The 63,525-nt window shown below is 50.4% G+C and overlaps 1 protein-coding gene across 2 annotated transcripts; it reads left to right on the plus strand.

The window, feature by feature from the left end:
• The first annotated feature begins 24,943 nt into the window (after positions 1–24,943).
• Positions 24,944–56,404, plus strand: LOC133356725 (adiponectin receptor protein 1-like). 2 transcript variants are annotated; one of them, XM_061574370.1, is made up of 8 exons: positions 24,944–25,158; positions 33,942–34,135; positions 39,486–39,614; positions 43,037–43,208; positions 47,405–47,591; positions 49,409–49,596; positions 51,665–51,858; positions 52,746–56,404. In XM_061574370.1, exons 2-8 carry the CDS (start codon positions 34,034–34,036, stop codon positions 52,872–52,874), a joined length of 1,101 nt encoding a protein of 366 aa, XP_061430354.1. In that variant the 5' UTR covers positions 24,944–25,158; positions 33,942–34,033; the 3' UTR covers positions 52,875–56,404. The 2 variants fall into 2 exon arrangements, with proteins under 2 accessions (XP_061430354.1, XP_061430353.1); XM_061574369.1 differs by lacking the exon at positions 24,944–25,158 and adding an exon at positions 29,948–30,057.
• The last annotated feature ends 7,121 nt before the right edge of the window (positions 56,405–63,525 follow it).

Genomic DNA, 63,525 nt, shown 5'->3' on the forward strand with positions numbered 1-63,525 from the left:
ACTTTTCAAAAATCACCAAAATAAAGCCATGAAAGCAGGATGAAGCTTTGGTTGGCATGAGCCACCACTGTGTCCACGAGTTTGTCACGGGGCTGCCGGCAACAAAAAACCCATCGTTGTACACACTTCTGTGCCCACACTAATGCAGCACCCGCTACCACCCGCGTGCACTTTGAAATCATCTTGATTGACAAACTCATTTCTTTAGAACTGCTTTTTGTGTTCAGTTTGTTGTCCTTCCCCTGCACCTCCAACTAGCGCGGTTGGCTACGTACGGTGCGAAAGAAGTTTAACACACACACACGTACATATCCAATGCAGTCCATGTCAACCTTTTCAACGTACAACCAAATGCCCTTTTGCCCAACGCACGGCCACTGTACAGTCTCCATATGCGGCGGACACCATCTCTACAAACAGCTGGGGGAGGGGGAGGGGGGGGGTGGGGGAGCGGGGGGGTGGGGGGGAGCGGAGGGGGGCAGGGTAGCCCTCCCTAGTAGAATGGAACAACTGCCCCCCCCGAACCCCCCCCCCCCAAACATGCCCCCCCCGAAACAGCAGGGCCACAGACTCGATTTCCGCAGCTGTCTCGTGCAAATCCCAGCGACGAGACGGACGGGATCGTCATCGTCGGCGTCAGCGGGGGGACAAGGACGTTCCGTGATCGGGTCCGCCAGACTTCATCCCAAAATCATGAATGTCACGCGTACAGAGTATTCGACTGTTCTAAATTACCACGTGATAAGCCAGTTTTATTCTTTGGTTCTTTTGGTTAAGTCACGTATAAAGATAAAATAATAAGGGAAGTAATAAAATATAAAAAATAAAACATAATAAAATAATTCTCACGACGTTTCGGCCACAACGCAAGTAGCTGTCCTCTTCACCCTTCGACGTGACTTTACCGAAAGAACCAAGAAGATGAATCCCTGCAGTCACGAAAGCTTTCAATCGAAATAAAATAATAAATTAAAATAATAGCATAGAATAATTCCTGCAGTCACGAAAGCTCCAAAATTGAGAATAAGCCAGTTTGTTGAGCGATCATTTGTGGCCAGATCGCTTCTGAAAAATATCCATATAGCTCAGTGGGGCCTTACCTGGTAGAATAAATAAAAATTGTTTAGTTGAGAGTTTTTAGAAGGCTGCCTGCCGATGTTTAAGTGCTGGGCGTCTCTCCGATACGTCCCCCGCGCCGCGTGCTGTCGTGCGGACGAGACGTCCGACGTTTTGCTCCCACGTCCTGGTGGTGTTACATATTGCCAACTACAGGGGACATCGTGGCTCGTCGAATTCAACCTCCTGCCGTCTAAACAAAGACTCCGATTGCGATGCAGTTCCGAGTCACTAAATGCCTAGAATGACTTTTGCGCTGCATCCCTGCGCTAAAAATATCCATCGAGTCAATCCGCCAGTTGGCCTTCTCGATTAACGTTCATCATCGTCGCCGTCGTCATCATCATCACCGTCGTTGTCAGCCATGATCAAGCCAAAGCCTCCGCCACCAGGCAACCACCATCCCTCGCGATCCGGCGATGCTACGGATCCACTTGGCACCTGCACACGAGCCGATTTTTTTTTATTTGCTCCAACTCCACGGTTGGGACGTTGACGTCGGACGCCCCCCTGTTTTGAAGCGAGCAAAAATCGACTGGAGGCGGCTTTGACCTCCCGGGTCTCATCAGCGGAGGCGAGCTTTGCTTTGCTTGCCAAACAAATATCCGCCGGTTGCCGTACACGCCGTTGTGTTTTTCCCCGAAACTCTGAATTCTCCCCCCTTGTTTGTTCAGTCTCCCCCGCGGGACGGAGGTCACACGCTTCCCCTCCGAGGTCGTGCGTCTCTCTCCTCCTCCTCCTCCAACGACTCTGTGACAGTCACGGAACCTTTGGCCACAACAGCCGAACAACAACAACAACAACCGCAAAAACAACAACAACCGCAATGGCAGCGCAGGCGATGGCCCAGGTCGCGAAATTCTCCGATCGAGCTTGGGCTGTCGTCCGATCATCCTAGTCACCGTTGACTTTACAGATCGTCGGTTAGGATAACTCGACTCCAGGAGAACCCCTCTTACTCGCTGTGGCTAGGAGATGTTAACTACCTCGCCTGCTATACAGGAGGTCGTGGGTTCGACCCAGACCTTGACGCCTGCTATACATTTGGAGTTTGCGTGACTGTCTCTCATCATCATCATCACGGTGGCTAGGAGATGTTAACTACCTCGCCTGCTATACAGGAGGTCGTGGGTTCGACCCAGACCTCGACGCCTGCTGCTGTATATTTGGAGTTTGCGGTGTCTCTCTCTCTCTCTCATCATCACCACGGTGGCTATGAGATGTTAACTACCTCGCCTGGTATGCAGGATTTCGTGGGTTCGACCCAGACCGTGACGCCTGCTGCTGTATATTTGGAGTTTGCGGTGTCTCTCTCTCTCATCATCATCGCGGTGGCACGGAGATGTTAACTACCTCGCCTGGTATACAGGAGGTCGTGGGTTCAATCCCGACCCTGACACCCACTGTATATTTGGAGTTTGCGTGTCTCTCGCCCCGTGGTCGCGTGGATTTTTCTCCGGGTCCTCCGTTTTTTTTCCTCTACGTTTAGAATCAAAGCGCGTTCAGAGCATTTGGCTGCTATAAATTTCCGCGTGATGATAATGATGATGAGCCACTTCATTGAGCTACCACCTGTGGCCAGGTCGATTCTGAAAAAAGAGCTACATATAGCCCAGTGGGCCTTACCTGGTGAAATAAAAAGTCTACGTGAGATATGGAGGTTGGGGGGTGGGGACCACTATCACGAATCCTGTTATCCGCAATTTTATTCTTATCCGCGGGTTAAAAACATCGCAGGTAACCCCCGCGAGTGGCGAAATTTACAAATCGCGCCAGGTACTCATTTGAGGCCGAGTCGACCTAGGGGAGGCCCAGAACCGGTTCAGAACAGGGAATCGAACTCGGGTCGTTGGGTTCGTAGCGCAGCGAGCTTAATGCTGCACTACCGCGCTCTTCCATAAAAAAAAACACAAAGACATAGATCCCCCGTATAGCCTTTGGCATACTCTAGGGGCAAGTGCTGTTAGCGAGCACCTGTGAAGGCTCCCCTGCATACACACAAAGACAAAGATCCCCCGTATAGCCTCAACAGACTGTAGGGGCAAGTGCTGTTAGCGAGCACCTGTGAAGGCCGGAACGGTACACGAGGGGGTGGGTGGCCAACACCACGCCCGACCGCCTTTGTCTCCCCAGTGGCGATGTTTACACACCGCACTAGGTACTCATTTGAGGCCGAGTCGACCTAGGGGAGGCCCATGACCGCGGTTGAGATCATCGTCACTGGTGTTGACCGTGAGCGGGAATCGAATCGACACGCCGAAAACGACGAGCTAAAGGGCAAATGCCCCGTGGGTCAGCGCGTGTGCGCGGTCTGACATTTCAGCCCAAGAATCTCAAAAACCCGAGGTGGCCCAGTGGCTCATATGTCGTGTGCGCCTCGCTTGCCCCCGGGAGCCTGGGTTCAACTCCTGGTGTCCGTCATCGGCTTCTCGAGTTTTTTTTTTTGCGGGTTGGCAATTTTCAGCCTCAGTCTCCCAAATGGATGAAACGCACAGAGCCATGGACGCGTCCGGGAGGAGCTCGGAGACTCGCACGGAGAGCCAGAGGACGACTTGCGTGCATCCAGTTTAAAATGGGTTCTCAAGTTTCGATGTAAAGCTTTCGTGACTGCAGGGATTCGTCTTCTTGGTTCTTTCGGTAAAGCCACGTAGAAGGGAAATAATAAAATAATGAATTGTTTTTTTTTCGCCATGACTTTACCGAAAGAACCAAGAATATGAATCCATGCAGTCACGAAAGCTTTACATCGAAATAAACTACCTATATTACGGATGATATTGATCGCGAAACGCCCGACTAACCACCACCACCATCACCACTGCTACGACTTGTGCGTTAATAAACTAACGTGGAGTTAAAATTTCGATTTAAAGCTTTCGTGACTGCAGAAATTCATCTTCTTGGTTCTTTCGGTAAAGTCACGTAGAAGGGAAATAATAAAATAAAATACAACAAAATAAAATACAATTCTCACGACGTTTCGGCCACAACGCAAGCAGCGTCGGACGCTGTCTTTCCGACAGACCTGTTCTTCACCTGAGGACGGCTGCTTGCGTTGTGGCCGAAACGTCGTGGGAATTGTATTTTATTATGTTTTATTTTTATTATTTTATTATTTCCCTTCTATGTGACGACTTTACCGAAAGAACCAAAAAGAAGTGCTCTCAAGTGTTAGAGGGCTCGAGTCAAGTCACCAAAATGACTACGCACACACACACACACCACATTAAATCTGAGTTCAATCCCTGACAGGTGAACCGGTGGTTAGCGCACTACGCTACGAGAGCTGGCGGGCCCCAATTCATGGCTAACATCAGTGGCAAGCGATATCTGAACCGGTTAAGACATATTGGAGCAATTTAGAGGCGCCCGCACTTTACCCCACCACACGTGACCTGCCGTACGACTAACTTGGGGCGCAGCCACTTGTCCTGCTGGGTCTATGTGTATATATGTTGTATGCATGTTGTATGCATGTTCTATGTATGTATGTTGTATGCATGTTGTATGCATGTTGAATTTCTTTGGCACTGCACGTAGTGCTAATCGGAGGTGGACAGAGGCGGTGGAATTGGGCAGGGAGGGGGGGCGGTGGTGAAATAAACTTGCACCACCACAGTCTCAACTACCACGCTGGGTGATTGATTTGAACCGGTGACCTCTGGATTGCCATTACAGTGGCCCAACCGTTACCTCCACACGACAGAATCGCCCCCCGCCCCCCGCCCCCCATCACAATGCGTCTAACGTTACAGGCATCACGCTGTGCCACTGGGGGGGGGGGGGTATTGTCTTACGTAACGCCACGCATCACGTCCATCCGCTCAGACCACCATCCGTCTCTTCATCGCACCCTTGGCAAAGGCGCCACGCGGCTCGTGAAGTGCTGACGAGCGAACGGAGCGCGCGCAATCCATGGCACCAAGGTGGCATGATAATGAGCGCTCCCCCAAAAAAAAAAAAACACGCAATGCGGAGGCAGACGTGGCCAACGAGTCCCCCCCCCAACCCCCACCCCCCCCCCACCGTTGGCACTACGACGAAATACTTAACGCGCGCACAGCCCAATATCGCGACGGTTCGTCGTCGTTTAAATTTCGATTTAAGCTTTCGTGACTGCAGGGATTCATCCTCTTGGTTATTTCGGTAAAGTCACGTAGAATGGAAATAATAAAATAATAAAATAATAAACATAATAAAATAATTCTCACGACGTTCCGTCTGTCGATAAGACGATAAGACCTGTTCTTCACCCGAGGACGGCTGCTTGCGTTGTGGCCGAAACGTCGTGAGAATTATTTTATTATTTGTATTATTTTTATTATTCTATTATTTCCATTCTACGTGATGACTTTACCGAAAGAACCAAGAAGAAGGTTCGTCGTCGACTTCTGGGTCGGATCGCCGCCGCGCGAGTGAAATGTCGCATTGCCCCCCGCCCCCCCCCTCCTCTTCCTCGTCCCACCCGACACGGGCCAGCTGATGGGAGCTGCGACGTGATGAGCGGAACTCGCCGAGTGGTTTTCCGCTCCCAACAACACGGGCCACGGGCCACGTGCTCGATTTCATTGCTGGAAATCGATTTGTCGCCGCAATCGCTTGTCGGGGTTGTTCGTCCCGCGACAAGCCCAATGAGTTGTCCGTGTCGGGCAGGGTTAAGGGCAGAGGTCGCAAACGGGTTTTGATTCCTTACCCGTATCCGTACCCGGCCGCACCAGGGTCGCAAATGGGTACCCGTACCCGGCCGGGTACGGGTACCCGTTCCCTACCCGTACCCTACCCGAAATGAGTGACAAACGGTTACTCACCAGTGACTCACGGCCTACCCGTACCCGGCCGCACCAGGGTCGCAAACGGGTAGGATACGGGTATCGGGTACCTGATTGCGACCTCTGGGATGAAGCCACGTTGCAGGCGCGGGTGGGTTGATTCTAGGAACTTGAATTGTGAGAAGAGACAAGACGTTGGGAAATGAGTGACAAACAGTGACTCACCAGTGACTCACGGCCTACCCGTACCCGGCCGCACCAGGGTCACAAACAGGTACCCGTACCCGGCTGGGTACGGGTAGCCGGGTGTTGGGTAGGGTACGGGTATCGGGTACCTGGTTACGACCTCTGGTTAGGGGGCTTCAGGACACAGCATTCTACTTACGTGGTCGGACCCAGAAATTGACTGTGAATCGCGGCGAAACGATAATCGTCACGTCAGGTTTTGCAAATGATACACGCTTGTTTGAATGTTAAATGTTTACCCTGTAAACTAACTTGAGATGCAGCATCCATCACGTTTGCAAGGCGCGTGAAGGTCGGGGTTTATTTGTCCATTTCTTTTTTAACCGGGCGACGAAAAAACTCAAGGAAGGGCCCAGGAGTGATCCCGAGCCACGAAATTGACGAAACATTCGTCTTATTAAAAACATGTTATTATTAAAAGCTATCGAGCAAACAGAAATCGGTGCAAAAACAACAGCGTTACCTGGGGAAAAATTCTTAATTCAATCGTGAAAATTATCATTCCTCGTTTTCACTGTTAATTGGCATTTAATTTCTCGGTGAAATATTTGTTTTAAAAAAAACTGTCAGTTAAAGTTGCAACGAAATGGCGAAATTAAGTGCTTTGCAAAATGTCCGTCAGAGTAATTCACATTTGGGCGCTTCTCCAACACCGTGACGATCGCGGTTTATTTCGTGATGTCCTGTATCGCTGGCAGCAACGTGCGTTACGAGCGTCAAAAACATCGCTTGCGTTACAATCAACAGAAGGCATACGTTGAGCAAGACCACAGACAAACAACTTCTAATCTTTCTTCGTACCAGACGTACAGCGAAAGTGCACAAACAAAGCGGTCAAAATGTGACACCGTAGAGAAAATTTACCTGGAGATAATTGTCATATCGCGTAAATACGACACCGCCCATACCGTGAAACGTGATATCGTGTCCAACAACAAAGACGAGCCATTGTGGCGGTGCAAACCAAACGATGACCTAAATCGTAAAACCCAGAGACACATAGAAACATAAAGACTCGCAGAAATACAGAGACTCAAAGAGACACACACGGATACATAGAGACCCTTAAAGACACTTTAAGGACAAGCCACAGTCATGGGATTGTGGCCAAGCAACCCAAACCACAGCCGAAATAGTAAACGCATAGAGACACAGAGAAACATAGAGACACATGGAGATACATTCAGGACAAGCCACAGGAGTGCGATTGTGTCCACGCAACCCAAACCATGCCCCAAGAAGTAAACCCATAGACACACAGAGAAACACAGAGACTCATGGAGATACACTGGCCCACAGAGATACAGACACCCATAGAGATGCATTCAGGACAAGCCACAGGAGTGCGATTGTAGCCACGCAACCCAAACCATGCCCCAATAGTAAACCCATAGAGACACAGAGAAACACAGAGACACATGGAGATACATCCTGGCGCACAGAGATACGTAGACACCCATAGAGATGCATTCAGGACAAGCTACAGGTGTGCGATTGTAGCCATACAACCCAAACCATGCCCCCAGTAGTAAACCCATAGAGACACAGAGAAACATAGAGACACATGGAGACACATCCTGGCCCACAGAGATACAGACACCCATAGAGATACATTCAGGACAAGCCACAGGAGTGCGATTGTGTCCAAGCAACCCAAACCATGCACCCAGTAGAAAACCCATAGAGACACAGAGAAACACAGAGACACATGGAGACACATCCTGGCGCACAGAGATACATAGACACCCATAGAGATGCATTCAGGACAAGCCACAGGAGTGCGATTGTAGCCATACAACCCAAACCATGCCCCCAGTGGTAAACCCATAGAGACACAGAGAAACACAGAGACACATGGAGACACATCCTGGCCCACAGAGATACAGACACCCATAGAGATACATTCAGGACAAGCCACAGGAGTGCGATTGTAGCCATACAACCCAAACCATGCCCCCAGTAGTAAACCCATAGAGACACAGAGAAACATAGAGACACATGGAGACACATCCTGGCCCACAGAGATACAGACACCCATAGAGATACATTCAGGACAAGCCACAGGAGTGCGATTGTGTCCAAGCAACCCAAACCATGCACCCAGTAGAAAACCCATAGAGACACAGAGAAACACAGAGACACATGGAGACACATCCTGGCGCACAGAGATACATAGACACCCATAGAGATGCATTCAGGACAAGCCACAGGAGTGCGATTGTAGCCATACAACCCAAACCATGCCCCCAGTGGTAAACCCATAGAGACACAGAGAAACACAGAGACACATGGAGACACATCCTGGCCCACAGAGATACAGACACCCATAGAGATACATTCAGGACAAGCCACAGGAGTGCGATTGTAGCCATACAACCCAAACCATGCCCCCAGTAGTAAACCCATAGAGACACAGAGAAACACAGAGACACATGGAGATACACAGCAGCTCACAGAGATACGTAGAGACCTATAGAGACCCATAGAGACACGCAACCCAAACAAATGGACGACATAATAAACCGCTGTGGTCTACGTTCCTTCAGTGGAGGAGGATTATCAAACGACACCCAACTCTCAACCGAAGCCGTCTCGTGCCAAGTCGACCTCGACAATGGCATCGAGTCTCCCGAATATAGGGGGTGCTTTAAAATGTTTATACTGGTAGAAACCTCCTGGTTACACCAGCCCACAGGGGATTATTGTATCCGTCGTGCAGGGAGGGGCTGGGTGGGAAGGGAGGGGCTGGGTGCGGAGGGGAGGGTGGGGAGGGGCTGGGTGGGGAAGGGAGGGTGTGGAGGGGCTGGGTGGGGAGGGTGGGGAGGGGCTGGGTGGGGAGGGTGGGGCTGGGTGGGGAGGGGCTGGTCACCCCGTGGTGCCCTTATAAAACTCAACGTTTAACCTACTCACGCCGGCTTGTGCCCACCCTCACAGTCGGGCATATTTGTGGAATACAACACGCCGCCGTTGACCCTGGCCATTGACCGAGCAACCCAACGTTCCTACCGGCTCCCTCCGCAGGAATGTGTTAACACTTCTGAGAATTTGCAACAACACCACGAGAAATGTGTTGCCTCCGGGCTCTGGAAACCACCTGGAGAAGATTCCAGGCGCAGCGTTGACAATGATGGCGAACGAATGAGACTAGGCTCTAAAGAAAGCTGTCTCTGGTGTGGATAAATCAGTTTCAAAGACAATGCATCATCATCTACTACCAGAGCACTTTTTTTGCATGTTCACCATAAATATATGTGGTTAATGCAGACATGGATCCTTGCAAAAGGTTTCAGTTTGGCGTTTTAATATCTTAACACAACTGTTTAATTGCCAGAAAGGGTAAAACCTATGCTTATATAATTGGAGACTCTTGACTTTTGAAAGCTATTAACATGCATTTGTTATCACATTAAAATGTATATTATATGTTCTAGATTTTAAGCTTTCGTGACTGCAAGGATTCATACTCTTAGGTTTTTTCGGTAAAGTCACGTAGGTAAAAAATAAAATATAAAATAAATAATAGAAATAATAGAAATAAAATAATAAATCACGTTTCGGAGACAACATGATGACGGAGACATGTGTTGCCTCCGAAACGTCGTGATTAATTATTTTATTTCTATTATTTATATTATTTACTTTATTTTACCGAAAAAACCTAAGGGTATATTATATTTCGATTTAAAGCTTTCGTGACTGCAGGGATTCATCTTCTTGGTTCTTTCGGTAAATTCACGTAAAATGGGAAATAATAAAATAATAAAAATAAAGAATGGAAACAATAAAATAATAAAAATAAAACATAATAAAATATTTTATTATGTTTTATTTTTATTAAGAAGACTATATTATATGTTATTTCTCCATTAAAAACGATAGTCGCATGTATGCGTTCACATTTTTTTTAAGCACCCTGTATTTGCTGGCCTGACGCAAGTACAAAACACGCAGTCAACCCCGAACCTCTTCTTGGTTCTTTTGGTAAAATCACGTAGAATGGAAATAATAAAATAATAAAAATAAAACAATGACTCTGTCTACACGACAGACCTGCTCTCCACCTGAGGACGGCTGCTTGCGTTGTGGCCGAAACGTCGTGAGAATTATTTTATTATGTTTTATTTTGATTATCTTATTATTTCCATTCTACGTGACTTTACCGAAAGAACCAAGAAGATGAATCCCTGCAGTCACAAAAGCTTTAAATCGAAACCCCGAACCTTACAACATTCCCGACCCACGTCGCGAGGCGCTCATCAGCAAGACACGGCCACTTCATCATGGGACCTCCTTTGCCAGTACCAAAATATACAAAGAGGGTTTTTCCCCCTTTTTCTGGCAACAAAACTGACACCTTTTGCAAGGAATCATGCTTACATTAACCACAATACTTGCAGTCAAATGCAAACAAAAAACAATACTCTGATCATTTGTGCATTGTCTTTGAAACTGATTGGTCCACACCAGAGACAGCTTTCTTTGGAGCCTAGTCTCATATGGTGTTCGACCAGATGACGCCAAAAGGCGCACAGTTCAAAGACAACGCACTACCAGAGTAATGAGAGCTCGGGGTGAGCAGCTACATCATGGGACCTCCTTTGCCAGTACCAAAATATACTAATAGGGGTTTTCCCCTTTTTAAATCCTTTATATTAAGTTCGCTTGCTTGCTTGCGTGCTTGCTTGCTTGCTTACGACCGTGCAAACCTTTCGGTCGTTTTTAAACCCACTTCCCGTGATCCAATCGAGCTGACATTTTGTACACAGACTCGTTGTGCGAGACAATTAATATTCCCGAAGAAATTTTTCCAAAATTTCAAGCCAGAGGACGAGAGGACTCTAGCCGCCACGCATATAAAGGATTTAGAGTGAAAAACTTTGTTTTTACGGGTTATACTTGTTTCTACCACGGCCACTTCTCAACGCGGTTGCCAGCACGCGTTGGGAGCCCGGATGGTGAGACGACGCAGCACCAGAGAAGCACCAACGGAGGAGCCGGGCTCGCGGGACCACGACCTCTCCTGGGACGTCACCTTCGTGGAAGTTGCCCGTCAAATGTCAGCGGCTCCGTGATGAGCGCCAAGGGCGGTGAAACCAACCGGAGCCCGCCCATTGGAACGGACGATTTGTCTCACGTGAGGAAGTTCCGTGAGGTTTTGTTCGATTTCGTCGTTTTGCTTTTCAGCGGCAACTCCGATCACGAGGCGGCCTTGTAGCTGGGCAAAGCACGTCGAGCAATTCAGGGTCGCGATTCGGATGGTGGAGCAACGCGTCCAAAACCTTTCTTGGTCGCGGGAGAGAAACGCGGCGTTGATGAACGTCCTCTGGCAAAGTGACGGGGTTTTACCCCACCCCGACCCAGTGCCGGATGACCCTAGTAGCACAAGTAGCTACATGTGTAGTAGCTACTACATATGTAGTACATATGTAGTAGCTACTGCACTTTCAACGGCCCCGCGCTAAATGCTTTCAAGATATCAATTCCGGTTCAGTGATTCTGCACTTGCTCTATTACTATAGTACTATACCGCCTTCAACTTTTACGAATAAACCTTGTGTTTAAGGTTAGCCATTTGTCGTATTATCTGTCTGTATAGCAAATGAAAAAATACAATTACTTTACGAGGCAAGTTAAACATGTATGTGTTTTAATGTTTGTTTTATTTATAACATATGCTACAGGCCCTGCATTAGCTTAATCCGGCACGGCCCCCATCCACGTTGGAATGATGCCACGGAGTTTTCTGTGGGTACGATAGATCATCGTCGGACTCGTTCCATAAATAATCCGCGTTATTGAAACCGTAGGGAGGTCAACGTTCCCAATGACACCTCCCCCCCCCACCCCCATATGGTTCGGATGCCCTTTGTGAATTTGACCGAGGTGTCCGTGTGACACGTACATTTGAAGATACACGGTGACCATGAAACGCCTCTCTCGTGCGTGAAGCTTCGGGTGAGAGGAGTTACCGAGGCAGAACAATGCACGGTTTGTCAACGCAGACGAACCTACGTCCATGCTCTTTGGTTCTTTCGGTAAAGTCACGTAGGTATAAAATATAACTAAATAAATCACGACGTTTGGATTGCAACACAAGCAATCATCTTCAGGTGGGTAAAGCACAGCAATACATTTTTTTTGCGTAAACTTTCAAATCTAGATTGAACCTACGTCCGCCATCAAACCGGATCACCGGCACAACCAGCCGGGCCAGAAAGCCAACAGAATGGCCAATCAGCCCAAAAACCTCAACATCTCCATCCGCCAACTCTGCAACAATCAGAGTTAATCAAACCACCACCATCATCCCACCCAACCAACCATTAACCGATCCAACTGGCCACTCGCCCAAGCAGCTAGACAACCCATCAACGGATTACACAATCACCCAGCAAGTCACATGCAACCAACAAGCCAATTAACTAATCAACTACCCAACCGCCTTACTAACCAACAATGCAACCAGTCAGCCAGCCAGGCTAATAACAAACTGTGTAGCCAATCGATCAACCAGCCAATCGACCAATCAGCCATTCGACCAATCAGCCATTCAACCAATCAGCCATTCAACCAATCAGCCAGCCAGCCATGCTAATAACAAACTGTGTAGCCAATCGATCAACCAGCCAATCGACCAATCAGCCATTCGACCAATCAGCCATTCAACCAATCAGCCATTCAACCAATCAGCCAGCCAGCCATGCTAATAACAAACTGTGTAGCCAATCGATCAACCAGCCAATCGACCAATCAGCCATACGACCAATCAGCCATTCAACCAAATCAGCCAGCCAGCCATGCTAATAACAAACTGTGTAGCCAATCGATCAACCAGCCAATCGACCAATCAGCCATTCGACCAATCAGCCATTCAACCAATCAGCCATTCAACCAATCAGCCAGCCAGCCATGCTAATAACAAACTGTGTAGCCAATCGATCAACCAGCCAATCGACCAATCAGCCATACGACCAATCAGCCATTCAACCAAATCAGCCAGCCAGCCATGCTAATAACAAACTGTGTAGCCAATCGATCAACCAGCCAATCGACCAATCAGCCATACGACCAATCAGCCATACGACCAATCAGCCATTCAACCAATCAGCCAGCCAGCCATGCTAATAACAAACTGTGTAGCCAATCGATCAACCAGCCAATCGACCAATCAGCCATACGACCAATCAGCCATACGACCAATCAGCCATTCAACCAATCAGCCAGCCAGCCATGCTAATAACAAACTGTGTAGCCAATCGATCAACCAGCCAATCGACCAATCAGCCATACGACCAATCAGCCAGCCAGCCAGCCATGCCACAAAACAAACCGGCACAATTAACACTGAACAATTCAACCAATAAACCACATGGCCACAACGCAGTCAATTGATTCTGAATGATGCCCCTCCCCCCACTCACCGCTGACCACGTGCTTGAGCCGCGCGTATTGCTGCCTCAGGAACTCTGGCTTCTGCTGCGGGGCTGTCATGTCGTCACCACCTCCACCACCACCTCCACCACCACCTCCTCCACCTTCTGCCATTGGGGTCGAGTAGGACGTGAACGGGCTGACGTGGGGGCATTGCCCCATGGGGCCACCAGTGCCGACGAGACCGGAGCCACGGCTCTGCATTCGTGTCTGCTGGTGAATGTGTCCACAGTAGTGGTGGTTGTTGCCATTGTGTTGCTGCTGATGTTGATGGCAATGGTAATTCCTCTGCTGATGTTGGTGGTGATGATGTTGATGGTGATGGGTGCTGGACACGTGGTCGGAAGAGTGCCCACCGCCGCCAGTGGCCCCGCTCAAGATGTGACAGCTCCTGACAGCTGCCGTCCTGTAGACGGCACGAAGTGCTCCAACAGAGGGCATGACGACTCGCTGAGATCCGTGATGGTGTAGGGGAGCAAGCGCGCCTGTGTGTCTGTGTGTGTGCGTTGAACTTCTTTCGCACCGTACGTAGCCCAGTCAAGCGGCCTATTATGGGAGCGTGTCCGAGCTAAGTGAGGGTTTGTGAGTGGAACGAGGGCGCATTTACGAGTCTGCGTGTGTGTGTGCTTTCGGCCTATGTGGGTGTGGATGAGGTTGTGTGCGCGTGTGTCGGTCTGTGTGCGCGTTAAGTACTTGCAGTATTACTTGGGGAGTGCCGTGGATCGAGTGTCGCATGGAATGTACGGCGAACTTCTTTCGCACCGTACGTCGCCGGCGGTGCTGATAGGAAGTGCGGTGCACCGAGTGTTGGTGAGTGGTGACGCTGAGCGTGTGTGTGTGGGGTGGATCGCGTGTATCGGTGAGTGTGCGTTAGAGCGGGTGCGTGTGTGTGTGTCTCTCTGTGTGTGTCTCTCTGTGTCTGTGTGTGTCTCTGTGTGTGTGTGTCTGTCTCTGTGTGTGTGTGTGTGCGTCTGTGTGTGTCTCTCTCTGTCTGTGTGCGTGTCTCCGTATCTCTGTGTGTGTCTCCGTCTCTCTCTGTCTCTGTGTGTGCGTCTCTCTGTGTGTGTCTCTCTGTCTGTGTGTGTCTCTGTGTGTGTGTCTTTGTCCCTCTCTGTCTCTGTGTGTGTGTCTCTCTGTGTGTGTCTCTCTGTCTGTGTGTGTCTCTCTGTGTGTGTGTCTCCGTCTCTCTCTGTGTCTCTCTGTGTGTGTGTCTCTCTCTCCAACCCACGCCGACTGAAGCCGGCACCGGCGTGAACCAGCCTTATAATAGCCACTGGCCACGTCACGGCCACACACTCACGCCCACCGCCCGCGTTTAACCCCTTCAGCTCACAGACTCTGACTCTAAAGTCCGTACCGCCACCCGGGTGTGTAGGAACTTAGCCACTGGGGAGACAAAGGCGGCTGGGCGTGGTGACGACCACGCCACAAAAGCCCCCCTTTGTGTGCCGTGCCAGCCTTTCAAAGTGCTGCTGCTGCTTCTGTTTAGCAGCACTTGCCCCAAGCATACTCTTAGTTCTTTCGGTGAAGTCACGTAGGTAAAAAAAATGAAATTAAAATTAAAAAAATAATAAATTCATTTTTTTTACCTACGTGACTTTACCGAAAGAGCTAAGAGTATGAATCTTTGCAGTCACGAAAGTTTCAAATCTAGAATTGCCCCCAAGCAGTATGTTAAAGCTATACGGGGGGATCTTTGTTGTTTGTGCAGTGATGAATGTAATACGTTGCACTTGATGCATCGGTGGTTGTTGTGGTCTGTGACACGTCTAGGTCGACTCGGCCTTCAAAAATATACATTAACTTAATTATTGCAGAGTGGTTGTGGTCGTGCCGGTGGTGATTTTTGGTTGTTTATTGGTGGGTTGTGATGATGGGTGGTGGTTGCAGTGGTTGTGATGGTGGTGGTGGTTGCAGTGGTGCTATTGGTTTGTTGTGGTCGTGTTGGTTATATTGTGCTGGTGATTGACTTGTCGTTTTGATTGGTTGTGGTGTTGGTGTGTGACGCACCTAGGTCGGTTCGGCCTAAAATGCACGTACCACTTGTTGCATTGGTGGTGGTGCTGCTGCTCACGAAGTTTGCGGCGATTGTTGTGGTAGTTGTGGTTGTTGTGGCGCTGGCGGTGGTGATGATGATGGTGGTGGTGTTGGTTTGTGGCACACCTGGGTGAACTAAGCATGAAATAAAATAAGTACAATCGCACGGATAGAAATAGTTGCGGTTGTGATGATGGCTGGTTAGTTGTGATGTTGATGGTGGTTGGATTTGCGGTGATTTTTGGTGATGCGTGTTCTGTGGGTGGTGGTGGTGGTGTTAATTTCTGCTGGTGGTTATGATAGCATTAATTGATGGTAAAAATTGAGGTTTGTGACGGTGATGGTTGTCCTATTTTTGTCATTTGTCCGACACCACGCTCATCAGATTAGCACGTACGGCGCGAAAGAAGTCTAACGTACACGCCTTTTGTCTTTCTGCCTCGGTAATAATTCCAAGCACGTATCTGCCCGTGCCAATGTGTGCAACATTTCAATTGTTTTGTTCAGTTCTCTTAACGAACCACTTTGCATCTAGAGGCGCGTTGATACTGTTGTTGCTTTCCATTGCTAAGGTAATTGCCGTTGGGCCGGTGGTGGAAATTCCACATTCCTATGGCGGGTGCGGATTTCTACCCAGAGTGTTGCTTGATAATAATAAAATGCTTTTTTACGCATACGGTTGGAATGCACGTGCGGTTAACCGACGCTGGTTTTCGTCAACCCCGAGTGCGGGCACAGACAATGTTTTATCTACACGTTTTATTTACACGCTTTCTTTAATTAACTGTCGTCGTTGTTGTATCCTCAAATCTTGCAACTCAATTTTAACCCACTTCCAAATGTGGTATCGACTGCAAACTTGGTATACTTATGTCATACCGATGACTAATTATATTCTATCATAAAAAAGTTTTATATATTTTTAAACATTCTTTTAACACGCTTTTATTTAACTCTCTCCGTCTGTTGTCGTATCCTCTGAAAATCTTGTAACTTAATTTTAACCCACTTCCCAATGTGGTATCGACTGCAAACTTGGTATACTTATGTCACTCTGATGACGATACTATATTCTATCATAAAAATAACTAAATATATTTTATAAATTCTTTTTTATGTGATGTTTCGGCTTGGGTCTAATTGTCCACGCTCAACTGACATTGGCTGTAATTGACCAACGGTCCCTTACGTTATGGCAAGCTTCGGGACCACTTCATGGAGTCGTGGAATTCTTCCATTACTCGTACATTTCATAAAATCGTTGTTTAGAAAAGTTTTTAAAAAATATTACTTATAGTCAATCCACTTACTGGTTGAGATGGCCTTCCCACGCCGTACAGGTCACCAAGGCTATGAGACCAGACTAGACCATACCAGTCAATGCGGGTTGGTGAACAAGGAAGGGGGTGGGGAGTGGCAGGGTGCTAACTCTAGATGTGAGATCAAAGCATGGTACAGGCAACAACAACAAGAAAAAATATTTTGCTGGTTACACCAGCCCACCGGGGATTATTGTGTCCGTCCGTCGTGCATCCAAAAATGGGAGGGGTGGGGCTGGGTGGGGAGGGGCTGGGTGGGGGGTGGGGCTGGGTGGGGAGGGGCTGGTCACCCCGTGGTGCCCTTATAAAACTCAACGTTTAACCTACTCACGCCGGCTTGTGCCCGCCCTCACAGTCGGCCATATTTGCGGAATACACCACGCCGCCGTTGACCCTGCAGGCCATTGACCGAGCAACCCAACGTTCCTACCAGCTCCCTCCGCAGGAATGTGTTTTTATTTTTTCGGTAAAAAAAAATTTGCCAAAAACTTCAAGAGCAGCCGCGCACCATGTGGTGCACCATGTGGTGATCACGAGGTGCGGGTCCTCGATAGACGGCGCGTCACGAAGCAGCAGTTTTTTAATGAGTCGCAGGTTCGACCCCCTGCCCATGGTAAATTGACTTCCATTGTGAACTGGACTCCATGGTAAACTGAACTCCCATGGTAAACTGGACTTTAATGTTAAACTGGGCTTCCATGGTAAACTGAGCTCCCATGGTAACTGGACTCTCATGGTAAACTGGGCTTCCATGGTAAACTGGGCTTCCATGGTGAACTGAACTTCCATGGTAAACTGGGCTTCCATGGTGAACTGAACTTCCATGGTGAACTGGGCTTCCATGGTGAACTGGACTTCCATGGTGAACTGGACTTCCATGGTGAACTGGGCTTCCATGGTGAACTGGACTTCCATGGTGAACTGGGCTTCCATGGTAAACTGGACTTCCATGGTAAACTGGACTTCCATGGTGAACTGGACTTCCATGGTGAACTGGACTTCCATGGTGAACTGGGCTTCCATGGTGAACTGGACTTCCATGGTGAACTGGACTTCCATGGTGAACTGAACTTCCATGGTGAACTGGGCTTCCATGGTAAACTGGGCTTCCATGGTGAACTGGACTTCCATGGTGAACTGGACTTCCATGGTGAACTGGGCTTCCATGGTGAACTGGACTTCCATGGTGAACTGAACTTCCATGGTGAACTGAAACTTCCATGGTGAACTGGGCTTCCATGGTGAACTGGACTTCCATGGTGAACTGGACTTCCATGGTGAACTGGGCTTCCATGGTGAACTGGACTTCCATGGTGAACTGGGCTTCCATGGTAAACTGGACTTCCATGGTAAACTGGACTTCCATGGTGAACTGGACTTCCATGGTGAACTGGACTTCCATGGTGAACTGGACTTCCATGGTGAACTGGACTTCCATGGTGAACTGGACTTCCATGGTGAACTGAACTTCCATGGTAAAACTGGGCTTCCATGGTGAACTGGACTTCCATGGTGAACTGGGCTTTCATGGTAAACTGGACTTCCATGGTAAACTGGGCTTCCATGGTGAACTGGACTTCCATGGTGAACTGGGCTTCCATGGTGAACTGGACTTCCATGGTAAACTGGGCTTCCATGGTGAACTGGACTTCCATGGTGAACTGGACTTCCATGGTAAATTGAACTTCGAATGTGAACTGGACTCCCATGGTAAACTGGACTATTGTGGTAAACAACTTCCATGGTGAACTGGACCCCCCATGGTAAACTGGACTCTTGCGATGAACTGAACTTCCATGGTGAACTGCACATCCATGGTCAGAGGTCGGCAACCAAAATAACAAAAAGAGCCTCTTATATTTTCGTTTTCGAATTTCAAGAGGCGCCTCTGCAGGGCCCTAAAAATTAACCCGTAAAAACAAAGTTTTTCACTATAAATCCTTTATATGCGTGGCGGCTAGAGTCCTCTCGTCCTCTGGCTTGAGATGGCTGCCACCTATGGGCCAGATGATTGCCTGCCACTATTAAGCAATTGGTAATTAAATATAAAAAAAATTCCTAAAAAGTGTAACATTTTGGAAAAAAATTTTCACGAAAATTAATTGTCACGCACAACGAGTCTGTATGCAAAATGTCAGTTCGATTGGATCACGGGAAGTGGGTTAAAAAACGACCGAAAGATTTGCACGGTCGTAAGCGCGCAAGCAAGCAAGTGAACTTAATATAAAGGATTTAAAAAGAGCCACCCACTGCAGCTCCACCCCGCAGGTTGCCGAGCCACTGGTGGTAGCAGCAGCAGCAGCAGCACATCGATGTAATTTCGCTGCACTGCCCCCTAATCGCTGCTGCTCACAACGCAGCCACCACGCAATCCGGTTGCGTGCGGGTGACCTGGATAACTGATTGTTGTTGTGCGTTCAACGCAGCGGTCGTCGCCCATCCGAGAATTGTTCTGGCTAAAGTCTGCTTAGCTTCCGAGATTCTGACGCGATTAGGAGGATTGATTCATTAGCAGCCGTGCGTTTTTGTTACAAAGCCTCTGGTGCAAGTGGCAATCCCCATACGCGTACAAGGGAATCTCGAGGTAGGTACTTTTGAACGGCAATTCCTGTTAATCAACAATTGCAGAAAGTGACGTCACTTCTCTGTTTTGTATTTGGGGGCCGTTCTTCCTGTAATCTAAAAAAGCGCAGCCCTGCAATTTATTTCTCGCGCCGTTGCGAGCGGAGATGACCCTCCAATTGAGGGGTCGGTACCTTGGCCTCCTCTTCCTCCAACCTGCCCAGACATCTTGGCTTGGGTGAGGTGGGGGGGCACCCAGACTTTAACCCACTGCACGGAAACTGCAGGTCGATAAAACTACAGCATTACCCAATCACTGCTGGATGGACGGAGGTGGTGGTGGGGGGTAGATTTGATAAAGTTTCGCAATTGTTTCAAATGCCGCGCCGGTAGATCGAACCAGCGACCACTGGTTTGCAATGCCAGCATGCTATTTACGCATGACCTTAAAACGCTGTGCCACTGAAAATCACTACATTTGACACTACAGGAAGCGTCTCATCACAGCGACCGGGGCTGCAATGTCAACAACTCAGCCAGACGTTGTTGTCCATGGAGCTCCTCGATTTAATTTTACCATCACCCAGGATAGTTCACACTGTCACCTTGTGTGTTACACGTGCCCATGGCTATAAAAAACACAAGCAGCAATTACAGTGATTGATCATTATTGATGTTTGGGCTGGGCCACGTAATCCTCCCCTGTTCCCAATGCATTTTGTCCACAACACAGTGGCCTTAAAATAAATAGAGATGCTAGATTTGAAGCTTTCGTGACTGCAAGGATTCATACTCTTAGGTTGTTCGGTAAAATCACGTAGGTAAAAAATAATAGAAATAATAATAGAAATAAAATAATAAATCACGACGTTTCGGAGGCAACACAAGTCTCCGTCATCAGGTGGGACCGTCACAGCTAGATTAACTGTCTCAAGTAAATGACTCCGAAACGTGATTTATTATTTAATTTCTATTATTATTATTTATTATTATTATTATTATTTTACCCACGTGACTTTACCGAAAAACCTAAGAGTATAAATAGAGATGCGTTTGGCCACGTTCCGGGCAGTAGGAACTTTTGTTGTAGCATATCCTGTAAATGGAAAATGGTCATTGTCCGTCATTTACGAATGTGTCGCTTTTTTAATGCATTAATTGTGCAGTGTGTGCCACTTGTCAACGCAACAGCATTACCAGATGTAGACCCCAATGTGTATCGTCAAACCCCTCCACCTTCCGACACGGTCAATCAAATTGTTACGGCCCTCAGGCGTTTCAACGCCCCCAATATTCATTTCAGAACGAAGCTCACAATCCAACTGAGCAATTAATATTCAAAATCATATTACGAATAATACAGCACTGGCTACGGGGAAAAAAAAACATCTATCGTGTTTAAGTTATACTGGTAGGAACCAACTAGTTCCACCAGCCCACAGGGGATGATTGTGTCCGTCCGTCGTGAATCCAAAAATGGGAGGGGTGGGGCTGGGTGGAGAGGGGAGGGTGGGGCTGGGTGGGGCTGGGTGGGGAGGGTGGGGCTGGGTGAGGAGGGTGGGAGGGGTGGGGCTGGGTGGGGAGGGGCTGGTCACCCCGTGGTGCCCTTATAAAACTCAACGTTTAACCTACTCACGCCGGCTTGTGCCCGCCCTCACAGTCGGCCATATTTGCGGAATACACCACGCCGCCGTTGACCCTGGCCATTGACCGAGGAACCCAACGTTCCTACCAGCTCCCTCCGCAGGAATGTGTTTAAATTATCGGATTGTCTAGATCAGCGGTCGGGAACCTATGGCTCGCGAGACATATATGGCTCTTCCAGTGACGGCATATGGCTCCCAGACAATTTTGAGTTGAAAAAATAAATAAAAATCAGTTTGGAACTGATTTTAAAATACTTGTGATATTGCTTAATAATACTGTGTCATTTTAAAGTAAACAGAAATTAGTTTTGAAGATAAATTTCACGGGTCACGCCTGCATGAAGCTCAACCTCACCACGTACGAACCAGACTACAAGGCCATCAGCAAAACCATGCAGCACCAGAAGTCGCATTAAAAGTAAGACATATTTAATTTATTATACGTTAAAAATACTATATGGCTCTCAATGAAATATATTTAGAAATATTTGCCTTTTATGGCTCTCCCAGTCAAAAAGGTTCCCGACCCCTGGTCTAGATTATAAGACTTTTTTCGCTGTTTGTTTCAAACAAGAGTTGAGGGTGCATCTTATAACATGGAAAGCACCATAGGTGTGTGACGAGATGTGTGTAACTTTAAAGCACAGCAAGTTGGTACAGTAGGGGGCACAGGTGGTGCATCAGCCAGTCATCTCGGTCATCTCGGTCAGTCGACCCGTGGCACCTGCTGGGTCTGCCCCGTGACCTGCCAGCGGGCGTTTGACACTTCACGTGGCCTCAAGGTGCACATGGCCTGGCACAAGCGTCGTGGTGACGTCACCGCCACTTAGTGGCGAATGGTGGTTGTTGTTGTAACTTTATCGGCACTATCATTAATAGTTTCGGGTACGTCTTACTTTCCGGAGCGTGATATAGTCTGGAGAATACGGTAGGTACATCTGACCCGTCGACCATTTCTATAATGCCTGCAGTATAATTGGGTTTCAGACTCGATTAGTGAACCTGTGAAAAACGCAGGGCAGCAAAGGAGAAGTTTATGAACGTTAAACAATTAAAGATAGAAACTTACAAGGTCAAAGATGTTTGCGCACTGCAACCGACCGTAACCGGCGTCGTCGTTTATCAATCCTCATCGGTGAGCTGGAGCCAATAACCCGGTCGACATGGAACGATGGGCCAAACTTCGATTTAAAGCTTTCGTGACTGCAGAGATTCATCTTCTTGGTTCTTTCGGTAAAGTCACGTAGAATGGAAATAATAAAATAATACAAATAAAACATAATAAAATAATTCTCACGACAGACCTGTTCTTCGCCTGAGGACGGCTGCTTGCGTTGTGGCCGAAACGTCGTGAGAATAATTTTATTATGTTTTATTATTTTATTATTTCCATTCTACGTGACTTTACCGAAAGAAGCAAGAAGAGGGGCAAAACGTTGCTGCGTCCAATGGTTCCAACGGAAAGTCAACTTATATTTATGGTAAGGCCGCAGTATTATTGACGAATGTATTTCGATGTTGTTGTTTTTGCTGCAAGGACGTCCTAGGGGGGTTGATAAATCAACACGCTATGATGAGCATACATTTCAATAAATTCTACTATCAATTGAACCATACGTTTTCTTCTTTCGAATGGCATTGTGAAAAGCAAGTTTTTATTTTTTCTTAATCATAAATTAATGCAAATGTTTCTCATTCATCTTCTTGGTTCCTTCGGTAAAGTCACGTAGAAGGAAAAAAATAAAGTAATAAAAAATAAAAGAATAAAATACAATTCTCACGACGTTTCGGCCACAACGCAAGCAGCCGTCCTCAGGTGAAGAACAGGTCTGTCGGAAAGACCGCGTCTGAATGAACACCGCCAAGCTTGGCAGCGTATATTTAAGCTGGGTTAGAGGGGGAAGGGCGCCTTGACAAAAGGAATTTGCATATCAACAGATGAATTTAGCATATTTATGGGAAATGCAGATATGGGATTAGTCACTACTTGTGGAATGTGTAGGTGGTGGGGAGGGTCTCAAAGTCATATAAAATCGAAATGTGTTTCCATGTTTTTGCTGCAAGGGCGTCCTAGGGGGGGTTTGATAAATCAACACGCTATAATGAGCATTCATTGCAATAAATTCTACTATCAACTGAAGCATGTTTTCTTCTTTCGTATGGCATTGTGAAAAGCAAGTTTATTTTTCTTAATCATTCAGTCCAATGATGTGGTTGACGCAGTGTGGATTTCAGCGATGCCCCCAGAATGTGCATGGATGGAGCATTCATTGGTGATGTGCTTGATGGTTTGGACTCATCCACAGTCGCACAATCGGTGACACTTGCTTGACAGCTCATAGAGCTGAGGGCCAACCCCACGTGGTTGGCAAAGACAAAGATGCCCCGTGTAGCCTTAACAGACTGTAGGGGCAAGTGCTGTTAGCGAGCAGCACCTATGAATGCCAGAACGGCACGCGAGGGGGTGGGTGGCCAGCACCATACCCGGCCGCCTTTGTCTCTCTCAGTATCGATGTTTACACAGCGGGTACTCATTTGAGGCCGAGTCGACCTAGGGGAGGCACAGGATCGGTTCAGATAATCTGTCACCGGTGGTGGCCCTGAGCGGGAAATCGAACTCGGGTCGCTGGGTTTGTAGCGCGCTCACCGCTGCGCCACCGCTCCCCCAAACAGGAAGTGCTGAGGGCCACCCCACGTGGTTAGCACGCGCACACACACGGTCACCCAGAGAGGCACATCCGCGCACGTGACCGCCGATCGCAGCGCTCCTATTGGGCGAGGGCGGGTCATGCGATGACGTCACCGCGCAAATCTTCCCCCCCCCCCCACCGCGTGCACGTGACCGCCCCGATCGCCCCCCACCCCCACGAACCCCTCTCTAGCCCCGCCCCTCCCTCCCCCCACCGCGTGCACGTGACCGCCCCCCCACCCCCCACGAACCCCTCTCTAGCCCCGCCCCCCCCACAGTGTGCACGTGACTGCCCCGATCGCCACCCCCACCCCGACGAACCCCTCTCTAGCCCCGCCCCTCCCTCCCCCCACCGCGTGCACGTGACCGCCCCGATCGCCCCCCCACCCCCACGAACCCCTCTCTAGCCCCGCCCCTCCCTCCCCCCCACCGCGTGCACGTGACCGCCCCCCCACCCCCCACGAACCCCTCTCTAGCCCCGCCCCTCCCCCCACCGCGTGCACGTGACCGCCCCCCCACCCCCCACAAACCCCTCTCTAGCCCCGCCCCTCCCTCCCCCCCACCGCGTGCACGTGACCGCCCCCCCCACCCCCACGAACCCCTCTCTAGCCCCGCCCCTCCCTCCCCCCACCGTGTGCACGTGACCGCCCCCCACCCCCCACAAACCCCTCTCTAGCCCCGCCCCTCCCCCCACCGCGTGCACGTGACCGCCCCCCCACCCCCCACGAACCCCTCTCTAGCCCCGCCCCTCCCCCCACCGTGTGCACGTGACCGCCCCCCACCCCCCACGAACCCCTCTCTAGCCCCGCCCCTCCCCCCACCGTGTGCACGTGACCGCCCCCCACCCCCACGAACCCCTCTCTAGCCCCGCCCCTCCCCCCACCGCGTGCACGTGACCGCCCCCCCACCCCCCACGAACCCCTCTCTAGCCCCGCCCCTCCCCCCACCGTGTGCACGTGACCGCCCCCTCACCCCCCACGAACCCCTCTCTAGCCCCGCCCCTCCCCCCACCGTGTGCACGTGACCGCCCCCCACCCCCACGAACCCCTCTCTAGCCCCGCCCCTCCCACTCGCCCCGCCCCCCCCCACTCGCCCCGCCCCCCTGTCCTGCAAGCGGCCAATGTTAAATGCCGGCACGCAGACGCTGCTGCTGCTGCTGCTGCGTTGTAAGGTCAATCGCAATTAGCGCCGTTGTCTTAATAATTAAACCTTCGGCTGTGACCCCCCCCACACACACACACAACAACAACAACCACCACCACCATCATCATCATCACCCACTGAAGCCGGATTAATATCGCGTGCCCCCCACCACCACCACCAACATCAACAACGAGGGAGAGGTAAGCAACTTGCATCGGGCATCAAGCGCTGTGCTGCTGCTGATGATGATGATTGACCCGGTTTGACCCCAGAGCCTCCTCCTCCACTCTCGCTCGCTCGCTCACGGCTAACGTCAGTGGCGAGCTGACGCCTGAACTGGTCCTGCGAACGATCTTCATCATCATCGTCCTCCCTTCGTTCCATCTTCCTGCTGCTGCTGCCACTGCCACTCTCTCTCTCATCATCGTGAAGTGTTCTATCGGATTAGCGTGGGGGGCCGTTACGCAAGCGGCTGGCGTGGTGGTGGTAGTGGCGGTTGTTGTGGTTGGTGGTGGTGGTGGTTGTTGGTGGTGGTGGTTGTTGGTGGTGGTTGTTGGTGGAGGTGGTGCTGGTGGTGGTTGTTGTTGTGGTTGGTGGTGGTGGTTGTTGTTGTTGGTGGTTGTTGAGGTTGGTGGCGGTGGTGGTGGTGGTTGTTGTTGTGGTTGGTGGTGGTGGTTGTTGTTGTGGTTGGTGGTGGTTGTTCTTGGTGGCGGTGGTGGTGGTGGTTGTTGTTGGTGGTGGTTGTTGTTGGTGGTGGTGGTGGTTGTTGTTGGTGGTAGCGGTGGTTGTTGTGGTTGGTGGTGGCGGTAGTGGTGGTTGTTGGTGGTGGTGGCGGCAGTTGGTGGTGGTGGCGGTGGTTGTTGTGGTTGGTGGTGGCGGTAGTGGTGGTTGTTGGTGGTGGTGGTTGTTGTTGGTGGTGGTTGTTGGTTGGTGGTGGTGGTTGTTGGTGGTGGTGGTGGTGGTTGTTGTTGGTGGTGGTGGTTGTTGTTGGTGGTGGTGGTTGTTGGTGGTGGCGGTGGTTGTTGGCGGTGGTTGTTGTTGGTGGTTGGTGGTGGCTGTTGTTGGCGGTGGTGGTGGTGGTTGTTGTTGGTGGTTGTTGTTGTTGGCGGTGGTGGTGGTTGTTGTTGTTGGTGGTTGCTGTTGGTGGTGGTGGTGGTTGTTGGTGGTGGTTGTTGGCGGTGGTTGTTGGTGGTGGTGATTGTTGTTGTTAGTAGTGGTACTGATTGTTGTTGGTGGTAGCTGTTGTTGGTGGTGGTGGCTGTTGTTGGCGGTGGTGGTTGTTGTTGTTGTTGTTGGTGGTGGTGGTGGTTGTTGTTGGTGCTGGTGGTTGTTGTTGTTTGGTGGTGGTTGTTGTTGTTGGTGGTGGTGGTGGTGGTAGTTGTTGTTGGTGGTGGTGGTCAGTTGACCGTCACGGGCGCCAATCATCACGAGGGCCCCTACGGCACCCCCTTCAACTTCACCGGTGATGGTGAAGTGTGGTGGTCCACAACGCCGTGACCCCCCCCTCCCCACACACACACAAATCCAGCAGTGGATTGACAAAGAACGCTAATCTTCTTGGTTCTTTCGGTAAAGTCAGTAGAATGGAAATAATAAAATAATTCTCATGACGTTTCGGCCACAACGCAAGCAGCCGTCCTCAGGCGAAGACTTATTTTTTAATGTTTTATTTTTATTATTTTATTACTTCCCTTCTACGTGACTTTACCGAAAGAACCAAGAAGATGAATCCCTGCAGTCACGAAAGCTTTAAATCGAAAAAGAACGCTTAAACAAAGACTCGAGAAATATATTTAAATATCTTTAAATACATTCCCTTCATTGTGCCTGGTTACATCGTTTACATTTCGTTAAGTAAGGAGGCCCCTTAGCTTCATCTGAAAATATATCAACGTTTACTTGATACAACCCTTTATCAATCCGCTACTGGCCTTGGGGTCGTCCATAAATGACGTCACGTGACTTTTGACGATTTTTGACCCCCCCCCTAAAATATGACGTCACAAAGCTCTGCCCCCCCGCCCCCCAAAACCATACTTCCATTTTGAAAATAAAACATGCTTCAAATCGCTTTAAACTATTGTCATTGTAGTGCGTATTTAATGTGGCGCTGCACTCCGATGTTGTAGGAGTGTTATAACAATTAGTGTTGTTATAACAATTCTACATTTATTTAAAGTTGCGCATTTTGATGTAACGTCACATTTCTCAACACACCCCCCTCCCCTCTCGTCACACATCGTCACAAATGTCTGACCCCCCCCCCCTCCCTAGTTGCGTGACGTCATTTATGGACGGCCCCTTAAGCCACACCCGGGTCGTGAGGGTTATTTGACCATACTTCACCACACCGGTCCCCAGAGCAGGTGGACGAAGGGTCTGGTTTTGCGATGCTACTCACCACTTGATGTGAGCCGTGGCCACCGCTCCAATTCTTGTAAACACCTGGGGAGAAAATAGCCCTCGGCTGAGGCAATTACCTAATGGACAGTTGTTATTATAATTGGAAGTGAAATACTTGAGGGAAAACAGCCTTCGTTCTTTGAATCAGGTGAAATCCCTCCACCGTTCTTGAGCGCGTAAACACACCTTGGGTTGCATAACGTTTGAAACAGAATGGGAATACTATTGGTACTCCAGCTACAGAGACAGCTAAACAAACAGCTACAGAGACAGCGACAGATAGCTACACAAACAGCTACACAGACAGCTATACAGACAGCCACACAGACAGCTACACAAACAGCTACACAGACAGCCACACAGACAGCTACACAAACAGCCACACAGACAGCTACACAGACAGCTACACAGACAGCCACACAGACAGCTACACAGACAGCCACACAGACAGCCACACAGACAGCCACACAGACAGCCCCACAGACAGCCACACAGACAGCCACACAGACAGCCACACAGACAGCCACACAGACAGCCACACAGACAGCTACACAGACAGCCCCACAGACAGCTACACAGACAGCCACACAGACAGCCACACAGACAGCCACACAGACAGCTACACAGACAGCCCCACAGACAGCCACACAGACAGCCACACAAACAGCCACACAGACAGCCACACAGACAGCCACACAGACAGCCCCACAGACAGCCCCACAGACAGCCACACAGACAGCTACACAGACAGCTACAAAGACAGCCACACAGACAGCTACACAGACAGCTACAGAGACAGCTACAGAGACAGCCACACAGACAGCCACACAGACAGCCACACAGACAGCCACACAGACAGCCACACAGACAGCTACACAGACAGCCACACAGACAGCCACACAGACAGCCACACAGACAGCCACACAGACAGCCACACAGACAGCTACAGAGACAGCCACACAGACAGCTACACAGACAGCCACACAGACAGCCACACAGACAGCCACACAGACAGCTACACAGACAGCTACACAGACAGCCACACAGACAGCTACAGAGACAGCCACACAGAAAGCTACACAGACAGCTACAGACACAGCTACACAGACAGCTACAGAGACAGCCACACAGACAGCCACACAGACAGCCACACAGACAGCCACACAGACAGCCACACAGACAGCCACACAGACAGCTACACAGACAGCTACAAAGACAGCTACACAGACAGCTACACAGACAGCTACAGAGACAGCTACACAGACAGCTACACAGACAGCCACACAGAGAGCTACACAGACAGCCACAGAGACAGCCACACAGATAGCCACACCGACAGCCACACAGACAGCTACACAGACAGCCACACAGAGAGCTACACAGACAGCTACACAGACAGCCTCAGAGACAGCCACACAGATAGCCACACCGACAGCCACACAGACAGCCACACAGACAGCCACTGAGACAGCCACACAGACAGCCACACAGACAGCCACACAGACAGCCACAGAGACAGCCACAGAGACAGCTACACAGACAGCCACACAGACAGCCACACAGACAGCCTCAGAGACAGCCACACAGATAGCCACACCGACAGCCACACAGACAGCCACACAGACAGCCACACAGACAGCCACACAGACATCTACACAGACAGCCACACAGACAGCCACACAGACAGCCACAGAGACAGCCACAGAGACAGCTACACAGACAGCCACACAGACAGCTACACAGACAGCCACACAGACAGCCACACAGACAGCCACACAGACAGCTACACAGACAGCCACACAGACAGCTACACAGACAGCCACACAGACAGCCACACAGACAGCCACACAGACAGCTACACAGACAGCCACACAGACAGCTCCACAGACAGCCACACAGACAGCCACAGAGACAGCTACACAGACAGCCACACAGACAGCCACACAGACAGCTACACAGACAGCCACAGAGACAGCCACACAGACAGCCACACAGACAGCCACACAGACAGCCACAGAGACAGCTGCACAGACAGCCACACAGACAGCTGCACAGACAGCCACACAGACAGCCACACAGACAGCTACAGACACAGCTACACAGACAGCCACACAGACAGCTACACAGACAGCCACAGAGACAGCTACACAGACAGCCATACAGACAGCTACAGAGACAATTTGTCCAGTGCTTCAACTGGGTCATCGAGCTCGTGACCTCTGGGTTGCAATTCCAGTGTGCTGACCGTAATCCCGCAGCAGCATTCACATGCCAGGCAAGTTGTCTCACGGGACACGTATGGTATCGTGGTGCGCAAGAACAAACAATGAATTAGCAGCTGATGCAAATAATGTCCAGGTGACACAAAATGTTACATCGAGCCTGATGGAGCGAACGAACGAGGAACCTCGCAGACGAGGCGGTAAACAACACGTGACAAAAATTATCGATTCTTGACTTGGATCGCATCTCACGGGACCTCGACGTGTCATCGAATTTTGCCTCGTCGGACGGAGCCGTGAACTTGATGCATGGTCCACGAGATAAGGACCGTGTATTTGTCGAGTAGGGGGGGGGATGGTTGGACGAGTGGCTGGAGTGGTGGCGTGGTGGCGTAGCGCTGAACACACTGCACCCTGAACCCGGATACCCAGGATTTGCCAACTCTTCCGTGGCCATGGCTGACAGCGCTGCTGGTGAGTGATTATTGAACCGTCGTGAGCACCGGCGACCCGCGCTGATCATCACGGCGAGGTACGGCACGACGACCCGACCCGTAGCCCACGCGCGGCGTGGAAGAGGCACAAGATCCAGCAGCGGAGCGACGAAGAGGGCTGCTGTTACGTGAACACCCGGTCGTGTTTTCCGCTAACCGCTGGGCTCTCTGGTCTGCTGCTGCTGCTGCTACTACTACTGTTGCTACTACTACTGCTGCTGCTACTGCTGCTACTACTGCTGCTGCTACTGCTGCTGCTACTGCTGCTACTGCTACTACTGCTGCTGCTGCTGCTACTGCTGCTATTGCTACTACTGCTACTGCTGCTGTTGCTACTGCTGCTGCTACTGCTACTGCTGCTATTGCTACTACTGCTACTGCTGCTGTTGCTACTGCTACTACTGCTACTATTGCTACTACTACTGCTTCTGCTGCTATTGCTACTACTGCTGCTACTGCTACTACTGCTGCTGCTACTGCTACTACTGCTGCTGCTGCTACGTATGTTTCCGCGGTTGTGCGGTGCAGCTCTCGGGAGTTGTTTTTGGTCGTTGTGAGGTTTGATTGTACCGGGTGTTGTAAGGGATAAGTACGCCGGTGTACATTTCCATAATAGAGGGGATTTTTTGCGTGGTGGGGGGGTGGGGGTGTTCGATGGGGTTAGATCGGGGTAAGTATAAATGCTGCCGTTGACCCCGTCGCCATCCGACACGGCCAATCCGTAAGGAGGTTTGTCACGTTAACAGAACGTGGCAATTCGTTACCAGTCCAGCATACGGGTTGTGTGTTGGAGAATAAACCCACAACCCGATTTAATCCCAAAACAAACTAAAAAACGCCTCTGTTGTGGATAACATTGGGTGCGAAAAGCCACGTGATTAACAGACGTGCATTTAAATTTTGATTTAAAGCTTTCGTGACTGCAGGGATTCATCTTCTTGGTTCTTTCGGTAAAGTCACGTAGAATGGAAATAATAAAATAATAAAAATAAACCAATAAAATAATTCTCACGACGTTTCGGCCACAACCTGAGGACGGCTGCTTGCGTTGTGGCCGAAACGTGAGAATTATTTTTTTATTTTTAATGTTTATTATTTTATTATTTCCATTCTACGTGACTTTACCGAAAGAACCAAGAAGAGACGTGCATTTGTTCGGCGTGATGTCCAACGTTTCGCTCCACGTGCTGGTAGCTTATTCGGGAATTCGGTTCTTGTGAGAAAACTCATCAGGGAGCTTGGTTGGTGGTCCGTTCGATGTGTGCTTAGCAGTAGCAGGAGATGGGGAGGGAGAGGTGAGGGGATGGGGTTCGGGTTGACCACCTGCTTGGTACACCACTTTAACATCCTTCAACTGTCTTCTTGGTTCTTTCGGTAAAGTCACGTAGAATGGAAATAATAAAATAATCCCATAGACTCCAATGTTAAAGTCTCCCATAGACTTCAATGTTAAAGTCTCCCATAGACTCCAATGTTAAAGTCTCCCATAGACTCCACTGTTAAAGTCTTCCAGAGACTCCAATTTTAAAGTCTCCCATAGGCTCCAATGTTAAAGTTTCCCATAGGCTCAAATGTTAAAGTCTCCCATAGACTCCAATGTTAAAGTTTCCCATAGACTCCAATGTTAAAGTCTCCCATAGACTCCAATTTGAAAGTCTCCCATAGGCTCCAATGTTGAAGTTTCCCATAGGCTCCATTGTTAAAGTCTCCCATAGACCCCAATGTTAAAGTTTCCCATAGACTCCAATGTTAAATTCTCCCATAGACTCCAATGTTAAATTCTCCCATAGCCTCCAATGTTAAAGTCTCCCATAGACTCCAATGTTAAAGTTTCCCATAGACTCCAATGTTAAATTCTCCCATAGACTCCAATGTTAAATTCTCCCATAGCCTCCAATGTTAAAGTCTCCCATAGACTCCAATTTGAAAGTCTCCCATAGGCTCCAATGTTAAAGTTTCCCATAGGCTCCATTGTTAAAGTCTCCCATAGACTCCAATGTTAAATTCTCCCATAGCCTCCAATGTTAAAGTCTCCCATAGACTCCAATGTTAAAGTCTCCCATAGACTCCAATGTTAAAGTCTCCCATAGACTCCAATGTTAAAGTCTCCCAGAGACTCCAATGTTAAAGTTTCCCATAGACTCCAATGTTAAAGTCTCCCATAGACTCCAATTTTAAAGTCTCCCATAGGCTCCAATGTTAAAGTTTCCCATAGGCTCCATTGTTAAAGTCTCCCATAGACTCCAATGTTAAAGTTTCCCATAGACTCCAATGTTAAAGTCTCCCATAGACTCCAATGTTAAAGTCTCCCATAGACTCCAATGTTAAAGTCTCCCATAGACTCCAATTTTAAAGTCTCCCATAGGCTCCAATTTTAAAGTCTCCCATAGACTCCAATGTTAAAGTCTCCCATAGACTCCAATGTTAAAGACTCCCATAGGCTCCAATTTTAAAGTCTCCCATAGGCTCCAATGTTAAAGTTCCCCATAGACTCCAATGTTAAAGTCTCCCATAGACTCCAATTTTAAAGTCTCCCATAGACTCCAATGTTAAAGTCTCCCACATACTCCAATGTTAAAGTCTCCCATAGACTGCAATGTTAAAGTCTCCTATAGACTCCAATGTTAAAGTCTCCCATAGACTCCGATGTTGAATTCTCCCATAGACTCCAATGTTGAAGCATAGCTGTCAACCCATACAGTTTACCCGGTATTCTCGTACAGGGAAATTGAGATTTTAGGTCCACAAGGCCGTTTCAATACGGGCAATAAAATGTCTTATTTGTTAGTGTTTCTCCCTTGGGATGGGACTTTATAGGATGAACGTTGATATTTATAATGAGCACGGGGTGACCAATAGGGTCTGAATTGGCCTGCAATAAGGTAGGCACTGATAGTAAGGGGTTGACTGGTATGAGTGGTTATGTAAGGTCTGTTATCCTACAAAGCCACGTGTTGTTTTCATAACGCCAAATTTGGATATAACCCCATGAATGTGTCGGAACACATTTTTGCATAGCGCCGACACGACGTGGATGTTCACGGGATTTGAGTGAACGGAGCTACGTCGCGCGAGTAGGAATAAGCTAAATTTCGATTTAAAGCTTTCGTGACTGCAAGATAGGAATAAGCTGTTGTACGGCTGCTTCGGCGTAGCGTCACGCGGGGCGGGATGCTGCTGGATACTTCTAGACGCTACCCGCGCGCCCCAGTCTTTGTTCGGCCTGCACACGCATCTCACGTGTTATCGCGGACCGTGCTTTAGCCAATATTATTAATTTATAACGCAGATTTTTCCATAATGCGGTGTTCTTCGGGAATGTAACGACTACCGCGTTATAGCAGAACATGCTGTGTACGGTCAACAAAGCCATGGGGAGCGTGGGAAGGCCTTCATTCAACAGTGGACTGGCAAGTGCTGTCCGTGGTAGAACAGCACTTGCCCCATCGTTCTGCTGGGCTATACAAATAATGACAGCGTACCGGAGCACATTTCGTATTGATATTCGTGCCATTCTCCTAGCGCATGGCTATCGCGAAGGTGCTGTGTTTCACAGGTGATATCGTCTGCCAGGGGGGTCAGCGATACTGCTGTGTGTGTGATCCCAACTCAGCAATTTGCAGGTCATTTTTTGACGTACTTTGGACCGTTACGATGGCTCGTTTCCAACGACGTCGGAGGATCTTTAACAGTGTTCTACGGTTAATACGCCCGCAGTAATAACCGGGGAGAGCCGCCGGATTCGAACAACGAACCACAGCTGTATCGTGACACACTGCTCCCCCCGATACTGGTGATCCTGGCCTCCTTTGTCTTCCTCCTATTAACCCGTCGGCGGCCTCCGTTCGCTTTTGTGCCGAGCAGGAGGAGGAGGAGGACACGGCGGAGGAAGAGGCGCGGTGGAGGGGGTCAGGGTCCGGGTCGGCCACGTCTGTCCCGGCTCCGCGTCGGCCGCGATGGCTTCGGCCGCGGAAGCGAAGTCCTTCCCACGGAAGGATCAGCCGGATCCAGGCGGAGTGACCGCTGCGGAAATGGGACCGCTGCTGTCGGGACGCACCGTGAGTCAGTGGCCGTGGGTGTCGGGGCGGCACATGTCACCGTGTTCAGTTGTCGGGTCCGCCTTCGCTAACCCGCAGTGACCAACGTGGTGAAGGAGAGGCGTTCAAGCCGACAGAGAGACGCTTGCATGGAAACTGTCCACAACGGCCACATGGGCAGACACCCTGGGCAGTCGGACTGCCAGGCAAGCGGCAACACACAGATGCACCGATAGCCGCAGAGAAACGCACAGATACACACAGATACAAATATCCCTCGTACAGCCTTTAACAGACTGTTGGGGCGAGTGCTGTTAGCAAGCACCGAATGAAGGCCCGCACACGTGGTGGGGGTGGGTGGCCAGCACCATGCCCGGCCATCTTTGTCTTCATAAGTGGAGATACTCTTAGTTTTTTCGGTAAAGTCACGTAGGTAAAAAAATGAAATTAAATTAATTATTTTTTATTAATTTTAATTTCATTTTTTTACCTACGTGACTTTACCGAAAAAACTAAGAGTATGAATCCTTGCAGTCACGAAAGCTTCAAATCTAGAATAAGTGGAGATGTTTACACACCGCACCAGGTGCTCATTTGAGGCTAAGTAGACCTCAGGGAGGCCCAGGACCGGTTCAGATAATCGCCAATGGTGTTAGCCGTGAGGGGGAATTGAACTCGGGGGGCTGGGTTCGTAGCGCAGGGCGCTAATCGCTACAATCTACCGCTCCCCACCATCACACAGCCACGTGTACAGCAACATGGACAGATACATAGACCATCATACAGACAGCCACACAGCCAAATGGAGAGCCACAAACGCAGCCACACAGGTGCACAGATACGTACAAACAAGAAAAAGCGCAAACGTCTGGGCTTTGTGTCAACACTTGGCGTCGCTTAGGTGGTTTCAGACTTGGCGAAACAACTGTTTGAACATCACGCGATTTAAATAGAGCTTTGTGTCACCCCGCAGTGTGAATAAGGTGCAAAATAACGCTCTCCCGTTGGCAGCGGAGCATGCAAATGCATTCAGAGGAGAGGGTGTCATCTTCTTGGTTCTTTCGGTAAAGTCACGTAGAAGGAAAATATGTTTTATTTTTTATTATTTTATTATTTTCCTTCTACGTGACTTTACCGAAAGAACCAAGAAGGAGAGGGTGTTTTTTGTATCTCGGCGCTGCGCTGCGATGTCTTGCAATGTGCCAGTGCGGTCCTTCTACCAATCCCCTGCTGGGTTTATGGCCTCCCCAAGCCAAGTAGGCCGTGAGCGATATTTGACCATGCTTTCCCCGCGCTGCTCAGTGTGGGTTGGCGAAGGCATAGATGTGTGCGCATACGAGTGCAGTACAGTTTTACTGGTAGGAACCTCCTGGTTACACCAGCCCACAGGGGAGTATTGTGTCCGTCGTGCAGGGAGGGGATGGGTGGGGAGGGGAGGGTGGGGAGGGGCTGGGTGGGGAGGGTGGGGCTGGGTGGGGAGGGGAGGGTGGGGAGGGGCTGGGTAGGGAGGGTGGGGAGGGGAGGGTGGGGAGGGGCTGGGTGGGGAGGGGCTGGGTGGGGAGGGTGGGGAGGGGCTGGTCACCCCGTGGTGCCCTTATAAACTCAACGTTTAACCTACTCACGCCGGCTTGTGCCCGCTCTCACAGTCGGGAATATTTGCGGAATACACCACGCCGCCGTTGACCCTGTCCATTGACCGAGCAACCCAACGTTCCTACCAGCTCCCTCCGCAGGAATGTGTTTCGATGGATTTCGCTGCACTGCAAACAATGCCCCGTTAACACAATTGCAGCGTGGTTTGGTAAATGGCTCAGCTGGTCTTTAAACGACGAATTTAAACAAATGTATGCCATATGCTCCCATTCTATAACGGGCACCACGTGTGTTTATCAACGGGAATACGTATATAATTAGCGGTAATGTATAATTAGCGATGATGATGATAATGTAGAGACGCAGACACATGTTCTTGCTTACTACGAGTCTTTTATTTTGGACGCAACACAAATTCTAGGCCCAGGCTTAAACTTAGTCCTCTCTCCAACCGTCCCCCTCGTGCTGTCCCCTTTTATATCCCTCAAGTTCAAGTTCATGTATTAGGTGTAGCCCTGTGAGCCATTCGGCTCTTGAATCGGGTGCAACCGCAACAAGCAAAAAACAAAAACATGAACAAGAAAACATCTTAAAGTGAATGTGACTAAGTGCAAACAGAAAATCCAAGAAAAGACAGCAAAAAATATTGCAGCAAAAAACACCGTACACCAACGCTGTGTGCAAAAATCCCAGTGGGATGCAAGTCAAACAACAACAACCACAAGACAACTTCGATTAAGGCCATCAGTCTTACTCCGTACTACAACAAACAAACATGGCCAAACCAGTAAACTTTTCGAAATCACCAAAATAAAGCCATAAAGGGCCCCTTTCTCGAATATTCGCTCACCGCCACTCCCCGCAGCCAGTCCTCCACCTTCTAGAACGGTCGTCAACCGTCACCCCGACAGTCCACCCTCGTTTTCACCGCCTTCTTACCTTCGAATTTTCCTTCCAATCAGTTCAATTCCGAGACCTCTCTTGCCAGTATCAAAATATAAGAATAAGTTATATCCTATCTGGCCATCATAAAGCGGTTGTGTTAAGATGTTCACACACCAGACGGAAACCTTTTGCAAGGAATCGTGTCCGCGTTAACCACACGTACTTGTGTTGAACATGCAACAACAACAAAATGCTCTGGTAGTATATGATGATACATTGTCTTTGAAACTGATTGGTCCACACCAGAGACAGCTTTCTTTGGAGCCGCTGCTCTCCCCGAGCTCTCACTCCTGCCCTTCTCATCTCGCTCTGCTCCCCTCAATCTCCCACCTGTCTGCACCCATCTCGCTCTCTGTCTTCTCATCCCATGCTAGGCCACTCCATACCAGAGGTCGCAAACGGGTTTTGATTCCTTACCCGTATTCGGCCGCACCAGGGTCGCAAACGGGTACCCGATACCCGTACCCTACCCGATACCCGGCTACCCGTACCCGGCGGGTATCGTGTAGGGTACGGGTATCGGGTACCCGATTGCAACCTCTGGGATGAAGCCATGTTGCAGGCGCGGGTGGGTTGATTCTAGGAACTTGAATTGTGAGAAGAGACAAGACGTTGGGAAATGAGTGACAAACGGTGACTCACCAGTGACTCACGGCCTTGCCCGTACCCGGCCGCACCAGGGTCGCAAACGGGTACCCGTACCCGGCTGGGTACGGGTAGCCGGGTTTCGGGTAGGGTACGGGTATCGGGTACCCGATTGCGACCTCTGCTCCACACAGACTCTCCTACAGCTCCCCGCTCATCATCTCACTCTACCGCCCTTCCCACATCCTCTACACTCCGGCAACCCAGCCTTTTTATAATAAAAGTCCAACAGTCAACCTTCGATTAGGGGGAAGTTGCTTATTCCCATCTGCTACCCTCATTTCTGGAAATGGATTTCTCCAGCCATCCGTACTATCGACTGCCTGCCTCAAGTCCAGACTAAAGTACTTCCTTTTTTCACAATGACTCGCTGCCTTTGTGCACATATTAAATAAATAAGCCCACGGTTTCTGTACAGTTTCTTTAGATGTGGTCACATTTTGACACTATCCGAAACCAAAATGTGTGGTCGTTTTCAATGTACGGAGACCCCCAGACTCACATAGAGCCCATAGACTCACACAGACTCGTAGACTCACATAGAGACCCATAGAGTCAAATAGAGACCAAAAGACTAACATAGAGATCCATTTACAGTACAATACTCACACGAGACTCGTATAAGTGTGCTGAGGCTTTTGGCACGAACTTTCATACAGAAATTCGTAGCAGCAGCAGCAGCAACGCCCAACCGTGGACTTTCGCCCGATAAAAGATTGTGCGGTGCTTGTTAAATTGATGTTGTTCCCTGTAAATCCTCTGCTAGGCGGACATGCGGGGGGGGGGGGGGGGGGGGCTCTGGTCTGGACCGCTGAAAAGTCCGGCAAGCCGCTACACTCAGTTTAACACGCCGTAGTAGTAGTGGTAGCAGTAGTGGCAGTAGTGGTAGTGGTGGTAGTAGTGGTAGCGGTAGTAGCGGTAGTGGCGGTAGTGGTAGTTGTAGTAGTGGTAGTCGTGGTGGTAGTAGTGGTGGTAGCGGTAGTGGTAGTAGTGGTAGTAGTGGTGGTAGTAGTGGTGGTAGCGGTAGTAGCGGTAGTGGCGGTAGTGGTAGTAGTAGTGGACTTTCGAGACAAATATCATCCATAATAACAGGGTTTTTTGGTTAGATCGGGGTAAATATAAATGTGTCGTTAAACCCGCCACCACCCGACACAGCCAAATTGGTAAGGTTTGTCACATTAACAGAACGTGACCAATTCGTTACGAGTACAGCACCACACCGGTGTGTCGGAGAGCAAATCCACAACATTAAAATCGACGTAAAACAACACAACAGCAACAATAACACCACGCCTTTGTTGCTATATATGTATGACTGTAAATGTTTAGGGTCTGTAGTGTGTGTTATTGTACAGACCAACACGTAAAATGCTGTACGGCAATTATGTATTGTCCAGTCCGCGTGAACGCTGGTCCCCCCCCTACCACCCCCTCCCCACCATCCCCCACCACCCCTCCCCTATCCCCCCCACCCCACCACCCCCCACCACCCCTCCCCTATCCCCCCTCCCCACCATCTCCCACCACCCCTCCCCTACCACCCCTCCCCACCACCCCCCACCACCCCTCCCCTATCCCCCCTCCCCACCACCCCCCACCACCCCTCCCCACCACCCCCACCACCCCTCCCCTATCCCCCCTCCCACCACCCCCCACCACCCCCTTACCACCTCTTCCCCACCATCTCCCACCACCCCTCCCCTATCCCCCCCCTCCCCACCACCCCCCACCACCCCTCCCCTATCCCCCCTCCCCACCATCTCCCACCACCCCTCCCCTACCACCCCTCCCCACCACCCCCCACCACCCCTCCCCTATCCCCCCCCTCCCCACCCCCCACCACCCCTTCCCTATCACCCCCTCCCCACGATCCCCACCACTAGCAATTAGCCTAAAGTACATTTACACATTTCTACATTATACACAATATATAACGTATACCCAGTGCTTGTGTACTATACGTTACATGACGTATTTAACGTAATACAGTATGTCCATGTCCTATTATATTGACTATCTCTTTGCATCCCACTTACATTTTAGATTATTTATATTTTTCAACTACCCAACCAGTCGAAAAATAGTTAGCATCTCGCCACCGTGACGCCTCCAGTGGAGGGCCTTCTGCCAGCGGTGGCACGAGCGAGGCATTTCAGGGCTGAACCTTTACCAATCTGCGGGTGTGCAGGATGCGGGGACGACTTCTGGTGGAGCCACTGAGGAGGAAGAAGAGGAGGAGGAGGTTCCGCTGAGAGTCATCACGCTGCCCGAGCAGGCCCACCACGCCATGGAGAAGATGGAAGAGTTTGTGTACAAGGTACGTGTGTGTGTGTGTGTACGTTGAACTTCTTTCACGCCGTACGTAGCCGACCGTGTTCATCGGAGGTGCGGGGGAAGGACAACAAACTATGTACAGATAAATTTCGATTTAAAGCTTTCGTGACTGCAGGGATTCATGTTCTTGGTTCTTTCGGTAAAGTCACGTAGAAGGGAAATAATAAAATAATAAAAATAAAACATAATAAAATAATTCTTCACCTGAGGACGGCTGCTTGCGTTGTGGCCGAAACGTCGTGAGAATTATTTTATTATGTTTTATTATTTTATTATTTCCATTCTACGTGACTTTACCGAAAGAACCAAGAATATGTACAGATAGTCCCCGAGTCACGATGGTCCGATTTGCGATAGTTCGATCTTACGATGGCAGGCAAACGCAGCAGCATACGAATCTTGGTGAGTGTAGTACAATATGATACATTACAATACGTTCAATGCATGTATGATACGTAGCTTTAGCGATTTCATTTTAGGGTTACCACGATACGATACGTTCAATGCATGTATGATACGTAGCTTTAGCGATTTTATCTTAGGGTTACCATGATTACGATACGTTCAATGCATGTTAAAAGTTTTTATAGCAGATCGGATTGTTTCCTGAAAAAACTTTTGATTAAATTTCAGTTCATATTGGTAGGCCAAGAATTTACCTTGTTTTTGTACTTTACATTTTACTGTGCAATACAGTATTGTAATTAATAAATACATACAGTATATAGTTTATACAGTACGCTACTGTAAATTGCTCTGTTCTGCTAAATTATCACCATTCTTTAAGACTCCTGGGTAGGCTAGGCCATCTTCGACTTACGATTTTTTCGACTTACGATGGGGGTCGTCGTAACGCATCTCCGTCGTAAGTAGAGGACTTACCTGTATGTTGAACTTCTTTCACACCGTACGTAGCCGCCCGTGATAATGGCAGGTAGGTGCGGGGGAAGGACAAAGCTGCCACGCTTCTGAGAGACTCAACCACGACTCATGAAGAGTCCCTCTCATCCCTCACACTCTCAGCACCGCCCACAAGAAAAAGACTAAGATCCCCCGTGTAGCCTCAACAGACTGTTGGGGCAAGTGCTGTTAGCGAGCGCCTATGAAGGTCGGCACGGCACACGAGGGGGTGGGTGGCCAGCACCACGCCTGGCCGCCTTTGTCTCCCCAGTGGCGATGTTTACACACCGCACCAGCTACTCATTTTAGGCTAAGTTGACCTCCTATTACATTGCCACGCTCGCTCAACTTACTACCCCACCTCCATGCTCTTTCTGATGTGCCTACGAGCATATTTAGTGGCCACTCCATATGCTCATAGGCGCTGCCCACTCCTCTGCATCCCGGCTAGCTCTGCCCCGCTGCATCATGGGTCGCGCACGAGGGCAGAATGATTTTTCACGGAGATTTAAAAAAAATCTCTCGAATTTCACAAAAACCCGTGGACATCGGTCGCAGTGTCTGCCGCGTAAGTGACGGCATTTTTTGGGTGATTATCATCGTCGTCGTCATCAACGTTGTTATCATCGGTATCGTTTTAATCATCATTATCACCGTCATCATCATCATTACTCTCATCGTCGTCGTCATCAACATTGTTATCATCATCGGAACCATATTAATCATCATTATCACCGTCATCATCATCATTACTCTCATCATCATCATCACGATTGTCGCCGCGATTATCGTCATCGCTGCCTCTTGTTTATTTTACACTTTTTTTTCTCTGCCAAAAGGTCGTGGCTTCCGAAACGTGCAGCTGCCTTGCCCGTCTTTTGACCCAGAAGACCCCGTTATAGCAACGTGGGAAGTGGTTGTTGACAGTGGGAATCATCAACTGGGCACAGCTGAACAATAGCGGGGGGAGGGGGGGGGGCGTGTGAGCAGCTACAAACACAAGCGGAATTGCAGCGTAAACGAATGCAAGTCGATTACCCATTGTTTTTGGTGGGCGGAGGGGGGGGGTCAGGAGGCAGTCATAACAAGAGAGGTGGAGGTCAATATTTACACTGGGATATTTGCACACAGCGTTGGTGTACGGTGATTTTTCTGCAATATTTTGCCGTTTTTTCTTGGATTTTCTGTTTGCACATAGTCACTTTAAGATGTTTTCTTGTTCATGTTTTTGTTTGTTGCGGTTGCACCCGATTCAAGAGCCGAATGGCTCACAGGGCTATACCTAATAAATGAACTTTACCAAAGGTCACTGAGGTTGGTTACATAGGTTTGTAGGTCGGCTCAACCTCAAATGAGTACCTGGTGTGGTATGTAAACATCAACACTGGGGAGACAAAGGCGGCTGCGGTGCGGTGATGGCCGCCCACCCCCTCGTGTGCCGTGCCGGCCTTCGTAGGTGGTCCTCGCTAACAGCACTTGCCCCAATAGCCTCTTCAGGCTGTACGGGGGATCTTTGTCTTTGTATCGGGAGAGATCGTCCACTAATCTTCTTGGTTCTTTCGGTAAAGTCACGTAGAAGGGAAGTAATAAAATAATAAAATAAAACATAATAATATAACATAATAATATAATATTATTTTATTTTATTAATAAAAATAAAACATAATAAAATAATATAATAAAATAATATTATATTATTTATTATAATATTATATTATTTTATTATGTTTTATTTTATTATTTTATTACTTCCCTTCTACGTGATTTTACCGAAAGAACCAAGAAGATGAATCCCTGCAGTCACGAAAGCTTCAAATCGAAAATCAAAAGCGATTTGCGACTGAGTCGAATGACCGAGGAGCATTTTTGGAAGCGGTTGGAATTGCCAGCGTCTGTTTCTTGTGTAGAGGTGTTACGGGAGGACGAACAAACACACCAGGGGTGGTTATGCCCACACGCGGAAGGATGCTTACATCCACGTCCGCATCGTTTAGCCTGGGGGGCTGAAACGGCGCTGTGATCCCCCACGGCCCCACCCCTCGAGGGGGGAGTTGCTATATAAGGCGGTGAGCCGGTGGGCTCGGGGTTCAGTGTTTAGCTTAAACCAGCGAAGAAGGAAGACCGGCTAGATAGGCCCTGGGACTCCCCTGGATCGCTGTCCTTCTCAGGACCGACCAGGGCAAGCCAGTGGCGTGGCCCCGAGAGCCCAGAGTCGATGCTCTTGTAAGAGCCTGTCTGGTGACTCAGGGTGCCGTGATCGCAGCTTGGCCAGAGCTGGATCAGCTAGCCTCCCCTAGCTCTCGAGTGGAGGACCTGGGAGTAGGCTAGCCGGGATAGAGATCGTGGGATCTCCCTGTTAGACGGGTGAAGGGGCCGATACCCCTTCGAGTGTTGTATTCCTTGGCCTGTATAGAGTGGAACGTTTAATAAAGAAGTGTGCCTCCGACTACGTCGTCCAAGTCTCTTTGAACCTACTACACTTGTGTGAACCCATCCACGGCGCAGGTGTGGGAACGGCGCTGGCAGGTCATCCCGTTCGACCTGCTGCCCAGCTGGCTCCAGGACAACGATTACCTCCTGCAGGGCCACCGGCCGCCCATGCCGTCGTTCCGCGCCTGCTTCAGCAGCATCTTCCGCATCCACACGGAGACCGGCAACATCTGGACGCACCTCATCGGTGAGAGAAGGTTGCGCGATTCGCGGCACCAGGATCGCGGCGATGGCTTTGCCGTCTTTTCTTGGATTTTCTGTTTGCGCATAGTCAATCTGAATTTGGAGCTTTCGTGACTGCAGGAATTACTCTTTTGTTCTTTGGGTAAAGTCACGTATAAAGTAAAGATAAAAATAATAAATTAAATGATAGCATACCACGTTTCGATTGCAACACAAGCAATCGTCATCAGGTATAATGAAATAGCAACAAACATCTAACCAGAAAACTATAGACAGATATCTGTCTGCTTATATGTCTGCCTATAGTTTTGTGGTTCTATTTTTGTTGCTATTTCATTTATACCTGATGATGATTGCTTGTGTTGCAATCGAAACGTCGTAGTATGCTATCATTTAATTTATTATTTTATCTTTATACGTGACTTTACCGAAAGAACCAAAGTGCACATAGTCACTTTAAGATGTTTTCTTATTCATGTTTTTGTTTTTTGTTTGTTGCGGTTGCACCCGATTCAAGAGCCGAATGGCTCACAGGGCTCTATACCTAATGAACTTGAACTTGACGATGTCTTTGTACGTTTGTTCGAGACGCAGGGGTGTCGCGAATGTGATTTGTTTTACAGACGCAGCCTTGCAGTGGTTTAGCAGCAGGGGGCGATGCTGCTACGTGTAAGGAGTGTTTTGCTGGTGGTTTTTTGTCGTTGCAAATTTGGAACGTGAGGCTTGCATACAATGGCCTATGTGTGTGTGTGTCTCTCTCTGTGTGTCTCTGTGTTATCTCTCTGTGCTTATGTGTCTGTCTGTGTGTGTCTGTGTTGTCTCTCTGTGCTTGTGTGTCTGTCTGTGTGTCTCTGTTGTGTCTCTCTCTGTGTGTCTGTGTTGTGTGTCTGTCTCTGTGTCTGTGTTATCTCTCTCTGCTTGTGTGTCTGTCTGTGTGTCTATGTATGAGTCTCTCTCTGCTTGTGTGTCTGTCTGTGTGTGTCTGTGTTGTGTGTCTCTCTCTCTGTGTGTCTGTGTGGTCTCTCTCTGTGTGTGTGTCTGTCTGTGTGTCTATGTTGTGTGTCTCTCTCTGTGTGTCTCTGTGTGTGTCTCTCTGTGTGTGTGTCTATGTTGTGTGTCTCTCTGTGTGTCTCTGTGTTATCTCTCTGCGTATATGTCTGTCTGTGTGTCTCCGTGTCTGTGTTTTGTCTCTCTCTCTCGAATTTAGCAATCTTTGGAAGAACGTAATCAACCAGGTAGGGTGTTGACTGTTATGTTAGCCGACTCTCTGTGTCGTAAGTTTACTAGGTTTGTTTTCTCTTTCATTTCTACCTGATGATGATTGCTTGTGTTGCAATCGAAACGTCGTATGCTGTTCTTTGATAAAGAAAATATTTCTACGTGACATTACCCAAAGAACCAAAGAGTAGTTTCTGCAGTCATGAAAGCTCCAAGTCAGGTTTTAATGGCCTACCCATTTCGAATGGCGTAAGGGGATCGTTACCATCCTACTGTGAAGAAGGTTAAATTCTAGATTTGAAGCTTTCGTGACTGCAAGGATTCATATTCTTAGGTTTTTTTGGTAAAGTCACGTAGGTAAATTTTTTTTAAAATTAATAAAAGTAAAATAACAAAAATATTTTATTTTACTTTTATTATTTTTTTACCTACGTGACTTTACTGAAAAAAACCTAAGAATAAGAAGGTTCAAGTTAGGCCTCGGGCTTTGTGGTTAGGTCAGGGGTCGGCAACCAACGGCTGCGGGGCCGCGTGCGGTGGCTCTTGAAGGACTGCAGAGGCCGCTCTTGAAATTCTAAACAAATGGCTCTTCTTGTTATTGTGGGTGCCGACCCCTGACCATGGAAGCCGAGTTTACCATGGGAGTCCAGTTTACCATGGGATTTCAGTTTACCATGGGAGTCCAGTTTACCATGGGATTTAAGTTTACAATGGGAGTCCAGTTTACCATGGGAGTTCAGTTTAACATGGAAGTTCAGTTTAACATGGGAGTCCAGTTAACCATCGGAGTCCAGTTCACCATGGGAGTCCAGTTTACCATGGAGGTCCAGTTTACCATGGGAGTCCAGTTTACCATGGAGGTCCAGTTTACCATGGGAGTCCAGTTTACCATGGAGGTCCAGTTCACCATGGGAGTCCAGTTTACCATGGGAGTCCAGTTCACCATGGAGGTCCAGTTTACCATGGGAGTCCAGTTTACCATGGAGGTCCAGTTCACCATGGGAGTCCAGTTTACCATGGGAGTCCAGTTTACCATGGGAGTCCAGTTTACCATGGAGGTCCAGTTTACCATGGGAGTCCAGTTTACCATGGAGGTCCAGTTCACCATGGGAGTCCAGTTTACCATGGGAATCCAGTTTACCATGGAGGTCCAGTTTACCATGGGAGTCCAGTTTACCATGGGAGTCCAGTTTACCATGGAAGTCCAGTTTACCAGTAGGTACACAAAAATCTGTCAAAACTTGACCCCCCCCCCGCCCCTGTACGCACGCTTGACGCACCCCCCCCCCCCCCCCTCCCGAATCCTATAGAACGGCCGATATTTAATCCACACAGAAACGATCAAGGATTAATAATATTAACGTGTTTTAGCAAACAGACAGTCCACCGCCGGCTGCATTTAAATAATTAAGTTGCGTACCATTCAAAAGGTGACGGCGTACTGTCGGAGTTTCGTGACCACGCGAAGTGTCAGGCTGCAGCACAGCGGCGTTAGCTGCCGCCTGCTGGGCCACCGCCTCAGGATCATCCACAGCGTCGCTGACGTCGTCGTCGTCGTCATCATCATCATCATCCAGCTTTTGGTTGTTCTCACTATCAGAAGGCTCCGCCGTGTGAATGCGCTGGTGTCGTTTGACACTGGCCTGCGACGAGTGATGCTACACGCCGCACACGGGACATGTGCGCTTGATAATCATTTCAGGTTGTGCGAGTGACGGACAGCGCATTATCAAATGTCCGCGCATCAGCAGCACAAACAGATTCACGGCTAAAACCTTGAGCCAGCGGCAGTCTGTGGAGAGGCCAGATTGAAGGATGTGTCATCCATGGGGCAGGCCGCCAGACTGTGAGACTCGCTGCTGAGCTGCGTGACAGCTGCAATCAGGGGTACGGTGGCATACAAGTGTGGTGACTGTCACTGTGTGGTGCCGGGCTTGCGAGGCCGCGGCGGATAATACGTTGCCATTACGTGCAGCCCGGTTACTGGGCGTAGTAGCACCAGCCCTAGCGGGGCTTGGGTGAGGCACCACGTACGGTGTGTGCGGTGCGGGCTCCCGGTGAGGGAGCGAGAGAGAGCGTCATCCAGCCAGGGTTACGTTGGGGCACGATAACGCCGGTTGACCTGCCGACACGTGACCGGATGGTATTGGAGGGGGGCCACCGGTAGATGGGGGGTCGCTGGGCGGTCACGTGGTGTAGAGGAGCTCTTGGGAGCTTTCGGGAAGGAGCTCGAGAGAGATCTAGAAGGTGGGCGGGGCGAGGGGCGGAGCCGGCCCCAGCACGGGCCGATATCATGGGGGCGTCCCCGCGAGAGGCGAGCGGTTTACACCATTGGAACCTCATTTGCCAGTAAAAAAATATGATAATTGGTTTTTTACCCTTTTATCTGGCAACAAAACTGACACCTTTTTTACGAGGAGTCATGTTTGCATAGACCACGATACCTGCAGTCATAATGCAAACAAAAAACATAACTCTGATAATTTATGCACTTTCCTTGAAGTTGATTGGTCCACACCCGAGACAGCTTTCCTTAGAGCCTAGTCTCACATGGTGTTTGACCAGATGACGCCAAAAGGCGCCTTTTGGCGTCATCTGGTCCAACACCATGTGAGACTAGGCTCTAAGGAAAGCTGTCTCAAGGACAGTGCATACATGATCATAGTTATGCTTTTTGTTTGTATTATGACTGCAGGTATTGCGATCTATGCAAACATGACTCCTCGTAAAAAAGGTGTCAGTTTTGTTGCCAGATAAAAGGGTAAAAAACCAATTATCAGGCTCGGGGTTCTTCGTGTTGCTGGTGATGAAGATCTACGTCGGGTTCAAGAAGCCTCTAGCCACGCGGTCAGGGACCCAGCTCGCGGTGCGGACCGTGATAGCGAGACCGTGTCTCGCTCTGTCGTAGCGTGGTCAGGTGGGCGTTCGACACCCGAGTGTAGGGTGACGATGGTGCCGCTCCCCCACGCCCCGCTCCAACAGGCTTCGTGCTGTTCCTGTCGCTGGGCGTGGTGTACATGCTGCGCCCCAACATGGCGTTCGTGGCGCCGCTGCAGGAGAAGGTGGTGTTCGGCGCGTTCTTCGTGGGCGCCGTGCTCTGCCTGTGCTTCTCCTGGCTCTTCCACACCGTCTACTGCCACTCGGAGAAAGTCTCGCGCACCTTTTCCAAGTGAGTGGCGCGCGAGGGCGCGGGCTGACGGGCACGAGCTCGCGGCCAGCAAAAAACTAAAATCTTGGGCGCCACGGTTGGAGAGATGTTAGTTTGACACGTGCAAGGTTTTCGCGACCAATATTATTCATAATCAACGTTTTTGGGTTTAGATGGCGTTATTTATAAATGTGTCATAACCCTCCACCACCCGACACGGCCATTCAGTAAAAAAGTGTCACGTTGACAAAAGACAAATAGTTCACTGCTTTAGCCCACCGGTGTGTTGAAGCGTGAAGCCACAACATTTACAATTTGAGTAGTACGACGTTTCGCTGGTAATTGCATCCAGCATCATCGGGCAATTCGCCAGAATGGTCAGGCTCTGCTGTGTCTCCCGTTCTTATATAGAGCAGCAGCAGCAGGGTGACGTCATCATTAACTCATTAACTCATCAGGTGCAACGATTTGAGAGGGGGGGGGGTTATTGTAATTATATACTAGATTAGTAATCAGGCAGTTAAATTCATATGAATTCATTGGTTGTGAAAACCTACGTAAGAAGGAAGGCCTACCTTACAGGTCGTGGTAGCTCATTCCCGGAGTCGATGCTCTACCGCAGCGGCCTTCATAGCAAGGCCTCCAGCGGGCCGCTGGCGGCCCCTGATGGCCTTTAGTGCGGCCCCTGACGTGCGGTCCCCGACAATACCCAACGTGTGAGAACACCCCCCACGATCATCGTGATGCTGTCCAAACCTCAATGCTTTCAAACGGTGTGGCGGCCCTCGCACACGGACCGATGTCTTATCGGCCAAAGTGCCCCCCCCCCTCTGAAATTCAATGAAGAATCCCGCTCTGCTCAGCACACGATCGCGTGCCGTTATGATTGTAAAGAACTTCGGACGAGGTGAGTATAGCTCGACTTGGTGGTTTATTCACAGGTCACCTGCAAACGCATGGAGGCCACACTTTTCGAGGCTTCCCTCCAGAATGCGCGCTCGGATCTCTCTCTCTCTCTCTCGGGCCCCTTGTACATCCTGAACTCCCCTTTCTAGCAGGTTCTCCTCTCTCTTCCAATCCCCTTTCTACTTTTCCAGCGGTTATCAACCGTTCCTTATTCATTACTTTAATCTTGCCGCCCCCTTCCCTCTGCACCAATCTGATTTGAATGCTCCGATGCCTTCCAATCAAAAGGGTTGTCGGCGGCTCTGCTACTTTAAACTTGGCTCTGCCTGTGCAGCAGAGGTCGCAACCGGGTACCCGATACCCGTACCCTACCCGATACCCGGCTACCCGTACCTGGCCGGGTACGGGTAGCCGTTTGCGACCCTGGTGTGGCCGGGTACGGGTAAGGAATCAAAACCCGTTTGCGACCTCTGACCTGCAGTCGTCACGACTTCTGGCTGGCTACCCCCCCCCACCCCTGGCCCCCACTCACAGACATCGTGTTGGCCGCCAGGTCCGACCCTTGCGTGATCAGACATCGTCTCCTGCCGCTCGGAGAAAGCCTCGCGCACCTTCCGCGTGCGAGAGCTCTTCACGTGAGCGAGCGTCGGTCGCGAATATCATAACCCGTTCTGTGCCTCCCCTAGGTCGACTCGGCCTTCATTGGGTACCTGGTACGGCGCGTGTGGCGACGGTCGCACACCCCGCTCTGGTTGGTGCTCGCTACCACCGCTTGCCCCAACGGTCTACAAGAGGCCGCGGGGGGGGGGGGGCATCTTTGTACGCGCGCACGTGTGCAAGTGGTGTGCGTTGTGCGCGCACGTGTGCAAGTGGCGTGCGTTGTGCGCGCACGTGTGCAAGCGTGCGTTGTGCGTGTGCGTTGTGCGACGCAGGCTCGACTACTCGGGCATCGCGCTGCTCATCATGGGCAGCTTCGTGCCCTGGCTCTACTACTCGTTCTACTGCTCTCCGCAGCCGCGCCTCATCTACCTCGTCATCGTGTGCGTGCTCGGCGTCGCCGCCATCGTCGTCTCGCAGTGGGACCGCTTCTCCACGCCGGCCTACCGGGCGGTGCGCGCCGGTGAGGCCCGGCCAACGTCATCTTTGGTGACGCCGACGCCGACTGGCGGCGATCGCTGACCGACGCTGATGGTGATCGCTGACTGACACTGATCGTGATCGCTGACTGACGCTGACGGCGATCGCTGACTGACACTGATGGTGATCGCTGACTGACACTGATGGTGATCGCTGACTGACGCTGACGGCGATCGCTGACTGACGCTGATGGCGATCGCTGACTGACGCTGATGGTGATCGCTGACTGACGCTGATCGCGATCGCTGACTGACGCTGACGGCGATCGCTGACTGACGGTGATCGCCGGCCGACACTGATCGTGATCGCCGACTGACGGTGATGGTCATCGCTGACTGACGGTGATCGCCCGCCGACGCTGATCGTGATTGCCAACTGACGGTGATCGCTGACTGACACTGATGGTGATTGCTGACTGACACTGATGGTGGTTGCTGACCCGACGCTGATCGTGATCGCCAACTGACGGTGATCGCTGACTGACGGTGATCGCTGACTGACGGTGATTGCTTATCAACACTGATGGTGGTCGCTGCCCCGACGCTGATCGTGATTGTTGACCGACGATGATCACGATCGCTGACTGACACTGATCGCTGACCGACGCTGATCGTGATCGTTGACTGACGATGATCACGATCGCTGACTGACAGTGATCACTGACCGACGCTGATCGTGATCGCTGACTGACGATGATCACGATCGCTGACTGACAGTGATCACTGACTGACACTGATCGTGACCGCTGACCGAACGATGATCGCGATCGCCGACTCACCGATCACAATCGTTGGCCGAGTTTGAATCTGGGTTTCAGCCGCCCGCAGTCATTAACCAGCTCTTAAGCCGTAGTGAGCCTGCTGGTCTTATTGTGGTAAATGAGTAGGGAAGGTACGTGACGGGGTCGACCGTGCCGTGAGCTTCCCCTCTGCACCTCTGAAGCGGGGCACTCTCGTATTCTTCTTCCCGCGCATCCGTGCTGTTATCACAGCGGTCGGGAACGGAGGCTCCAGCCTTTGGACCTCGGTCCCGGATCTCCAGATTCGCTGAAACCCGCAGCTTGTGCGGGAGACGCGTGACACGCGCAGCCCTGCGCTGCCGGCGTCGCGAGACGCGGGATCCGTGCGGAAACCCTCGCGGCAGGGTGCGACTCTTGTGCAAGAGAACAGCCCACGGAGCTTGATATCATAGAGCTACATCTTAATATCAATTCCAGTGACCTGTGGTCCTCCACACGGGAGAGGGGAGCACTTTCCCACCCGACCTGCCACATGGAGTAATGTTCATTGTGTAATGTGAGGTTATATCCGGGTCGTTGACGGATTACAACTCGTCACGACGATTGGCTCTGCCGGTCCTGGTTCATAGCCAATCGGGGGAAGTCTAGGGGCGTGGCCCTGACGTAATGGGAAGGTGACAGCTGCAAGTAGATGATTGGTTATGCTGGCTTTAGCCACAGCCAATGGGGGGACGAGTCAGGGGTGTGGTCCCGGGAGCCTCTGGAATATTCCATAGAGGCTAACCAGGATTGGTGGAAACGTACCACGTGACCCGGATATTAAATAGGGGTGGAGACGGACGACACGTGGTCAGAACGGGAACGAACGGAGGAAGGGGGCCACGTGGGAGCGGGGCTCTGGGTTGCCACGTGGTCCAGGCTGCCACGTGGTCCAGGCTGCCACGTGGTCCAGGCTGCCACGTGGTCCAGGCTGCCACGTGGTCCAGGCTGCCACGTGGTCCAGGCTGCCACGTGGTCCAGGCTGCCACGTGGCTACGTGCGTCTCTCTCTCTATCTGTCCCTCTCACGCTGTCTGTCAGCAGCGCGAAGGAAAGCTGTAATACAAGTTGAATAAAAGACGGATTCCAGAAGTCGCCTCAACGAGCTTTATTACAATTGCATAACACTCCACCGATATATATATATATGTATTTGTTTCAATTCTTAAAGAGATGGAAATCCCACCAAACTTAAGGCACAAATTGAATGCGACATAGTTTTGTACGTCATCCGTTCGCGTCTGTCTGTCTGTCTGTCTCTCCCCCCGGGCAAGGCGTGTTCCTGGGCCTGGGTCTGAGCGGCGTGGTGCCGACCGTCCACTTTGCGGTGGCCGAGGGCTTCGTGAAGGCCACCACGGTGGGGCAGATGGGCTGGCTGCTCCTCATGGCGGTGCTGTACATCACGGGCGCGGGGCTGTACGCCGCGCGCGTGCCCGAGCGTTTCTTCCCGGGAAAGTGCGACATCTGGGTACGCTGCTGATATTGCCGCTGCTGATGCTGCTGCTGCTGATGCAAAAAGCAGTTCTAAAGACATTGGTTTTCATTTTAGAAGCTGCGCTATAAACTCTACAGTATCACCACTTCCTGCTTCTGTTCAATTGCACAAATGTATCTGCAGTCGATCACCACGAGACGTTCTTGATGGACAATAAAGAGCTGGTTTTGATGTAATCCTCATCAGACGCTCACCACTCGCTATAAACACCGAGCAGACACTCACCACTCGGCAGACACCACCCAACAGATGCTCACCACCCAACAGACACTCACCACTCGGCAGACAGTCACCTGACTCTGCACGACACAGAGTAGACATTCGAACTCGGCAGTAAGTATGTACCGTAAGTTCAAGTTCATTCATTAGGTCTAGCCCTGTGAGCCATTCGGCTCTTGAATCGGGTGCAACCGCAACAAACAAAAAACTAAAACATGAACAAGAAAACATCTTGTAGTGAATATGTGACTAAGTGCAAACAGAAAATCCAACAAAAGACGGCAAAATATTGCAGAAAAAACACCGCACACCAACGCTGTGTGTAGAACTTCTTTCGCACCGTGCGTAGCCAACCGTGCTAATCAGAGGTGCGGGGTAAGGCCAACAAACTAAAGCCAGATATCTGTTCTAAAGAATTTAAAAGTGCATAGCACCAGTGGCTTCCTAATATCGCAAGATGGCCGCAGAAGCGAATGTGAAAGCGCCGCGACGTGGTGACCCTCTTTGTTCGATGTCTGTGCCAGTAGACGCCGTCCCCTCGTGCGCGGCCTCAATACGCGCCCGCCAATCAGCGCTTGCCCCTGGGCTACACGAGAGAAACTTTGATTTTGCGTGCACGTCGTGTGCGTTTTCTCTCTCAGTTCCAGTCGCACCAGATCTTCCACGTGCTGGTGGTGGCGGCGGCGTGCGTTCACTTTCACGGCGTCTCCAACCTGCAGGAGTTCCGCTACTCGCTCGGCGGAGGCTGCACGGACGACACGCTCTTCTAAGGCGCGGGGCCGGCACGGACGAGCCGCCCCTCATCGCCGCCGCCAGCAGCAGCAGCAGCGGTAGCAGTAGCAGCCGTCACTTTAGGCGGGCGGAGCAGTGTTTCTGCTCCCCCCCCCACCCCAGTCCCGGTCCCTTTCCATCCATTCCCGTTAATTCCGGACGCTGCACGCTGGTCTGGTAAAGTGTGGCGTCGTGAGGGTGCCGGCTGCCGCCACCGCCGCGATCGGTGGCGGTGGCGACGTTTACTTGAAAGTATGCCGATGAATCGGCGACAGTGCGTCCACTTTTTGACCGTCGATGAAACCGTCCACTGGACTCTCCTTCAACCGTCGCGTTTGCAGTTCCCATGTCGGCGGTGGGCCCCAGGCGGTAGCCGTGTCGGCGCAGGGGAGTGCGCTCTGCCTGTTGTCGCGAGTTATTTTCTGCTCTTGCCGCCGTTGGTGCGAACCCGTGCGACCTTGTGCGACCTCGTGCGACCCCGTGCGACCTTGTGCGACCTCGTGCGACCCCGTGCGACCTTGTGCGACCTCGTGCGACCCCGTGCGAACCCGTGCGACCTCGTGCGACCTCGTGCGACCCTGTGCGACCCCGTGCGACTTTGTGCGACTTCGTGCGACCCCGTGTAACCTCGTGCGACCCCGTGCGACCTCGTGCGACCCTGTGCGACCTTGTGCGACCCCGGGCGACCTCATGCGACCTCGTGCGACCCTGTGCGACCCTGTGCGACCCTGTGCGACCCCGTGCGACCTCGTGCGACTTTGTGCGACTAAGTGCGACCCCGTGTAACCCCATGCGACCTCGTGCGACCCCGTGCGACCCCGTGCGACCTCGTGCGACCCCGTGCGACCTCGTGCGACCTCATGCGACCTCGTGCGAACCCGTGCGACCTCATGCGACCTCGTGCGACCTCCTGAGACAGGGGCTGAGATGGAAGGGGGCGAAGGCGCCCTGGGCGCGGAACAAACGGCTCATTTTGACGTGCGCCGTTAAATCCTCGCTGCGTGACCGACCGTGCGTTCATTCCCCTCTCCGCTGCCAACCCTCTGGGGGGTGGGGGGTGGGGGAGTGTAAACTCGCTGAATTTGTTCAGGGATGGAACAAGCCTCTGACAATCTGGTTTTGGGTTTTTTTTTGTCTCCTTTTTTTTGGGGAGGGGGTCTTGCGGAGCGAGACGGTGGCGGCGTTTAGATCTTCATCCGTTGGTCACCCTTGTCGAGAAAGTTTTCTCTTTTCAGCATTTCATCGAAAGCGGGGGAGGGGGGGCGGGCGGGGGGCTCCACCGTGTGGATTGGGATGCCCACTGGTTGCGCTACGGCCCGGACGTCACCTTCTGAGTTGAGCCGTGCGGCACACGCGGTATGGAAAGCTAAAAGGTGCAGCCCTGCGGCTGCTTTGAGCAGCTGCCGGCAGAAGGGCCCTCCCGCCTATTTCCCGAGAGCCCTTTCTGGCAGGCGCTTGGCCTACTCTTCCATGCTGGCCAGACGTCTTGAAGGAGGTGGGCTTGCGCACGCGCTCTGGCCAACCGCGCGCGACCTGCCGATCGACTCGCCGTGGTGAACCCATTTATGCTGCCGGGTGGATAGAGGTTGGGGGGGAGCGGGGAGATTAAAAAAAAGTAGCCCGTTATTTCAGATGTTTTTTTTTTTTGCAAAAAAATATTTTGTTATTTTACTGGGTAAGACCCACTGAGCTATAATAGCTCTTTTTCAGAAGCGACCTGGCTTCCACAAATGATAGCCCAATGAAGGGGAAATGTATAGCAGCAAAATACTCTGAACGCACGTTGATTCTAAATGTGGAGGTAAAAGCCAAGGGACCCCGAAAAAATCCACGCGACCACGTGGAAAGAGAGAGACACGCTAACGTCATATACAGCAGGCGTTAGGGTCAGGGTGGAGCCCACGACCTCCTGCATACCAGGCGAAGTAGTTAACATCTCCTAGCCACCGTGACGATGATGAGAGAGAGAGACACGCAAACGCCATATACAGCAGGCGTTAGGGTCGGGATGGAGCCCACGACCTCCTGCATACCAGGCAAAGTAGTTAACATCTCCCAGCCACCGTGGTGATGATAAGAGAGATACACGCAAACTCCAAATATACAGCAGGCGTCAGGGTCGGTATCAAACCCACGACCTCCTGCATACCAGGCGAAGTAGTTAACATCTCTGAGCCACCGTGATGCCCCACGAATCAAACCGGCGACCACTGCATTAAGTCCACCATGGCAGAATTCCCCTATGGGAGTAGAGCTGTGGGTACAGCATGCCCATCGGGAGCAATGCCAGCGGTGCTGGTGATGATGATGATGATGATTTAACACGTAGGCTTTCGCGACCAATGTTATTCATAATCAACGTTTTTGGGTTTAGATCGCGTTATTTATAAATCTGGCGAATTGCCCGATGATGCTGGATGCAATTACCAGCGAAACGTCGTACTCAAATTGTAAATGTTGTGGCTTCAACACACCGGTGGGCTAAAGCAGTGAACTATTTGTCTTTTGTCAACGTGACACTTTTTTACTGATTGGCCGTGTCGGGTGGTGGAGGGTTACGACACATTTATAAATAACGCGATCTAAACCCAAAAACGTTGATTATGGATGATGATGATGATGATGATGATTATTTACGCTTCTTTTTCCAAGCAAGGCCTCAAGACTCGTTTTTCAGGAGGGTCCTCTCAGATTTTTTGCAGTTGGGGGATGATGTTATTTGCGCCCTTTCAGATGCCCTTCCGCGGCCGTCTGGAACACGCTTCCCCTTCCGATATTAGGTAGCCGCTGGCGCTGTGCACTTTTAAATCCACGTTGAAAACTCTTTAGAACTGATTATTGTGCTCGGTTTTGCCGTCCTTCCCCCGCACCTCCGATCAGCACGGTTGGATACGTACGTTGTGAAAGAAGTTCAACGTACATACAAACAGTCCAAATTTAGTCAGTCGCAGGTTATTTTGTCCAGCATTGGGATGCTGGGCCAATACTAATTAAACGTGTGCACGTGTGTGTGTTGTAGCTATAGTGGGGAGCGGTAGTGTAGCAGTTAGCGCTACGCTGCGCTACAAACCTGGCGACCCGGGTTCGATTCCCGCTCACAGCCAACATCAGTGACGATTATCTGAACCGGTCCTGGGCCTCCCCTAGGTCGACTCAGCCTCAAATGAGTATGTAAGCATCGCCACTGGGGAGACAAAGGCGGCCCGGCGTGGTGTTGGCCACCCACCCCCTCGTGTGCCGTGCCAGCCTTCATGAGGTGATCGCTAACAGCACTTGCCCCAACAGTCTGTTAAGGCTATACGGGGGATCTTTGTCTTTGTAGCTAAACCCATGCAGAGCGTGTAGAGAACGTACCAACTCCATGCAGAGTTGGCACCAACATGAGCAGTTGAAGCCAGGCCCTTCTCGCCACGAGGCACGAGTGTTGCCACCCTGCCACCCCAGAGAGCCAGCTGCCATCACAAATAGCCCATTGCCTTCCATCAGTGCAACGCAAGCGTGGGTGGTGGGTGTGGGTGGTGAGTGTGGGGGGGGGCGGTGGTGAGTGTGGTGGGTGTGGTTGTGGTGGTGAGTGTGGTGGGTGTGGGTGGCTTGTGTGGAGTGTGTGGGTGGTGGGTGTGGGGGGGGGTGGTGAGTGTGGGTGGTGGCTGGTGTGGGTGGTGAGTGTGGTGGGTGTGGGTGGTGGGTGTGGTGGGTGAGTGTGGTGGGTGTGGTTTTGGTGGTGAGTGTGGTGGGTGTGGGTAGCGAGTGTGGTGGGTGTGGGGGGGGGTGGCGAGTGTGGTGGGTGTGGTGGGTGTGGGTGGCAAGTGTGGTGGGTGTGGGTGGCGAGTGTGGTGGGTGTGGGTGGCGAGTGTGGTGGGTGTGGGTGGCGAGTGTGGTGAGTGTGGTGGGTGTGGTTTTGGTGGTGGGTGTGGTGGGTGTGGGTGGTGGGGGTGGTTGGTGTGGTTGTGGTGGTGAGTGTGGTGGGTGTCGGTGGTGGGTGTGGGGGGGTGGCGAGTGTGTGGGGGTGGCAGGGTACAATTTGAGCAGTCGAGAAACCGTACGAGCTAAGACGCTGGTGTCAGCGTGCGATCGACTTGAAATACCGACGACACGAGAGGAACTAAAAAAAAGGCGTTGCTCGTGGTTTATTTTCTTACAGAAGAAGAAATGCACCGAGCCGCGTGTGTTTCTTTTCTCTTGTGAGAATCTGAGTATGGCAGCAGTTGGCATCGCGGGCTCGCGAGGGGGGGCACTTTCCCGCGGCGTTCCTCCTAAACTCCTCTATCGTGCGCGGGCTCTCCCGATCTTTCAGGAACGTGACTGAAAGAAAAAAAAAATTACGTGTAAAAACAAAGTTTTTCACTCTAAATCCTTTATATGCGTGGCGGCTAGAGTCCTCTCGTCCTCTGGCTTGAGATGGCTGCCACCTATGGGTCAGATGATTGTCTGCCAGCATTAAGCAATTGGTAATTAAATATTTTTAAAAATTCCCTAAACAGTGTAAAATTTTGGAAAAAAATTTTCACGAAAATTAATTGTCACGCACAACGAGTCTGTGTGGAAAATGTCAGCTCGATTGGATCACGGGAAGTGTGTTCAAAAACGATCGAAAGATTTGCACGTTCGTAAGCAAGCAAGCACGCAAGCACGCAAGCAAGCAAGCGAACTTAATATAAAGGATTTAAAAAAAAAATATCTCAACTCGGATTCGGTCGAGAGCGTGCTGGCATCCCCACGCGGCAGCGATGTGTTACAAGTAAAACACAAAAGGCATTTTTCATTTCTCTTCGGCGTGAATTGCCGTCGCATTAATTCCGCTCGCTTATGGATTCGAGGACATAAGCCAAGCTCTAGATGTCATATTGACTTTACTAGAAACAAGTATATCCCGTAAAAACAAAGTTTTTCACTATAACTCCTTTATATGCGTGGCGGCTAGAGTCCTCTCGTCCTCTGGCTTGAGATGGCTGCTACATATGGGTCAGATGATTGCCTGCCACCATTAGGCAATTGGTAATTAAATATAAAAAAAAAATCCTAAAAAGTGTAAAGTTATGGAAAAAACATTTTTCACGAAAATAAATTGTCACGCACAACGAGTCTGTGTGCAAAATGTCAGCTCGATTGGATCACAGGAAGTGGGTTAAAAAACGACCGAAAGATTTGCACGGTCGTAAGCGCGCAAGCAAGCAAGCGTGTGAACTTAATATAAAGGATTAAAAAATGGGCTTGTGTGCAGCGACTCATGCGGATCGTCGCATGGCGACGCACGGCGAGGGAGACCTTTCATCCAGCAGCAGTGGACGAGATCATGGCCCTGTGGTGACGACGACGACGGGTGACGTCTTCCCGGTCCTTGATTATTTCCGCTGATTTTGCTCGCGTAAGGTCGTCGCGCTGTACACCACGTGCGTCTCCGCGCGTGCGTGCGTGCGACTCGTGGTCGTGGTGGGGGGGGGGGGGGTCCCCTTGTAAGCGTTCGTGGCTGAGATGCACTCGGCTCCGCCAACCCGTATCCCTGCGTTGCCGATCATTTTCGCTCGCTTGACGAATAAAATGGGTCAAATTTCGATTTAAAGCTTTCGTGACTGCAGGGATTCATCTCCTTGGTTCTTTCGGTAAAGTCACGTAGAATTGAAATAATAAAATAATAAAAATAAAACATAATAAAATAATGATTTAAAGCTTTCGTGACTGCAGGGATTCATCTTCTTGATTCTTTCGGTAAAGTCACGTAGAATTGAAATAATTAAATAATAAAAATAAAACAATATAATTCTCACGACGTTTCGGCCACAACGCAAGCAGCCGTCCTCAGGTGGAGAACAGGTCTGTCGAGGAGACAGAGTCTGTCTGTTTTTATTATTTTATTATTTCAATTCTACGTGACTTTACCGAAAGAACCAAGAAGATAAAATGGGTCACTTGGAAGTTTGAACGCGCACAGCCCCGGGACGGGCACCACCGCAAAGGAGACGCGGGGCGGCAAACAGTGCTGGGACTCCGGAGATGAGTGACGCTGCCGAGATGTGGCGTGGGAAGGCGTTCTTCCAGCGCTGGATCGAGAATGATGGTCATGCCGCCCGCTACTGTTGTTGATGCTGCTGCTGCTGCAACTGAGCTATGGCAGTGAAGGCGGTGAAACCTTCAATTCTGAAGTATCGGGACACACACGCGGACGTCGCCGGGAATTGAGCCCCGGCCGCTTGGATTTCCACACGGAGCGATCGAACCGCTGCGCTGCTCTAGTTTGTATGTTTATTTTTCTAATCGAAGCCACGGTACGTGGCGTGTGTTAGCGGTGATTGGGAGCGGTAGGGGTATCTGTGTGTGCGTGCGTGTGTGCGTGGCGCAATCCGGTGTCATCAATTGCATCTGTGATGTGTACAATAAACGTGGGGGGAAAAAAACATCTGCGTAGAAAGTGTCGTCATTGTTCTACTTACCATTCACACGCGTGTGTATTTGTTGGCAATTCTGGTGGACAATTTCAATACCCGACCAATTATATATTTCCATTTAGTCTTTTCCCACAATTGGCGCTGTCATCTCATAACAATTTGGAACTCGCAGAGAATTGCAACCCCCCCCCCCCCCCACAGTTTTAGAGAACTGCCCACGGAAGAGGATATTGCAGAACGACCTCTGAGATTCCATCAAAAGGCCCACGATCAATCAACACTTCCCCACCCAGTCTGTGACGAGAGTAATGCTCATCGCAGAACAGTCAAACCCCCGAGATATTACTGGTAGGAACCTCTGGTTACACCAGCCCACAGGGGATTATTGTGTCCGTCCGTCGTTCAGGGAGGGGCTGGGTGGGGAGGGAGGGGCTGGGTGGGGAGGGGAGGGTGAGGAGGGGCTGGGTGGGGAGGGGCTGGGTGGGGCGTGGGAGGGGTGGGGCTGGGTGGGGAGGGGCTGGTCACCCCGTGGTGCCCTTATAAAACTCAACGTTTAACCTACTCACGCCGGCTTGTGCCCGCCCTCACAGTCGGGCATATTTGCGGAATACACCACGCCGCCGTTGACCCTGGCCATTGACCGAGCAACCCAACGTTCCTACCAGCTCCCTCCGCAGGAATGTGTTTGATTCCGAGAGCTGTCAAACCACATTTAGCGTACATAATTTTATTAATAAGTCAATGCGTTCGAGGCTGAGAACATCAACTCGCGACACTTTGATTAACTTGATCACAGGCGGCTGAAACCTGGGGTCGAACCCAGCGTTGTCAACGGTGCTGACTCAGTGTCTCGGACCTCCTCTTGAGCCATGGAGCCACCGAGCCAGCCCCAGGCGTTTCAGTCGTCGCGAGCGGTACACGCGCGGACAGCGTGCATTGCCCTATGCGACGGTCTTAACAGCGAGGAGGTCAAATTTCGATTTAAAGCTTTCGTGACTGCAGGGATTCATCTTCTTGGACAGCTGTCTCCCCGACAGACCTGGTCTTCTTCACCTGAGGACGGCTGCTTGCGTTGTGGCCGAAACGTCGTGATAATTATTTTATTATGTTTTATTTTTTTTATTTTATTATTTCCCTTCTACGTGACTTTACCGAAAGAACCAAGAATATAGAGGCCTCCTTACAGACCCGCTCGCAGTCTACCTTCATTAAATGGCAGGGGGGGGGGGGGTCGCTCCTTCTCGGCCTCTGCTCCCGCTGTCTGGAATCCTCTTCTTGTTGAACTCCTTTTGCGCGGCTGAGGCTCTGTCACCGCCCTCGTTCAAAGTCAAGACTTCAGTCCCGCTTTGTTTTGATTAACATACGGATGTTTATTTATATTCTTGGTTCTTTCGGTAAAGTGACGTAGAAGGGAAATAATAAAATAATAAAAAGAAAACAATAAAATGATCACGACGTTTCGATTGCAACACAAGCAATCATCATCGTCGTGATAATTGTATTGTTTTATTTGTATTATTTTTATTATTTCCCTTCTACGTGACTTTACCGAAACAACCAAGAAGAGAGGAGGTCACTTCAAGGTGTGCTTTTGAGATGCGGTGGCACGGGGGGAAGGCGTGGAAAGAGTTTGCGGCTGGTTGCGATGCAAATGCCATCGTGGGAGGTGTCGCTCGCAAGGCCCCGCGTCTCCTCGGTTAGCACGGTTGGCTACGTAACGGCACGAAAGAAAATTCAGCAACGTACCCACAACCACGTCTCCGGACGATTCGCAGGGCAAGGGGAAATGCAAACAAATCGGGACTTCATTCTTGACCTTTTGAACGAGGGCGCACAAAAGGAGTTCAAGAAGAAGAGGATTCCATACTCTTAGGTTTTTTTCGGTAAAGTCACGTATATGAAAAAATAAAATAATTATCATAAATTAAAATAACTCAATTAAATCACGACGTTTCGGAGGCAACACAAGTCTCCGTCTTCAGGTGGGAACGTCCCCACCTGAAGAAAAAAAACCCTTAGAGTATAAATCCTTGCAGTCACGAAAGCTTCAAATCTAGAAAGAGGATTCCAGACAGCGGGAGCAGAACCCGAAAAGGAGCGACCCCCCCCCCCCCCCCTCCTGTTGAACGAAGGTTGACTGGGGGCGGCTTTGGCAGAAGGACGCTTCTGTTCATGTCCACCCCCTTCTCTCCACCTCGTGGTCACCACCTGGGTAGGGCAGCAGTGTGGAGCCCAGTTTTCCCTCCCTTCATTTGGGCCCCCCCCCCTTTCGCGAACGTAGGAGGAAGTTAACGAACAATACAACCCCATACCTGTCCGACCCCCTTATCAGTGCCCTAACTTCTTACAGGCCAATTCGGATCTTAGTGGTCACCCCGCGGTGCCCTTATACATCTCAACGTTCATCCTACAAAGTACCATCACAAGGGCAAAACACAAACCAATAGACACAAACTTGTTTTTTGCCCTTATTAAAACGACCTGAAAACTAAATTTTCCTGAACAAGAATACGGGATAAACCGTATGGGTTGACATGTATGATACAATACAACAACCGCCATTCGCCACGAAGTGGTGGTGACGTCAACACGACGCTTGTGCCAGGCTATTTGCACATTGAGGCCACGTGAAGTGTCAAACGCCCGCTGGCACGAGGTCACGGGGCAGACCCAGGTGCCACGGGTCGACTGAGACGACTGGCTGATGCACCACCTGTGCCCCCTACTGTGACAACGTGCTGTGCTTTAGCCACCTGGCGCTCCGCTCGTTGTTGTGAGCGTCGCTCCTCCGCCCTCTGTTGTTGTTGGAGGGCGACTGCTTCCAACTGCCCAGTAGCGTCCTTCACGAGCCTCCTCCACAGAGGCCGATCTTGACACCGCTGGTACCAGTCATCGGCAAGTCCACTCAGCTCCACGTCCTCCTGTACCACATCACTCCATCTCTTCTCTAGCCCGTGCCGCGCCCGTTTAGCCCCCTCGATCCGGCAAAGGAGGTCTAATGATGTAGACCCGAAACGCGTGTTTATAGATGTGTAGGGGGAAACCGGAGGACCCGGAGAAAAATCTACGGGGAGAGAGACACGGAAACTCAAAATATACAGCAGCAGGCGTCAGGGTCGGGATCTAACCCAGGACCTCCTGCATACCGGGCGAGGTAGTTAACATCTCCTTGCCATCGTGATGAGAGAGTGAGAGACACGCAAACTCCAAATATACAACAGCAGGCGTCAGGGTCGGAATCGAACCCACGACCTCCTGCATACCGGACAAGGTAGTTAACATCTCCTAGCCATCGTGATGATGATGAGAGAGAGACACGAAAACTCCAAATATACAGCAGCAGGCGTCAGGGTCGGGATCGAACCCACGACCTCCTGTATACCGGGCGAGGTAGTTAACATCTCCTAGCCACCCTGGCATCGCACAGCAATACACGACGCTGCTCCTGACGCGGTTATCTGCTGGCTTGACCAGCTGATTGTGAAATTTACGTTGTTCATTTGCATCTACATCAGCAGCAGCCGTATGAAAGACGATGAAAACCGTGGGTTGGTGGTGGTGGCGGTGGAGCGGTAGTGTAGCGGTTAGCGCGCTGCGTTACGAACCGGGTTCGATTCTCGCTCATTGGCCAACAGCAGTGACGATTATCTGACCCGGCCATGGACCTCCCCTAGGTTGACTCAGCCTCAAATGAGTAGCCGGTGCGGTGTGTAAAAAAAAAACATCGCCACTGGGGAGACAAAGGCGGCCGGGCGTGGCGCTGGTGACCCAACGCCTCCCTTCCCTGTGCCGTGCCGGCCTTCACAGGTGCTCGCTAACAGCACTTGCTCCAACAATCTGTTACAGGCTACACGGGGAGTCTTTGTATTTGGTGGCGCCCGTCTCCGTATTGGACGTCAAATACACTGGTCAACACACTTTTTCTGGCATAAGGTATTCCAACGGGTTTAAGGTAATTTTGGGGTGCTGATTCCAAATCTGTTTTTGTCTATCACATCAGGTTTTTGAGATATAAAATATTGCATTTTCAATAAAAACTGCAGAAGAAAAATATTAAATAAATGTGGATATCTACATAAAATGATATTATAAACACACTATCCTAAAAATACAGCACTATATTTTAACACTAAAGCAGTCACTGACTCGCAACAACTTGCAATCACAAGTGACAGAATTAATTTCGGGTAAAATCAATTAAAATGGGGTATGCCGATAGCATAAAAATGAGATGTGATAGAGCAAATCTGAGATCAGATTTGGAATC

Source organism: Lethenteron reissneri, chromosome 55 (genome assembly GCF_015708825.2).
Source record: "Lethenteron reissneri isolate LAM-NWPU_2019-01 chromosome 55, ASM1570882v1, whole genome shotgun sequence".
NCBI classification, from domain to species: domain Eukaryota; kingdom Metazoa; phylum Chordata; class Hyperoartia; order Petromyzontiformes; family Petromyzontidae; genus Lethenteron; species Lethenteron reissneri.

Excerpts from the sequence above, each read along its gene's own strand:
- LOC133356725 (XM_061574369.1), top strand. Across the intron at positions 39,615-43,036 it reads TGGAAGAGTTTGTGTACAAG|GTGTGGGAACGGCGCTGGCA; the intron begins GTACGTGTGTGT and ends TCCACGGCGCAG. Across the intron at positions 51,859-52,745 it reads CGGGAAAGTGCGACATCTGG|TTCCAGTCGCACCAGATCTT; the intron begins GTACGCTGCTGA and ends TTTCTCTCTCAG.